Source organism: Nicotiana attenuata, chromosome 5 (genome assembly GCF_001879085.1).
Source record: "Nicotiana attenuata strain UT chromosome 5, NIATTr2, whole genome shotgun sequence".
Taxonomy (NCBI): domain Eukaryota; kingdom Viridiplantae; phylum Streptophyta; class Magnoliopsida; order Solanales; family Solanaceae; genus Nicotiana; species Nicotiana attenuata.
The window spans coordinates 40,081,331-40,153,419 of NC_031993.1; the positions used below are offsets into that span (position 1 = coordinate 40,081,331).

Consider the following 72,089-nt stretch of genomic DNA (forward strand, 5'->3'; position numbering starts at 1 on the left):
AAGTGAATTCAACTCTGATTGGATTGCTTCTTGCCATTTTGGCCAATCAAGTCTTTGTCGACATTCTCCAACAGATTGAGGTTCAAGATCCTCACTTTCTTGCATAATGCTAGATGCAACATTATATGCAAAGACATAATCCACCACTATATCCATTCGATTCAAATTTGTCTCAATATCGATTAGATTTATTGATAGTTCCTTATTTTCTTGAGCCTCGGGCTCAGTGGATTCCTCATGAATCTCAGAATTTATTAAATCGTGGATTTCTTCACGAGATTCTTTCGTAGTGTCATTTTGATCATTTGTTTTTCTTTTTCTAGGATTTCGATCTTTGGAACCTAATGGTCTGCCACGTTTTAGGCATGCTTTTGACTCATTAGCTATGACACTAGAAGATTGTCCAATAGGGACATCAATACGGATTGGAACATTCTCTGCAGGGATATGTGATTTTGTTATCCTTTTCAAATTCGTAAATGCGTCTGGCATTTGATTTGCTATTCTCTGCAAATGGATAATCTTTTGCACCTCTTTTTTCACAAATAGAGGCACGTGGATCAAGATGAGATAATGATGGATTTTTTCACAAAATTTCCCGTTTGGTTTCACCAACTTCTCCCCCTAATTTTTGGAAAAGTGTCTCATCAAATCGACAGTCTGCAAATCGTGCAATAAACAAATCCCCCGTCAATGTTTCGAGGTAGCGAATAATGGAGGGCGATTCAAACCCAACATATATTCCTAACCTTCATTGCGGACCCATTTTGGTGCGATGTGGTGGTGCTACAGGCACATATACCGCGCATCCAAAAATTCTTAAATGGGATATATTAGGTTCATGACCCAAAACTAATTGCAACGGGAAGTATTATGATAATTTGTCGGCCTGAGACGAACTAGCATTGTTGCATGCAAAATGGCGTGACCCCAAACAGAAGTGGGCAGCCTCGTTTTCATGAGTAACGGTCTTGCTATCAATTGCAGACGTTTAATTAAAGACTCTGCAAGACCATTTTGAGTGTGAACATGAGCTACAGGATGTTTCACTTTTATCCCAATTGATAAGCAATAATCATTAAATGCTTGGGATGAAAACTCAGCAGCATTATCAAGTCTAATAGACTTAATTGGATTATCGGGGAATTGCGCCCGTAATCGAATTATTTGTGCCATTAATTTTGCAAACGCGAGGTTGCGTGATGACAATAGGCACACATGAGACTATCTAGAAGATGCATCTATTAAGATCATAAAATATCTAAACGACCCACTAGGTGGGTGAATAGGTCCACAAATGTCCCCTTGTATACGTTTCAAAAACGCAGGGGACTCAATTCCAACCTTTGTTGGTGATGGTCTAATAATTAACTTGCCTTGATAACAAGAAGTGCAAGAAAATTCATCATTTAAAAGTATCTTTAAATTCTTTAATGGATGCCCACTTGAGTTTTCTATAATTCGTCTCATCATAATTGATCCAGGGTGTCCCAATCGATCATGCCAAAGTACAAAAGTATTGGAATCAGTAACATTTTGGTTTACAATAGAATGTGCCTCAATTGCACTAATTCTTGTCCAATACAGGCCACCAGATAAAGATGGGAACTTCTCAATAGCCCTTTTCTGGCCAGAGACATTTTTGGTAATAATGAGATATTCAAGATTATTCTCATCTATTGTCTCAATATGATATCCATTTCTGCGGATATCTTTAAAACTCAACAAGTTTCTCTTGGACTTGGAGGAGAACATTGCATTCTCTATGATAAGTATTGTTCCCTTAGGCAGAGTTATAGTAGCTCTTCCAGAGCCTTCAATTAATTTACTTCTACCAGAAATTGTAGTAACATCTGCCTTACACATACTTAAATGAGAGAAATATTTCTTCTCTTTGAATATTATATGTGTCGTACATGAATCAATTAAACAAATATTTTTACAATTGAAATTTGATTCAAGTTTGCTTTGAGAGATATCCATATTTGCTTCCCATGATTCGACATACAAAAGAAAATATACGACATACAAAAGAAAATATACGAATAAATATTAGTATTTTCAGAGAGTATACTTATAATACTAACGAATGATTAAAAATAAATAAATCATATTGCGATTAAATGTCTATATATACAGCAGCTTGTATCAATATAAAGAAATGGTTTCCGCTTTCTGTTCCGCGATTGATTTTCCTCCGTTATCAAAACAAGTAAATAGCTAGGGCTGTGCATAATTTGGTAAATACCGAATTACCGTACCGAAACCGAAAATTTTGGTATTTGATATACGGTATTTTGGTATTCGGTATGGTATTTGGTTTAAATTTTAAAAAAAAATGGTATTAGGTATGGTATTTGGTATTTTAAAATAAAATAGCGAAATACCGATACCGTACCGAAATATATATATTATATTACACAAACATATATTATCAATTATGACATAAATATAAAAGTCTAAAATTTTACTTTCCTTTATTCTCTAAGTTCATCCATTAACTCTAAACAAGTAACAAGACATTTCTAATGATCAAATATTCTTTTATGTACAAATTTCTCTATTTGGGTCGATATTTGCTAGTTTTGAACAAAGTTTTTGTCAACAAACATTTTTAGTTTTGTATTTTTGAGTACTTTAATTGAGAATATTACAGTCTATGGCTCTATGCACTAGTTAGTATTCAAACCGAATAAACCAAAGTTACCGAACTGAATAAACCAAAACCGAAAGGAGAAAAACCGAACCATACCGAATTTAATTAGGTACGGTATTGATATAGGATTTTAAGAAACCGAATACCGAAAATACCGAACCGAAATGTCTAAATACCGTAGCGTACCGACCGATGAACACCCCTATAAATAACTAACAACCTTTTGTTTATGAAACAGAAAAATAGAAACATAAAGAATACTACATCTCCTAGAACTACTACGTATCTGCTTTCTTCATTCGACAACCTTTTGATGGAAGGTACATAAAGGGGCATTGTAATAAATGAAATAGAGTATAAATGATCATATGATCACAATAATATTATTGTTTTAGTACAAGTATGCTATTAATCAATGCTTACAAAATAATTTACAGCAAAATAGTTTGCAACATTTCTTAGCAATATTGCATTCTATAAAGCATAATATAAACATTAATTCATTAAACAGTTATTATGTTATCAATTATTATTTTTACATGATTGTTTAACAATAGTTCTACAAGCTGCACCATTGCATTGCACAGGTAACGTGAAGCACATAAGTCAGTGAAATACTGTATATAGCACCAGCTATACCATGTACACGAACATAGTAGATACATCTCAATTGTATAATACAAGTATAAGTTTGATGATACAGTTTATGGCAATCAAATACAACTGAAATTTTTTTTTTATAAAAAAACACACAGCAACACATAGATGAATATGAAACAGCACAACATGAAATAAAATTATGTGGTCTGTGCATAAACATATTGTACACAGAATAACATCAGAATGGTACGCATTGTGATATGTGACTGCAAATTCACAAATACATATGCAATTATTGTATGTGGTACGACTATAAGCAAATTTTTACACAATAGAGTTAATTTATTACAAATAAACAGTTATAAGTGGACTCGAAAATTAGTCATGTACTACAATTATACAATTAGTTACATAAAGAAATCATGGTATGGAAAGGAATCCAATGATTGATATGCCACGATGTTATGATTACAACTAAAATTTAACTTAAAAAGCAAACAAAAAATACAGTAATAATTGCACTTTAATAAAAAAATTCATACTAATTCGTAGATGTTTACTATCATCAAATTAATAATTACTTAGAACAATTGGTTAGAGCATCGTGCTGATAACGTGTTATAAAATAATAAAAGAAGAAGAGCAATATTGCAGAGAAAGAGAGAGAGAGAATTCTTATTGAATTTTGGGATAATTTACAATGGGGTAAGACCCCTCTATTTATAAGAAAAAATGACTTAGCATCAAAGTAAAATGCTCTACAAGATAGACATTCACTCCAAATAAAATTCTATTCATAACAATTTTTAGTTTTTATGGCACATGTTGTTTGTCTTTTAATACTACAATTTTGTTTTATTTATGCATGAATATTAAATTAATTTGATGTCAACGTTTTTCATCGGATGACGTTAACGATGACATAGAGTACGATGGAGTTTCTTATTGTTAATTTGTCGACTAATTTATCTATACTTACGCATTGACTAGCTATTAGCTATCTCCTTAACGACATGCTAATCTGAAAGGACGTTTGTCTAATGCTTTCTTACTAAGGAAAAAAAGGAGAAAAAGGAAAAAAGAATGCTTAATTAATTGAGGTGAAATTGCATATTAATTGATATATAATTAAGTGTAGTTCATTAATTTAGCGCAAACATCAAATGCATTTTTGTCACGACCCTAAACCCAACCCGGTCGTGATGGCGCCTCTCGTGAATACAAGGCCAACCGACTCACTTCCAATTCACTTTAAGCAATTAAAATAATAACTACTAAGTCTTTAATCATAAATAAAATTCTAAAATAAGCATTTAACAGTATAATTTGCGAAAATAAAAGCCAACACAGCCCGACATCGGGGTGTCACTAGTCATGAGCATCTACTAAGGTCCGAATACAACAAGAGTCTAAAATGTACTACATACAGTCTAATGAAATCGAGAGGGAGAAAAGCAGTGTTGCGAACGTCGGGCAGCTACCTTGCTAAACTCCGATGACTCTGCCTCAACCAATACCCGCTATCGGGTTCAGAAATACCTGAATCTGCACACAAGGTGCAGGGAGTAAAGTGAGTACTTCCAACTCAGCGAGTAATAAAAATAAATGAAGGCTGAGCGATATAAAATCGCATTAAACACAACATTAAGCTATAAGAGGCATAGCAACAGTCAGTAAATATAATTAAGCAGGGAAATCTCATAAACGCCTTTTAAGCAGTCAACAGTATATAGGAAAAATAACTAGAAAGGTAAACACATAAGAACTGCCCCTCGGGCACAACAAAATATGAATCAGCCCCTCGGGCAATATCACAGAACAATACCAGCCCCTCAGGCTATGTCTCATATCACAATGGGCACCCGCGCTCACCAGGGGTGTGCAGACTCCTAGAGGGGCCCCTTACGGCCCAAGCGCAATATCAAGCCATCGCGTGGCATTATACATAGGCTCTCGGCCTCATATCAATATCAAGCCACCTCGTGGCGTAAAAATCTCATGCCCTCGGCCTCATTATCATAATCAGTATATCACTACTGCGGCGTGCAGCCCGACCCAAAAGTATCCGCACAAAAAAGGCCCTCAGCCTTACTCAGTCAGAATCTCATAAGCCCCTCGGGCAACAGTAAAATATTAAGCTCAGCTCAAAATAACTTTAAAAAATATCATTTAAGGTTTCTAAAACAGAATAACATAGCTGAGTTTTGAAAACATTGAAAGCTATGGCATGACTGAGCACAAGTATGAAATCAGACGGTGAGAAAAATATCATTAACGATCCCATAAGGGTTCAAACAGTCGGCACGAAGCCCAAATATGGCATTTTGCCCAAAGTATGATAATATCAAACGATTAGCTACCAATTATACAGAAAAATAGTCATTCAGGATGGACTAAGTCAAAATTCCCAACGGTGCATGATCCCACGCTCGTCATCTAGCGTGTGCGTCACCTCAACACAGCCGAACATGGTGTAATCCGGGGTTTCATACCCTCAAAACAGCATTTAAAATCATACACACCTCGAACTAGCCCGAAAAGCTACTCTGCAACATGTTTGCCTCTCGAACCAAATTCCGAGTGCTCCAAATCTACCAAGTTCAGATTTTTATCATCAAATTATGCTAAACGAATGAATTCCAATTGAAAAATATCGATTTTAAGCACAAAACCCGAAATCAGTCAAAATTCGACCCCCGGGCCCGCATCCCGGAACTGGACAAACTTTATACCAAAATGTTCTTCATCATCTCACGAGTCCGTACATATAAAGAACTCGAAAATGGGAGTTCGTTTGACCCCTCAAATCATCCCTAGAAGGTCTCATAATCTCAAGCCTTAACTCCACCTTTTTCTACTGATTTTCATGAATTAAACAATGATATTTTGTTCTTTAATCACAAATAATCGAGTTTTAGGGTCCAAAATCCTTACCTCAATGAAGAACAATGATTTCCTCTCTTCAAAATCGCCTCAAAGCTCTTTTCCCGTTCAAGAATGGTGTAAAAGGGTTTAATGGTCGCAGAGGGTTTATTTAAATACTGCTCACGCGAGTTACTGTTCACCCGAGTTACTGTTCATCCGAGTTACTGTTCATGCTGCTGTGAAAAAAATGCAGCAGCTTTTCTTCTAGTCTAAATTGATCCGTTAACCTTTCGAGACTCAACCGAGGCCCTCGAAAATCTCAACAAATATACCAACCCGTCCCATAACATAATTCGAACTTAGTCGAGCCTTCGAAACACCAAAAACAACATCAAAATACCAAAATCACATCAAATTCAAGCCTACGAACTTTGAAATTCCTAAATTCCACCAACGACGCCGAAACTATCCAAAACAACTCTGATTGACCTGAAATTTTGCAGACATATCCAAAATGACATTACGAACATGTTCTAACTGTCGGAATTCCTTTCCGACCCCGATAGCCTATTTTCCATTGCCGACCGGAAATTGCCAAAAACTAAATTTCGCCAATTCAAGCCTAATTCAACACTGGACATCACAAAAATATTCCGGACACACTCCTAAGTCCCAAATCACCTAACGAAGCTTTTCGAGCCATAAAATCTGCATTCCGAGGTCATTTACCAATAAGTCAACTCTCGGTTGACTTTTCTAACTCTAAAGCTACTTTTAGAGACTAAGTGTCTCAAACCTTACCAAAACCATTCCGGATTCGATCCGACCATCCCGATACCACATAACACGAATAAACGAAGCATAAAGAAGCAGAAATGGTGAAAAACGGAGCGGTAACACATGAGACGACTGGCCGAGTCATCACATCCTCCCCAACTTAAACAAACGTTCGTCCTCGAATGTGCCCAGAGTTGTTCCAAAAGCCAACCAATCGCTGAATAACCTTACCATGCACATACCCGGGGGTGATCCCACGTCTATATCACATAGGTCTGATAATACGATATAACTGAAATTTCACAATCCAACCTAGCCCTTAAACCTTAGAACCACATTTCCACTTCTGAAATCTTCAATACGATCAGAATCTCACATTTATACTGTGAATAAGTCTGAACAAGTTGTAACAAACAATATCAGTAACCTTAGGTGCAATCACATGATGCACCACATAACTCAAACACTGGTAGCGATAACTTCTAATCACAGCAGCTGCACACAACAACCGAATATCGATAGAAAACCTCTTATCAACTAAAGTCTCATTCCGACACTTTCATATACTGCCAATGATAAATGAAACACGCAATAAGCCATAACCATTTCTCAGATCAACCATAGATGAAGCCACTTCTCCTTTGGCAAGGACCATAGCAAATTTCTGAGCCGAACCTCGATATTTATCCTTCCAACATGCTGAAATCGAATCCGTTCGTATTCATTAAAGATCTCAACGATATCATCTAATCAAACACAACCACCCTGGTGACATGACACCTCAATACAGACTAAAGCTGCAACTTGCGCAATCCGCGCGCCCATAAGAAACAATCCGAGCATACTCAAATCATGAAAATCACTCAAACGAAAGAATTGTACTGCAAGCTCACCAGTACCACCACAACACAAGGCTGAGAACCCGTCCCACATCATAGAAACTGAACATACGAATCTAACCCGCAAGGTCATACCTCCACATAACTTCTCTGCAATGTGCGACCATATCCAAACACTGGTCCACATGAAACACCTCAGGTCACTATGCTCGAAATCGACAATCACGCGCAATTTGATTTCTGGAACAAAAGCAAATCATCATACCCACGGTGAAGCAAATAACATACACCACACAAACCCAAAAGGACATAACCGATACGCCCTTCACCGAGCGACACCCAATTACACTTCCCACTCGACTTCCACTATGAAACCCTAATAGAACCGCACCATATGTGCCTATAACCAAAAAATCATAACGCCTCGCAACATAGAAAGGTAACTCATAGATCTCCCCAGATTATTGATAAGCTCAATAACAATCGAATCACAAATCCCTCAGCAATACAACTCGGAGCCAACCAAGTCGACTCAAGTTAGAACACACATCCATATTGGCCTGCCAACGGACCCTTTATCAAGGAAACCCTGAAGCTTCCCCCTCAACTCCTTTAACTCTACCGGTGCCATACGATACGGTTCCCGGCACCAAATCAATACCAAAATCAACAACCTTGCCCGGCGACATGCCCAGCCACAAGAACACATCCGAAAAGTCCCTCACTACCGAAAACTGAATCAATGGTAGGAGTCTCTACACTGACATCCATCACCAAGCCCAAATAAGAAAGACAATCCTTCCCATCCATCCGCTGGGTCTTCGAAATATAAACCACCCTACTAAGAACATAATCCGTCGAACCTCGCCACTCAATCCGTGGCATTCCCGGCATAGCCAACATCGCCGCCTTAGCACAATAGCTCAGAATGACACAACACTAAGACAACCAGTCTATACCCAATATCACATACAAAATCTAACATACCAAGCAGCAAAAGATCCACTCGGGTCTCCAAACCCCGATAGTCACTAAGCAGTACTGATACACATGACCCACAACCACAACATAGCCTGAATATGAGAACTCTCAGTCTCCAACTCCATATAGCACATGAATCATCATATCTGATCCCAATTCCACTGTCCGAGTATAGAACACACCTCTAATACCCAATCATTCCCACGAGAGATACTCTTATGATTCTTTCGTGCCACCAAGCAAACCCGAATATCAGCAGTCGATCCAACGAGAAAGTACCGCAATACTACCGAAGTACTCTCGAATTAATCACATTGCCTTTTTATAAAACATATACCCTCGTCAAATCACCCCAATTAGCAATACCATTTCCTTAATCATCTGAAGATCATTTCCCTAATCATCTGAAGCTCTTTTCTTTATTTATCTAAAGCTGCCCGGTGCCTAAGAGTTTTATGACCTTCCTTTTAGAACTGAACCGTAACCTTGCACACACAAATCTCAATCCTCCACAACATACCGCATATACCATACCATCCTAGGATAACATGACAACTTCATCTCCCTTCCGAGCCACAAACATCTACGTACTCAACTAGTCAAGAACTTCCCATTGATCCCACCTAGAATAAAATCATTACACATCCCATGCTCTTCACGCCAGCAGAAAATATAGCTCTCTAACCGTGGTGGAAACCATCAAGAACTTTCCTGATTCCTTTTGTACAAAACTAAACCGTCGGGTCTGAATCCTTCTAACTCAACCAAACTACGCAGGCCACTATCACCCAAGAGCATTGCCGTGAAACACTTGTAGAAACTCACTACCTCGTAAGCACCCAAAGAACTAATCATATCCTTACCATACCGATTCGGCCTACTACCAAGCTACCCCATCTATCCGAGTTTCCTTCTGATTTACCTTCGACTTGATACTCCTCTTGATGTAGCACCACAATTCCTAAACCCAGACTTACCACACGAGACCCAAGCATAAAACCACACCGTCTAAGGATCACAAGCCGTTGAGTACTCTCTTAAATGTTTCCAAAAGCACCACGTTCAAAATACCTACCCCGAAGAGACTTCTTGCGAATCTGGAACCATTACCTTCCTAATAACGATATAAGAATCCCCTAATTGATATAGAAATGACACAAGTCTTGACACCCTCCAATGCAAACCTCAGTTTCTAGCCAAATTATACACCTGAAAATCTCCAATTATTACATGTAAAACCTTGAACGCATTAGAACCATTCTCTAGAGCCATACACTCTACTCAAGCTTCAATTAGCCTGATCAAATGAGCCGAAGAACCCGTGCCTAATTAGCACTCCGACATCGCAGAATGTAACCTCATTCCAATACAACCAAGCAACTTCCTGCTCTATGCACCGAGCATTCCTTACCAACAACAACTCAAGACATTCCGTGAATTCTCACACACCTATGAGCATACTTTAACCTTTGCCAAGATTTTTTTTTCCTTTACTCGATCCATCCCCGGTCTCAATCTCCGTAGGCCATAATTGATTCACCAGTACGCCTCAAACTGGAACCAACATAGCACATAACCGTGCAATCAACAACTCAATAGCAGACTCCCCCACTTGGCTCGAAGTCATAGGCCAAAACACACACAGTAACTCATAATGCATATACTCTATTGCTGCCATAATACCATAGTGAGATTAAACTCAATCCTTCATCAGCTCGTGAAACACAGACCATCTAGTACTTTAAATCTTCTGCAAATCTCGCATTCACTCTCGCAACAGTTAAACCCACTCTCTTAAGCGACCCAAACTTAAATTTCAACACATATATTTCACTTGTAAATGAGATCTTTTAACAGACAACATAAGGATCACACAACCTCAGAACACTCCGCAGGAGATAACCCACCTGCTTTGCCTCCAACTGACGTTTCTGTATACCTTCCACCGTCATAAACATTACGCAGTCACTTAATCTTCCTGAGTCTGAACTTATACAGCAGCATGAAATTTACTTCACTCCCAGCTAGGAAACATGAAAGGGTTCTTCACACACCCATAACTCGGGGCTATACCTCAAATCAGGATGGAAATCAAGCACCTAATAGTTCTCCTATCCTCCAACAGATCCTTCTCGTCGCTTCTAAATCCTATGAATACATCTCGCAGTCACATCACACTCATCACGTAACTATCCAACCATCACTTCTACTAATAGGGGCACTAATGAATATATAAGTTCAAAAACACGAGCTCATATAATCAACACCTTGATGCTCAAGCTATAGGTAAAAATCCGGCCTCAAGTCCTCCAGACTGGCTCGACGTCAAACACACAGAGATCACATCTCGCCCCTCGATTAGGGAATCACAAGCCATCGAGGCACATCTGATACTGAGCGCTCATGCGCGCATACGAACGCGTGGAAGGGATTTCAAGAGTTACTTTTCAAGCTGAATCAAGGATGCATGATAAAAATTCAAGAATGTGAAGTTTTTTCCTAAAGGTTCTGCAGCCGCTCGAGGATAAATACAGACGTCTCCGTACCAATCCGCGAGACTCTACTAAACCTGCTCATGACTCGAGAGACCTATGTAACCTAGGCTATGATACCACCTTGTCACGGCCCTAAACTCAACTCGGTCGTGATGGCGATTCTCATGAAGACAAGGCCAGCCGACTCACTTTCAATTCACTTTAAGTAATAAAAATAATAACTACTAAGTCTTTAATCAGAAATAAAATCCCAAAATAAGCATTTAACAGTATAATTTGCGGAAATAAAAGCCAACACAGTCCGACATCCGGCTGTCACTAGTTATGAGCATCTACTAAGGTTCGAATACAACAAGAGTCTAAAATGTACTAAATACAGTCTAATGAAATCAAGAGGGAGAAAAGCAGTGCTGCGAACGTCGGGCAGCTACCTTGCTAAACTCCGATGACTCTGCCTCTGAGCAACCAATACCCGCTATCGGGTTCAGAAATACCTGAATCTGCACACAAGGTGCAGGGAGTAAAGTGAGTACTTCCAACTTAGTGAGTAATAAAAATAAATGAAGGCTGAGCGATATAAAATCACGTTAAACACAATATTAAGCTATAAGAGGCATAACAACAGTCAGTTAATATAGTTAAGCAGGGAAATCTCATAAATACCTTTTAAGCAGTCAACAATATATAGGAAAAACAACTAGAAAGGTAAACACATAAGAACTGCCCCTCGGGCACAATAAAATATGAATCAGCCCCTCGGGAAATATCACAGAACAATACCAGCCCCTCATGCTATATCTCATATCACAATGGGTACCCGCGCTCACCGGGGGTGTGCAGACTCCTGGAGGGGCCCCTTACGGCCCAAGCGTAATATCAATCCATCTCATGGCATTATGCACAGGCTCTCGGCCTCATATCAATATCAAGCCACCTCGTGGTGTACAAATCTCAGGTCATCGACCTCATTATCGTAATCAGTATATCACTGCTGCGGCGTGCAGCCCGACTCAAAAGTATCCTCACAATACAGGCCCTCGGCCTTACTCAGTCAGAATCTCATAAGCCCCTCGGGCAACAGTAAAATATGAAGCTCGGCTCAAAATATCTTTAAAAATATCATTTAAGGTTTCTAAAAGAGAATAACATAGCTGAGTTTTGAAAACATTGAAAGCTATGGCATGACTGAGCACAAGTATGAAATCAGACGGTGAGGAAAATATCATTAACGATCCCCTAAGGGTTCAAACAGTTGGCACGAAGCCCAAATATGGCATTTAGCCCAAAGTGTAACAATATCAAACGATTAGCTGCCAATTATACAGAAAAATAGTCATTCGGGATGGACTAAGTCACAATCCCCAACGGTGCACGATCCCACGCTCGTCATCTAGTATGTGCGTCACCTCAACACAGCCGAACGTTGTGTAATCCGGGGTTTCATAGCTTCAGAACAGCATTTAAAATCATTACTCACCTCGAACTAGCCCGAAAAGCTACTTTGCAACACGCTTGCCTCTCAAACCATCTTCCGAGTGCTCCAAATCTAGCAAGTTCAGATTTTTATCATCAAATTATGCTAAACGAATGAATTCCAATTGAAAAATATCGATTTTAAGCACAAAACCCGAAATTAGTCAAAACCCGACCCCCGGTCCCGCGTCCCGGAACTGGACAAAATTTACATCAAAATTTTCTTCATCATCTCACGAGTTCGTACATATAAAGAACTCAAAAATCGGAGTTCGTATGACCCCTCAAATCATCCCTAGAAGGTCTCATAATCTCAAGCCCTAACTCCACCTTTTTCTACCGATTTTCATGAATTAAAATTGATATTTTGTTCCTTAATCATAAATAATCGAGTTTTAGGGTCCAAAATCCTTACCTCAATGAAGAACAATGATTTCCTCTCCTCAAAATTGCCTCAAAGCTCTTTTCCCGTTCAAAAATGGTGTAAAAGGGTTTAATGGTCGCGGAGGGTTTATTTAAATACCGCTCACACATTTTACTGTTCACCCGAGTATTGTTCACCCGAGTTACTGTTCACAAGAGTTACTGTTCATCCGAGTTACTATTCATGCTGCTGTGAAAAAATGCAGCAACTTTTTTTCTAGTCTAAATTGATCCGTTAACCTTTCGAGATCCACCCGAGGCCCTCGGAAATCGCAACAAATATACCAACCTGTCCCATAACATCATTCGAACTTAGTCGAGCCTTCGAAACACCATAAACAACATCAAAACACCAAAATCACATCAAATTCAATCCTATGAACTTTGAAATTCCTAAATTTCACGAACGACGCCGAAACTATCCAAAACAACTCCGATTGACCTGAAATTTTGCAGACATATCCAAAATGACATTACTAACATGTTCTAACCGTCGGAATTCCTTTCCGACCCCGATAGCCTATTTTCCATTGCCGATCGGAAATCGCCAAAAACTAAATTTCGCCAATTCAAGCCTAATTCAACATCGGACATTACAAAAATATTCCGGACACACTCCTAAGTCCCAAATCACCTAACGAAGCTATCTGAGCCATAAAATCTGTATTGCGAGGTCGTTTACCAATAAGTCAACTCTCGGTTGACTTTTCTAACTCTAAAACTACTTTTATAGACGTGTCTCAAACCTTACCAAAACCATTCCGGATTCGATTCGACCAACCTGATACCACATAATACGGATAAACAAAGTATAAATAAGCAGAAATGGGGGAAAACGGAGCGGTAACTCATGAGACGACTGGCCGGGTCGTTACAATTTTTCTCAAAGCATATGTATGAATATGAAAAATATCAACGACGATAATAGTAATATCACCACTACAACTATTAAAAAAACTACGGTAAATAAAAGGTCCAATGCACATTCATTTATGGCAAGTTCTTTAACGTTAGGTACCCAAAACAAAACCAAAAAAAATAGCAGTAGGTAATTCTTTTAATACTAATAAGAGAATAAATCATTTTATGGCTAATGCATAGTCAAATGTTCCTAGTTATTTGAATACTGTATGATATTTCATTGGAAAGCTGTTCTACTTTTGACTAATTTATGAATATTAAACTAGACTATTTTCCAAGTCCATATAATATAGTATATAATAACAAATCACAAGCTTAAGATACTGCTAATAATTGAGTAGTAGGTCCAAAATCTAACTAAACCTGCCTTCTATTAGGAACATAAAACAAGACAAACTAAAATTTAAAAATTAAATAAATGAGACAAATGAGGCTTTTAGTTTTGTTTTATTTATTTTCCCGAAGAGGATATAAAAAACACACACACACATACACACACACACACACACATATATATATANGGGAATACATTTCAAGTCAGCAGTCAGGAGCCCGCCTGGAGAATAACGGAATACATTTCAAGTATATATTTTTTTTTTTCTAGAGGGACTTTTTTTTGAATTTCCTCTCCAAGGCGATACAGACTCGATCCGCACCTACCTAAGTGGTTCTTTGTACTCGAAGTGACTGAGGACGTTTTTCGATCTTCTGCCACATATTAAGATCCTTAGTTAGTTCCAGATCCAGTGTCACATGTCACAAATTGGATTTAAAAAAGGTTGATTACAGGGAAAAAATTAAGCTATGTTTCAAACAGAATCAGGGACGGCGTGTTACAATATTATGTTCAGGTTTGAATAAACCCAGTAACTTATACTTTGATTATAAATTTATATTACAAAATTGGTTAAATGTGCGGATTTGTTCGGTTACCTGCATTTGGCACGAGTAAATGCAGATTTGTTCCGGGAAGTCTCACATTAGGAAAAATTAAAAGCGCTCTCTAATAGTGGCAACTCCATAAATACCAAGGCTCGAACTTAAAACCATTAGGTAAGGAGACAAAAGTACTTATCACTCTATCACAATCTTGTTAGTAAAGTTAATTAAATTAATATAAGTTATTTTTATACATATATTTTTTCATTCCTCCATTTCAATCAGAAAATATTATAATCTGAAATGGGTTAAGAATTAAAAGATATATCTATATTATTATAAAAGCACGAATGTTAAAAAGCTAAATGTTGAACGACTAAAATATCCTTGAATTATTGATCGACCTTTATACCCTTCGAAAAGTGAATTAAATTACATTCTATGTTGGATAAAATTGTAATCTCCTTTAAGTTCAATACTAGATGAACTAATATTTAAGATTTTCAAGTTGACTAAGCATTCGTCACTTTCAGACCAAAACTTTGTCTTTGAGTTTCAATAATAAATACTTAACTTACTTTAGAAAAACTATTAGCGTTAGATTTTTCGTCCTACTTCAACCAAATCTTCTTCTCTTTTTTTTTTTTTTGTTACTTATGTGTTTTATATATGTACTTCACGATTAATCATTCAAAATAAACTTCAAAAAAATATCTGGTCAAGAAGCAGTATCGTATGCCCCATCAAGATTTATATTATAAATGTTTCAGTTCTACCTTTTATTTGTGCAATTTTATTATTTATATATCACGCCAGTCTATTACTTCTTTTTTTCAACATGCAAGTCTATCATTCAATTCGGGAAATTTTTTCTTATTAGACGGTAAAAGTCACTTTCTTGATTTGTTGTTGCTATCCGTTATTTTTTCCTTTTTCTTGTCTCATTTGGTTCCTATTTTTTTATTGATGCGGCCGTAATATTTGGATATAAAAGTAGGTATAGTCATAGTTGTATTAAGTTACACAAGTTTCAGCAGAAGAATAAAGGAGCTAATAGAACTATTTCTATGCGTAATACTAGAAGGATGTGATAGTATGATAATTCATTTGTGTGTAATATAGATCCAATCACATAAATCATCTATAGGAAAAAGTTTAAAATTAACCCTTAAATGTCATTGTAAAGTCATATTACCCACATAATTGATTATTATATCCTATATATATTTGACGCTAATAATTTTTTTTTTTTAAAAACATATGCAGTTGAAAGTTTATTATTTTAGGTAAGCATTTCATAGTAAACGTCGCAAGACAGTCGTGCAAAGCACGAATATAGAGACTAGTACTATTAAACAAGAGTAATGGAGTGGATTAAAAGTGAAACTTCCTTAAAAGTGCCAAATTTTGAAGAACATTCCAAGAGGTGGAAGGCGGGCCGAAAGAACCCAGAAAAAGAGTTTCTCTCGACAAAACAAAGTAATTTGAAATAAAATTAGTTTGGCTACAGTATCCCAAAAAAAAAAGGTGGAAAAAGAAATAAAAGACGGCTAAAAGTCTAAGGGGCCGTTTGGCCATACAAAAAATTTCACTTTCTTCAAAGAAAATTATTCTTTTCAAAATCAATATTTGGCCATGAAATTTTTACTTGAAGATGAATTTTGAAATTTCTCGAAAATTTGAAAATCCTGAAAAGCTGTTTTTCAAAATTTTCACTTCAAATCACTCACGAAAATTCAAAAACAACCCAAAATTGTATTTATGTCCAAACACAACTCTAACTTTCAAACACAATTTTTACTTGAATTTTTTATTTTTTTAATTTTGTCTTGAATTTTACAATTCTTATGTCCAAACACCCACTAAGTCAAGTCAAGATAATTTTCAAACTAATGTCACTTACAAAACTCCAAATGTCGAAACTGAAAAACTAATTCCAATCATAATACCGCGTTTGGACGCCTCACTAACAAATAACAAGTCAAACTAAATTGTAAACTAGTAGTCCACCTATATACCTTACAAAATTGATTCTTCTAACTGATTTTTCTTCATTGTCAATGAAAAAGAAAAATTATTCCAACTTTTAAAAATACATTAGTTGATAAAGTTGACTAAAATTGAATAGTGACTAAAAACCTAAAACTGCAAGTGTCACTACCCCTACTTATGTTTTCCAAATGTTTTGACATTTTATAATTGGTAGTTGAGATCTCCCCACTTGATAAGGGGTCTTGAATCTACATTCCGAAGGTAAAAAAACATATCAATAGGGAATATTATATCCCTCAAATAAAAAACACGTCGAGAAGGGGAGTTCAAAGTTCAAGATAAATTCGAATTGGATTTTACACACGAAAAACTCTACCATCCATAACACCTTTATTTAGTTTACGATTGCAGTTGACAAAATTAAATATTTAACTTAGCTTAAAAAAATTCAATATAGTATATAAATTTTTTATCAATCTAAGGGTAGATCCGCCACTAAGTACATATGACTTAAAATCCTTTTAATATAAGTCTTAAACTTCTAAAGAATTTAAGTAATACTCCCTTTGTTTCAATTTACGTGACCCTATTTCATTTTTAGTCCGTGCCAAAAAAAGCAATTTTGTATACGACCAAAATCGGAGAGTTCGACTTTGGGGTTATGATGGCACTCCACGCTCAACCTCGAGGAGCTCGAAGCATAATTTGAGGCGTGACCCCGAGGTGCATCCCTTAAGGGAGCATATCGAAGGGAACCTCGGAGCAGTACAAATCGATGATCATCATGGGAAGGCGGAAAAGCTCCCGAGGAAACCTGGTTAGAGCTAACCAGGTCTGCAAGAATAGTATAAATCCGCACTGAGCCATTATACAGTTGTACCAATAGCATTTCCTCGTCATTATTAGACATGTACTATGTTGGGATCCCCCCTCTTATATAAAGGGGACCCTTGTTATTTTGTAAGAAATTATTGAATACAATAGAACATTCTCTGCTTCTCTTGCCTAAATGTGCTCAACAATTACTCTACATATTCATTCCTTGTTCATTCGTTGTTCATTTATTGTTCTTCATTTATTGCCCATTATTAACCGCAAAAGGCTATCTTTGAGACCCTCATTATCATTGATTCTTCATCAATTGTTCATTGCTACCAGCCCTATCTAGACCTCGAGGCCCCTGCTCCGGCCAACTCGAGGCTCAGTTTTGCAATAAATTTGGTTCGCAATCTTATTCTCTTTACTTACACTTAGCATCTATTACCTAACAACTAGTATAAAAATAAATAACACATTTTTAGAACCACAAAATCAAATATAATTGTTAATACCATTTTCAAGGTAAACAATTTGGCGCCCAGCGTGGAGCTAAAAATAATAGTGATTGTTTTGGTGCTAGTTTTCTGAAAATACAAGTTATCCTTCACACTTTTTCTTGTCCAAGAATCTCTGATTTCAGGTCAAAAAATGTCTAACTCAGCAAATGCACACGAAAACAACAATATTGGGATTCATGGAGAGAATGGTGCAGAAGCCGGTGTACCACCGCAAAACCTAGGGGTGGCACCAGCACAAATCCCTGTCGATGTAAGATCACGCAACGGTGTGCATGTTGATGTAAGCTCTCACACCGACGGAAGTGTGCGCGGGGAGGAAAGAGACGTTAGCCTTCAAGTCATTTTTTAGATGTTGCAAGCACAACAACTGGTTATTGTTTAGCTGCAAAGTCAACAAAAAACTCCAAACACAGTAGCACTAGAAACAGCACCTCGAATCGAGCAGGCGCCAGAGAGATCGAGTAACAACGGGTCAGCAACGGACCCCGCTATTGTGAAGATGCTCGAGGACCTAACCAAAAGGGTTGAATCAGGAGAAAAGAAGATAGAGGCTAACGATAAAAATGTGGAGACTTATAACTTGAGGGTCGATAAGATCCCGGGAGAACCTCCGATTCTGAAGGGCGTAGATTCAAAGAAGTTCATACAGAAACCATTCCCACCAAGTGCGGCTTCGAAGCCCATCCCGAAGAAATTCAGAATGCCCGATGTATAACGGGACCACGGACACCAATGAGCACGTTACCGCTTATACTTGTGATGTAAAAGGGTACGACTTGAAGGATGACAAAATTGAGTCCGTCTTGTTGAAGAAATTTGGAGAAACACTGTCAAAGGGGGCTATGATGTGGTATCATAACCTACCCCCAAATTTAATAGATTCATTTGTCATGTTGGCAATCTCCTTTATGAGGGCACACGCTAGTGCCATCAAGGTCGCCACCAAAAAGTCCGATGTCTTCAAAATCAAACAGAGAGAAAACGAGATGTTAAGGGAATTTGTATCTCGCTTTCAGATGGAGCAAATGGAATTACCACCAGTATCCGATGACTGGGCAGTACAGGCCTTCACTCAAGGTTAAAACGAACAAAGCTCGGTAGCTTCAAAGCAGCTAAAACAAAATTTGATCGAATATCCCGCTATGACCTGGGCGGATGTGCACAACAGGTATCAATCGAAGATTAGGGTTGAAGACGGCCAATTAGGAGCCCCCCCGGGCTCAGTATATCCTAGCAGGATCTTAACAAAGGAACAAAGGTTTACAGAAAGGGAGTCGAGACCAAACAAGGAAGATACCAGCCGTATGTAAAAGATCGAAGAAACACCCCGAGGCATAATATACCTCGAGGCGATCGAAGGACATATCGAGGTCAAAGTTCCCAGGGACTCATGAGCAAAGCCGGGTTCGATAGGCACATTGGGCCGGTAGAGGCACCCCGGCTATCTAAATACAACTTCAACGTCGATGTCTCGGGCATCGTATCGACAATAGGTAAAATCAAAGATACCAGATGGCCAAAACCCATACTGTTAGACCCTTCACAGAGGAACCCTAACTTGGTATGCAAATATCACGGCACCCACGGTCAAAGGACCGAGGATTGTAGACAGCTTCGAGAAGAGGTAGCCCGACTGATCAGCGAAGGGCACCTTCGAGAGTTCCTCAGCAACCGAGCTAAAAACCAATTTCGAGAAAGAGAGGCGAACAGGAAGAACGAACCAGAGGAACCACAGCACGTCATCCATATGATCATTAGAGGGTTCGACGCCCTACATGGACCCCTTGTCAAGCGGACGAAAATATCCATCACCAGGGAAAAGCAAACTCGGAGTTACATACCAGAGGATGCTCTCACATTCAGCGAAGAGGACATCGAGACCTTGTCTCATCCTCATAACGACGCACTGGTAATTTCTTTTCTTTTGAATAAAATTCAAATTAAATATGTGCTCGTGGATCCAGGTAGCTCGGCCAACATAATCAAGTCGAGGGTGATGGAGCAGCTCGGACTACTCGACCAGATTGTACCCGCCTCTCGAGTCCTCAATGGATTCAACATGGCGAGCGAGATAACAAAAAGGGAAATCATCCTACCGGTCAACGTGGCCGGTACAATCCAAGATACCAAGTTTCATGTCATCGAAGGTGACATGAGATACAATGCCTTACTTAGAAGGCCGTGGATACACAGTATGAGGGCAGTGCCATCAACCCTTCATCAAATGATGAAATTTCCAACCAAGGAGGGAATAAAAGCAGTATACGGGGAGCAACATGCATCAAGGGAGACATTCTCGGCTACATCCAAATGAGGGAATAAAGGACAATGCCGTGTCCTCGGAGCAAGCAATTGAAACGTATCGAGGCTCAAACTCTATCATTGCTAAGGTACAACCTCTCCCTTTTACTTTATGTTTTATACTAACTTATTGCAGGTGTCAGATTGAGAGGAATCGAAGCGCCCTCAAGCTCGAAGACCTTAAGTTTTAAATCATGTGTTACGCTCTTTTTCCCTTAGATCGGGTTTTATTCCGACGGGTTTTACCGGCGAGGTTTTTAACGAGGCAACATCCATATTCTACCTAAGGAGAACTCATCAAGTATTCAAGGTTTCTCTTCGATCAACCTCAAATACTAGGGGGCATCACCCCAGGAGATCACCCCTTGGAAGAAACCGAACTATGCCTAGGAGGACCTCGATAGGAGAATATTGTATTGGGCCAAACGGTCAAATAAATCGTCTCCATGTAGAATAATCGAGCCTCCAAAGGAAAAAAAAGCATGTATGCATATATCAAGTAATTGAGGAAGCCCTTTTGCTTATCAAAATACTTTGTGCCTCAAAGAAGTTCACTACTTTCTCATAAGACGGCTCAAGGGCCAGAAACTCTCGAACACTCGGGGACTGTCATCGACAGTCAGCTCATCGAGCCATCAAAAACTCGAATTGATAAGACCTCGTTCAGGCAACTTCGAGCTCGTAAGCCCTCAGTGAGGCAACATCAAATCTATAAGACCTCAACAAATCGTGCTCAAATTTATAAGACCTAAAAAAGGCATAACCCTGATATTAAGGCCAAGGTTATATATTCGAACTTGTAAGACTCCTAAAAAGGCATACCCTCGATATAAACGCCAAGGTCATCGCAAACGGGGACTAAAGGTTACGGCCAAACATAAAGACTACGGTCGAACTAAAAGGCTACGGCCGAATTAACGCGGCTCATAGACGTCCGATTGTCGCCATAAAACTAAAGGCCTCCAAATACTTCAAAAAGAATCGGTTAATCAGGCTACCATCGGCATAAGCAAAGGAGCTTCGATAATATCATATTCGAACAATAAAAAGGCTCCGAAAACAATCATCCTTCGATGAAAAGGTTTCAAAAACTCAGCCTTCTAGAGAACCTCCCGAGGTACTTAGCCATCGTCGCATATCGACTCATAATCGAGGTTCTCGTTTGGTCCGTCGAAGAGTCGGACGAACAAGAAACGTGCCAAGGCATAATCAAACTTCAAAAGTCTTTAGCCAAAATGAGGGAATACTATAGCCATATTAGAGGTCGCATCGACCCATTCTAAAAAGAGCCTAAGGGCCACTGCGTAAGAGCCGAAAGGCCAGCCTAAAGAGCCTAAGGGCCAGCCTAAAGAGCCTAAGGGCCAATGCGTAAGAGCCTAAGGGCCAGCCTAAAGAGCCTAAGGGCCAATGCGTAAGAGCATAAGTGCCAGCCTAACGAGCCTAAGGGTCAAGATATTGAGAACCTAAGGGTCAATGAGCCCGAGTCAAAACTTGATTCGAGGACCGAGCCCTAAACGGTCGACCATGATAAATTATTCATCAAGAACAACCTAAGGGTCCTTATCTTAAAGTCCAACATGACTAACTATCAGCAAGCATCAAAACTCAAAGCATAACCAAAGACACAAGCAAGTGGAAATTTATATAAAGGAAAAAACTAAGGTTTCCTTTTTTTATTATTATAAATAATGGCACAAAGATACATTTACAACACTCCCACGGGGAGCCCGATACAAAGAACAAAAAAGAAAAACCTAGCCCTTCCCCTCGGGAATATGTCTCAATCGGCTCCCTCGGGACCAACTCCCTTACCGATCTCCTCCTCGTTGTCTTCAGCATCGGAAACGAGGAACTTAGCATCGAACTCATCCGCCTTGGCCAGCTCTATCTCCTCCGAGAGATCGAAGCCCTTACCATGAATCTCCTCGAGAGTTTCTCTCTGGGATCTGCATCAGACATATTCATTGCTCCTCCTCTCCCGATCAAAAGCCCCCCTCAACTTCGTACGAGCTTCAACAGGATATTTCAGATAGATGGCCACCTTCTTATCGGCCTTTGCTCGGACATCTTCAGCTTCGGCTCGAGCGTCCATGACCTCGGCCTTCATCTCCAAAAGATCTGTTTCCAGGTTAGCAATCCTGCTTGTCTGGACCAAGTTGCTTTCTCGAGCATTTCGAAGTTGTAGCTCGAGGGCGGAGGCCTTAGACAAAGCGTTCCTTTTGGCCGCAACATGAGCATTTATCTGTGCCTTCAATTCGTTACATTCAGAATTAACCTGGTTGGCTTCACCCCGAAGGCGTTCCAGCGTCTCTGTCTTTCCCCGTAACTGAGATATTGAAACATTAGTTTCCGAAGATGGGAGAAGAAGCTTGTATTCCTTCAAAATAGAGGTAACCTATTTCTCGAGGTTGCCTTCGTATTCGTAACATCGGTTCAACTCCGATCGAAGATGTATCAACTCGCTTGTCTTTTTCACAAAAAAGACTGAGAGATTTCTCCCCATTCAAGGATTTACGCAACTTAGCCTCACAGCGAACCAGCTCAGACTTGAGCTTATCAAAGGCCTATGAGAAAGAAGGTTCGATTAAAAAGAAGAAAGTACGAAGTTGGAAAAAAACAATAATGACTTCAAAACTCACCATAGAGCAGAGTCGCTGAGCTTCCTCGAATGTCGATTTCGCATTTACCGGCTCGGTCTCATCGGCCCCGGTAGAGAAACCCGAAGCGCTCTAATTGGGCAGAGATACGTCGAAGCCCATTTCCCTCGGAGTACTTCCCATCGTCCAAGGACCAGCTGCTAAATTAGGTAATGAAGGACCTTCGCCCCTCCTCTCTTGTGGAATATCTCTCTCAAGACCAGGGGCCTCGAGCCCAACAGGCTCAACAGTCTCAGGAGGCCTCCTGGTTCGAGCCATCAATGAGGAGTCATCCTCTCCGGATGTATTGATGTCCACAGAACAACCGATAAATATGAGATCTTTGTCAAAGGTAACGTCCTCCTCGCGCCCCCGGGCGGGTCCTGCCTTGCTATAGGAATCCTCGTCCTTTGAGGATCTCTTTCTTTTATTATCCTTCCTTGTCTCAGAAGTCGAAGGTCCCTCCTCCTCCTCGAAAGGGGACGATCTCACCTCAGAAAACTCACTTATGCCTGCAACAAAGAAATTAGTGTACGTAAAGGAAAGTACTCCCCGAGACAAGGACTACATAGCACATACCATGGTGCTTAGCCTCCCATTTGCCCTTCGACAAATCTCGCCACTTGCGCTCGTCATAAGTCGAAGAGGCTGCCAGTTTGCGGTCCCACTTCGTAAGATCGGGGAACTCATTTGGCATCCACGGGATCGCTGCGGAAAAGGAAGGAAAACGTCCTTACGGAGTCTGGATCCACCGAGAACAAAAATATAGGGTTCAGTATGTCACTTACGCTTGAAATTCCATTTCTCAGGAAACGGCAGGAACTCCGCAGGAATAATTTCAACAATCCTCACTTGAATAAACTGACTCATCCACCCTCGATCCCTGTCATCGTCATCGCTAGCAATAAAAGGCTTGGTGGATCGGCGTTGTAGAGTAATTAGACCTCGATAATGCAAAGGCCGGTACAATCTGATGAGGTGGCTGAGAGTGAACTCGAGCCCGGCCTTTTCAGCAAAAAATCTCATCATCAACACGATCCGCCAGAAAGACGGATGGATCTGAGCCAACGTAACTGGATATCTTCTATAGAATTCGAGCACGAGTCGGTCGAGAGGACCCAACGTAAAAGGGTACTGGGTACGTATACACGTTTAGAAACCCTTCTATGTGGGCCATAATATCCTCTTCTCGGGAGGGGGGGGGTATCTGCAGCCTCACCTTTTTTCCCCATCCGTAGTCTCTCCTCACAGCCTCAAGTTGTCTCTATTCTATTACGAAAATAAACCTCGATGCATGTTCTCGATGGCCTAGAACGTCGAGAGGTTTCTCTATCATAAAATCTCTCATCGAGATGAAACAGTTCGAAGTTGGCTCGCCAAACGCCGGCAGTGTACCACCGGCCGGGCGGGGAGCAGAGGTAGGGCTTCCCTCTTTCTGGTAAACGGATTCGGGTATGTTAGCCATGATTCCTTCAAAACAAGAAAGGGAAGATGAAAACTCAAGCGAAAACTTTGATCTAATGGGGCACTAGAATTAGCAAAAAAAGGAACTCCACAGAGAAAGGTACTTGAACAAAGCGGCAAAGCCCTCAATGAAAAGAAATCAAGTATATATAAGAAGAGTGGCGACTATTCATTAACTTTGATAGCAACCAGCTCTGACAAAGCAATTATGACTTTTTGGGAAAAAGTACCGACGGGGCCACTTTAGTCACTTCACGGCCATGTCACAGGAATAACGACACCACACAGTATTTGAGGAATCAAATCGATTCCTTACCAACCCGACCTCAAGGGTCTCTGTTACTCCAAGACCGAGCTCAAAGGAGAAAAATTCAAGTTCGAGGCTTGAATTTGGCATGAACACTAAAAGGCAAAGCTTTGAAGACATTAAACAAAAAAAAATCCTTTGCATCCCAAAAATATATTTACAAAAGTGCATTTACAAAACTCCCACGAGGAGTCCACATACAAAATAAGAAGAAGTAAAAAGAGCAAAGGTGGCCTAGTCTTCATCTTCGCTACTCCCCGAGCTACTTGAAGAGCCTTCGTCCGAAGTAGTCGGAGCCGCCGACTCCTCTTCCTGGGCCTTCGCTTCTTTGATCTCGGCAGAGAGTTCGAAACCCTTGGCGTACACTTATTCAAAGGCCTGCCTCCGAGCTTCTAATCGAGTATGTGAAAGGGCACGAGCCAGTTTGAGCTCGGCCTTGTCAGATATCTCCCTGGCTCGAGCATTCGCTGCAGCATCTTCCCGATACGAGGATATAAGTTCATCGGCTTCAGAATTGGCCGCAGATAACGCGGCAGCCGACTCAGCATGAAGCCCCTTGAATTTGTGAGCCTCCTCTTTAGCACGTTGAAGAAGACTCTTAAGTCGAGGCTAGATCCTCCCGGAGAGTATCCCTTTCCAAGGTCGTGCTATCCTTGTACCGCTTCAGCTCAAGGATCTCGACATCTTTGGCTGCAATCTCTTCCCGAAGCTGCCCCGCTAGGTCATCCTTTTGCTCAATCTGCAAATGTCGAGTCAAGGTGATAAACACCGAGTTATGAAAACAAAATTCAAGCTCAAAAATACCGAACTACCTGCTAGATGAAATTGGCCTGCTCTTGGAGCACTTTCTCAGAACTTGCTCGAAGGTTGTTCTGCTCCTCCTCCCTTTGGGCATATAGAATTTTTAGCTCATTCGACTCCGAAGCGAGCTTCTCAAACTCCCCCTCACAATGAGTCAGATAAGCTCGTAACATGGAGAAGGCCTGATCGTACAACATCGTGACCTATAGCACGAAGGAAAGGAGTTAGAAAAACAAAGATAAAAACTCAAGACACAAAGGTTATGTCAAAAAATCACCTATTTTGGAGTTTCGCAGCCTCCTCGAGAATGACTGGAGCATCGAGATCAGCGTCCTCTTCCATATCGGCAAAAAAAATCTCCAAATGTCTCATCCACTCCTTGGGATACCCCCACATCGGGAGTCTCCCTGTTCTGGGCATCCCGTATTTTCCCTGGGGAAAACGACGGGCCTGATTGAAGACCGCCCATGACATCAACCTCTATCGAGGCTTTCCCTCGCCCTCGAAGGGCCTCAGCGCGGGATCCTCTAACTACTCCAACCAAGTGTTCATCGGCACAAGTTGTATCCTGTTCGATGGTCGGATCGGGGACTGCATCCAAACCCTCCTTGAGAGTCTCCTCAATACAAGGTGGGACCGCATCGGCCACCTCTAACTCAGCAGTCTTCTGCCCGGCAACCTTCAAAGCATCGGCGCTTCGTCTTGCCCTATGTACCAGTGGGCAACCGTCATCGTCTTCAGCACGAAGACTCTCAGCCGCTGCCGGAGTTAGGATCGTTGCATTGGCCCTGGGTTTTCGAGCCTTAGCTCTCTTTGATGTCGAAGACTCCGCCGGCGTCTCCATCTTTCTCTTTCTATCCTTGGCAGGTTTTTGGGTCTCCTCGTCGCCAAAAGGAGGCGATCTCATCGAAACGACTTCCCCAAGGCCTGTACAAGCGTAAAATATCGAGCTATCGCCAAGAAATCTATTTATAAGGAATTTAGGGGTGACAACGGTGAGGACGTACCATGGCTTTTGGCCTCCCATCGAGTATTGTCCAAATCACGCCAAATGCGCTTGTGATATGAGGAGGTGGAGTTCAAAGAGGAAAAGAGGACATTCAGATGATAAAGCATGCTCGGTGTAACGACACTTACGTCTCATATTCCATTTCTCAGGGAATGGCATCTTCTCAGTAGGGACGAGTCCGAAGTCCTGACTCGAACGAAACGGCTCATCCACCCCCGGTCTTTATCTTCGTCAGTGTTGGCAAAAAATGCTTTGGCAGATCGATGACGCAGTTTGACTAGGCCCCCTCGATAGAGGCGAGGGCTATAAAATCTGATCAGATGATCGAGGGTGAAAGACATCCCCTCGACCATGTTAGAGAAATATCTAATCAAATAGACGATTCTCCAAAAAGAGGGATAAATTTGACCAAGCGTCATTCGATATTGTCGACAAAAATCGAGTGTCACCGGGTTTATCGGTGGAGAAGAAGAATCTACAGGACCTAAGGTAAAAGGACACACATACACGCTGAGGAAACCAAGTCTATGTGTAGTTATATCCTCTTCCGAAGAAGGGATATCTACTTGTACCACCTCTCCCCAGCGGTAATCTATTTTCACCTTCTCTATATCGGTTATTAGACTAATGTACCGAGACATGGGCTCGCATCGGCCCGGTATCGAAGAAGGTTTATCAATTTTGAAATCGGAGGATGTATCGAAGGTCCTAGGAACACACTCCTCAACGCTGGGAGGCACTACCTTTTTGCTCTTAGACGAGCGTGATGAAGAAGGGGCTTCCCCTTTTGAGGTACTGTCTTAGAAGTTTTGGCCATGGTTATAACGAAGTTTCAACACAAGCTGACGAAGAAGTGAACGCAGAAGAAGGGTGAAAACAGGAAACTGTTAACGAAGATTTGAAGATCTGAAGATGTTGCAAAGGTTTAAAAGGTAGGGAATTGGAGTATATATAAGTCATCTAGGTGAATTTGAGAAGTTAAAAGGGCGACCAATAGCGGTTCGTGGGCTTTTCGAGAACCGTCTTGACAAGACCTCTGTATAGCTTTTCTGTCACATCATTTAATGATCTCACGTGGCTAACGTCACAATGGGGATATCGAGGAGGCAAGAACTCAAGATCGTTTCTTATCATTTTATTCTAAGAAACGCGGGGACTATCTGTATACGGCCAAAATTGGAGATTTCGACTTTGGGATTATTATGGCACTCCACGCTCAAACTCGAGGAGCTAGAAGCAAAATTTGAGGCGTGACCCCGAGGTGCATCCCTCGAGGGAGTATATCGAAGGGCAATCTCGGAGCAGTACAAATCGATAATCGTCATAGGAAGGTGGGAAATCTCCCAAGGACACGTGGTTAGAGCTAACCAGGTCAGCAAGAATAGTACAAATCCGCACTGAGCTATTATACAGATGTACCAATAGCATTTCCTCGTCATTATTAGACATGTACTATGTTGGGGACCCTACCCCCCCCCCCCCCCTATATAAAGGAGACCCTTATCATTTTGTAAGAAATTATTGAATAGAATAGAACATTCTCTACTTCTCTTGTCTAAACATGCTCAACAATTACTCTACATATTCATTGCTTGTTCATTCGTTGTTCATTTATTGTTCTTCATTTATTGCCCATTATTAACGCAAAAGACTATCTTTGAGGCCCTCATTATCATTGATTCTTCATCAATTGTTCATTGCTACCAGCCCTATCTAGACCTCGAGGCCCCTGCTCCAGCCAGCTCGAGGCTCAGTTTTGCAATAGCTTTGGTTCGCATATCTTATTCACTTTACTTATACTTAGCATCTATTGTCTAACAACTATTATAAAAATAAACCACACATTTTTAGAACCATAAAATCAAATATAATTGTCGATACCATTTTCAAGGTAAATAAATTTCTTTCTATGTTTGAAAATGATTTATCTTTATGCAATGTTTTATAGCCACACAAAATATATGTGCCTCATTTTATACCACAAGTTCAAAAATCTTCTCTTATATCTAATACTTCATGCTCAATCAAATAGGTTCACATAAATTAAAACGGAGGGAGCATGTATTTAACAGAGAAAAGAAAGAAAGCAAAAAAAAATTTACATTGCGAAAGTTGGTAGAAGACATTAATGTGAACAGTTAATGTATAAAAGTCAATAATACAATCCTTCTAGGAATCTAGGTTGAGTAGAGTATCATTTTCTTAACTTTGGGGACTAATCCAATAATTTACTTGAGAATAAAGGGTCCACTCATATCATTGACCTAATTTCAAACGTTATACGACTACACGCAAACAGAAGACGAAAATTCAAAGGTTTTAACATTAGAATAAGTTATCTTTGTCATCTAAGGGTGTGAATCTTAGATACCAAGGTTCAAATTTCAACGGAAACAAAAAATACTAAATAAATCCTTATTATTTGTCTAATCTTTAATGGATAGAATTAATTGATATTTATATTTGTGAAAGATAAAATATACCCGTAAAATATTTGAGGTGTGGACAAAAAAAGGGCAGCGCATATAAAAACATCTTATATTCATATAGGGTCGGAGGAAGGGTCGTACCCCAAGAGGGGTGACGCTAACAGTATAACCTAATGCAAGCGTTGCTTCTATGGCTCGAACCTGTGACCTATAGATCATACAAAGACAATTTTACCGTTCTTCCATGATTTGGAATGTGAACAAACTAGACCAAACACTATTGCCCTAAAAAGATGCCAAGGTAACCTGTGATTAGTGATAGGAAACGGGCAGGTCGGGTCGAATATGCACGGGTCGAAAACGAGTAATTTAAAAACAAATAAATTATCTGATCCGACTCATATTTAATATGAATAAAAAATAGATTAACCGGCGGATGATATGGGCAACCGTATTATCCATGACTTTTTGAATATGATCATTTTTTAAAAAATTCTTAGTGAGCGTTCGGATATACGAATTGTAATATTCCAAAAAAGGGTGAAATTTTTTTTCAAGTGAAATGGTATTTGAAATTTAGAGTTGTGTTTGGACATGAATAGAATTTTGAATTTTTTATGAAATTTTATGAGTGGTTTGAGTAAAAATTTTGAAAAACAACTTTTTAAATTTTCGTAAATTTCCAAAATGCAACTTCAAGTGAAAATTGAAAATTTTATGAACAAACGATGATTTCAGAAAAAAGTAAAAAATTCCTTATGTCCAAACGGGCTCTAGTCTCCCAAACTTAAGTAACAACCAATTTGAGTCTTTACAATTGCAAAATTAAACCCATTAGTTATTTATTGATTATCCATTTCTAAGAGGATAATATGAATCTTGTCCATATTTAACCCGTGTTAAAAATATTCATTATCCAAAATATTTTTTAATGAATATTATGAATAAATAACTATATTTTTTATCCATTTTGTCACCACTATGTGTGATTAAAATAATAAATGGTTAATCAAGAAGCATAGACTAACGTACAAAAGTTGACATATTCTTTGAATTTGTTTCCACTTGGAGACGTCTTACAAGACCAAGTTCCAATTCACTAGTAACTTTGACCACAATCACAAAACCTTCTCTTCTCACACACTATAAATTCCATAAGCCAAAAACTCAAAATAAAACTCAAGCAATCATTTCAAAATCATCAATGGAAGTTTACAATAACAGGCTGATGCAAAAGATGCAGAGAAACATGGGAATAAGTTGCTGGGAAGAATTCGAAGGCGACGATTTTTACGATGAACTTAGAAGACAAGTGTTAATATTGACTACAGAAGATGAAGAAGATCATCAATATTCAAATGAAATCAAGAACTCGAACAAAGTAGAAATGAAATCTTATTCAGTTCTACAACCTGCAGGAGTTCATTTTTCTTGGTCTGGAGATAAAGAGGATAACAACAAAGTTCCAAAATGGTTATCAGATTTGTGGAGAAAAGGCAATAGAGATGAAGTGTTCAATGGAACTGGAGTTTTCATACCACATATTGTCAAATCCAGAAGAAGAAATAAGTCAAGTATGTTTCTATTTTCATATACAAAAGTATATGAAGTGAAGCTTTTGCGAAACTAGTAAAATTGCTATCATATGACCATGAGGTCACGCATTCGAGCTGTGAAAACAGCCTCTTAATTACAGAAATGTTGAGTAAAACTGCATACAATGGACCCTTGTGGTCCGATTTTTCTCCCGGCCCCGCGCATAGCTTGGGTAAAACTATCTGAAGGGAGCCTTGGCGTAACTAATAAAGTTGTTGTCATGTGACCAGAAGATCGCGGGTTCGAGCCGTGAAAACAGTCTCTTGCAGAAATGTAGGGTAAGGCTGCATACAATAGACCCTTGTGGTCCGGTCTTTTCTCGAACCCTGTGCATAGCAGGAACTCAGTGCACCAGTCTCATTTCAAGAATTTTCATTTTATATCTCTTGTTGCTTATATTCTTGTTCTTATGTCTGTCTCCAGGAAGGAAGAATACTGAAAGAGGAAAAGCATACAAGCCAGTGGCAGCAGGAAACTGCTAAAGCTTAGTTGTTTCAATAATCAAAATAAACCCATTGTATCAAATATTCATGTAGACAATGTAGTCATACAAAACTCTGAGGCTTTAGAGTATTAGCCATGTAAAGATTCTTTTATGAATTTAAAAGTTGAATCGCCAGATGCTTTAAAGGGCAATCCGATGCACTAAGTTTCCGCTATGCGCGGGGTCCGTGAAAGGTCAAGACCACAAAATTCTATTGTATGCAGACTTACCCTGTATTTCTGCAAGAGGCTGTTTTCACGACTCAAACCCGTGATCACCTGATCACATGGAAACAACTTTACTAGTTGTTTTACTATAGGAAAAAGGATAAATAGAGAAATGTGAGAAGAAGCTTTCTCCATAACCAAAAAGCAACATCAATTGCAACAAGCAGCAAGAAGGATGACACTTTTACACGCTACGATTTACTAAGGACTATATTCGAATAGGTGACTAACATTCCTAGTACAAGAAAATAGTTAGTTGTACCTCTAAAGAACCTAGAAAATAGTTTACAGATCCATACCTAATCGTCTCAAGATATTTTTGAGACGGTGTGGCTGGAGAAAGTAGCCAAGAACTATATGCTAGCATTGTACCAATTCCGAATCACTCACTTTTGAAAGTTGTGAGCTACCACATAACCACTATTTTCACAATTTAGAACTTACAAATGCATCACTTTTGTAGAGATGAATATTCGTGTTACTAGAGTTGGTCCTTGGGGCGTGCTAACCACAACGAGCTGAGTGCCCGAAGCCTTGACATGTAATCACTTATAACAAGCAGGGCTCGAGCAGCTTGACGAGTAGTCAAGATTCGATGCAACTGTTGCAAAGTTTGTTGTCTCAGAAGATCAGCCTAGCAAATAAGGAATCATAAAGGTGAACTCCATTGTATATAAAGAAAAAAAATAGTACATGTTATCGAGAACTTAAACCGAGGACAGTTACCTGATAAAGGAAGTTCTCAAGGGTGGCAAGCTTGCCCATTGCGATTGCCATTTGCCCCATATAGTCGGCTACGTTTCCGGAGCCAGTAGGGCCAAGAGACATCGATGAAAGTGTATCGACAAGAGATTGTTGCAGGGCTTCCATGCCTTGCGATAGGGCATCCTCGGCCTGCTGAGAAGACTGCTGCAAATTACATATGCCCATGAGCTGCTGCTCTGTCAACGGTTCAAGGTGGTTTCCAAGAATCTGTATTTCCAAAATCGGACATCAGTTTAAGAAAATAAAAAGCTATAAGAAATTACACTTTAAACAAGAGCCTAAGTTAACCTTTAGAAGCTCAGAAGAACGAAATCCGCCCAACCACATGAAACACCTTTCCGCAGGAGTCTTCCACATGCCCGACAGCATATGAAAAACATCTGATTTTGCTCCTACACTCTTTAACTTGAATATCTCGTCGTAATGTAACATTACTCCATCAACAAGAAGGCGCAGCTCATTATCTCCCCTGTGAGAATTTACAGCTGATCGGAGATCACTGATAAGTCGTTGATGGTCTTCTAGCCAACGTGCATAGTCCATGTCAAATGCCAATGCCCCTGTGCAAAGTATCATAAATTACCCAGTTTTAATGCAACGTCGTTAACTATGACAAAAGAAATGAATGCTACTAAGGGTGGAAATTTTCTAACCATTTCCACCGCAAGAAAGACTCTGATCCCCCGCATATCCATTTGCAATAAATATGCCCTGTGTCCAAGAAATTAGCAAGAGAGAGATGACTTATCAAACTCTGTCGGCGAGTCCTCTACTTACCAGTTGCGGAGGGAGAGAGATACCTGTTGGCGGGCTCGTTTTAGCTCCTGCTCTAACTGTGATAGTTTGAGCCTACTAGTCTCCAGCTGTTGAACATATGCCTGTGCAAAACAAAAAACATTATAATCATTTAAACGTCGAGTATCTAGAAGTTATATTGCACATTGACCAACAATGATCAACAACTTGGTAAGCCTAAACATTCAGCCAAGACTATTGAGCTATAACCATGCTTAAGATAATGCAACACCTGAGGTGACTTGATCTTGTCAATATTGCAGCAGAGCAAAACTCTAAGTTTCGGATTACTTGAAAATGCACCCCTTTAGCAACATATAAAAAACATACAAGACAAGAATATCATGTAATGTATAATTGCATAAAGTGGGACTTCCGTACACAAATTGCATTTGCTTTTTCCTACTTTTTTAGTGTTCAATTCCATATGGATGTTATCTAGTGTGTGAAGTAATGCGTGAGGTTTTGTTCGTCGCCAATGTATACATTAATGGGAACATTTTCTGAAGAAAAGTTATGTGACATCCCACAGTCACCAAGTAAAGTGAACTAAACAGGTCAAGCACAACTCAACTCATAGATGGTAAATACTCTGCCGTAGAAATCTCGTGGATAAAAAGTACCAAAAATTACCGGATGAGCCAAGTAAATTTCATTTAAATTTGAAAAAGATGAACATATTACTTTTTTCCTCAATCGACTTTTCCTAGCAGCTTCACGATTTTGAGCCAGCCTGCGCAGTGTCTGCAAGTAATCTTGCTTAAGTACATACAGAAGTAAAATGTAACCAACAGATACAATGGAATGAACAGCTATTGGAAGAAAGAGACGAGTAAAAAACTACAACAACCTTCTGATCTCCATGCTTTACTTTGGACTGATCAATGGAGTCCACAGCCATTAATGCACCATGTTGAACACCTTGGCCCTGTGATATAATAAAACAAATAAATGCAAACAGTTAACAATAGGGGTTTGTTTAGATATAAAGACACCAAATCATATCCAGATGTCTCTACCCTCTCGAGTTATGTTCTCTCTCGGGGGCTAAAACACCACAAAAGCAGTTGAAAATAACAAAAACAACCGGCTCATTCATTGAATACTCCCTAGCCATTCCCTTATCTGACCAAATCATTCATTAAATTCCAAAGATATTGCTTACTCGGTAATTAATCAATCGATATATTCAATTTATAAACCAAGATTTTGGGGTGACATAAGATCTTAATGCTACCCTACTAGGTTAACTTCAAATAAGTGAAGTTAATACCTCTCCTTCTGCCTAAAAAGTGAAATTCAATAAAAAGAAAACTAAAACTCCAGTACAACATTTTAATCTCAAGATCATTGCCATTAATTTTTAATTAATTATACATGAAACTATTATTAACTCACCAGCCCAACATATCATGAAAATAATGTAATATTAACCACTAATGAATCATCCCCATTATAACAACAACAACAATGAGCGGTTGTTTGGTTGGATTAATTGTCTCGGGATTAGTTATCCCGGAATTATTATCTTACCCTCCCACAGGAATAAAAATAATACGTACTACCATACCGGGAGATTAGTTTTACCGTGATTTCAATCCAACGAAACGTGGTTCTCAAATTTAATCCCGGAATTAATTATCCATTATCCCTCGTACCAAACGAGCCCTAATTGTGCCTCAATCACAACCAAGTTGGAGATGGATATATGAATCCTTGCTGTTTGTGTAGAGCCATAAAAGAAATAATAACAACAAAGAAAAGACAAGGATGGACTATTGCTAAATGTCAAAAATAGCAAGTAGGAGGGGGAAAAAGCTAAAAACCTGGTGGTTTCTTTCATCAGTATCAACATCTGTGGAAGTGTCAGTCTGCTGGCTGTGGCTATGGTCTGCAATACCAGAATCAGCCCAATTCTCAAAATGGCCATTTCCCAAAGCCACAGTACCACCACCTACAAGTCTGCCGCCGCTGCTGCCACCACCACCCACCATTGCTGTTTGTGCCTTGTGCAACATAAACCTCCCCCCTGCTTCCACCCCTCCTGTTTCTGATGACCCCATTTCTGTTGACCCTATACTCTGCACATTCATTCCCATTTTCACACTTCACATCATTAATTCAATACACAACATACATATACAGTATTACATATACTCCCTCCTTTCCAATTTATGTGACATAATTAAGCAAGACCTTTGAAGTAAGAAGTTAAAAACTATATTGCTCAGACTCTCCAAAAATGTTGCCGGGTGTGTGTCGGATCCTTCAAAAGTATCCATGTGAAGCAGCATTTTTGAGAGTCCCCGCGAGATAGGCTTTAAGTTAAATGCTTTTAAATAAGAGAGAATACATATCATTTACACACCTAAACTTTACGGGCGACCTTTTACTCCACTATTCTAAACTTAAGTGAATTTAATACCCCTTCAGTGATGACCTGGCGCAAGACGTGTAGTTCACTTTGTAGTTCACTTTCTTGAACGAACTAATAAGGAAATAGTGTCACGTAAACTGGAAAGGAGAGAGTAAGTACCAAGATTGTTAATATTTTGTGGGTTGAGGATCTTACCGTATTAAGTTCACCAAAATGCAAGTTATTATTTGAAGAAACAACAGCAACATTGTTTGGCCTCATCTCACCATATACTGAACCTTTCAAGAAACCAAAAAACAAACAACAACAAAAATCAAACTTTTTAAGGTCAACATCATACAAAAACTTAAAGACCAAGAAAAACATAAATTTTTAAATTGAGAAAGAGAATTGAATACTTCTGCTTAAATCAACAGCATCTTCTTGAGGAAATCCTGTAGACTGTTCAAGTTCTCCAATATCAGCAAAACGTACAGCTGCATGTCTACTTGCTTCATCACCTCTGTACAACAAATAGAAATTGAAACTTTAATCCCTGAATTAACTCATATATAAACTTAAACCCAAGAAAAAAAACAGAACTCAATAAACATGCACAAATCAAGTCGAAAATATGAAGAAAAAAAAATTGAACCTTTAAGCCATTTAATAAAAGAAGAACTAAAAAAATACAAGAAAATTTTTAAACTACATAAACATGAAAAAAAAAAACTGACCCTTTAAGCCATTTATTCAAACAAGAACTAAAAAACAAAACACCATTAACAAGCACAAATCAAGTTGAAAACATGAAAGAAAAATAAAATGAAAGAAAAAAGAGGAGAATGGCACCTGAGGTAAAAAGATGAGTGGCAATACATATTAGAATTGTTATTATTATTACTATTATTAAGAGTAACAGCTGGTAATACTGCTGCTTTGAAAGCTTGCATATTCTTTTGTTCTCTATATTCTCACCACCACCAAACTTCAACACAAATAAACTCTACTTTTCCCAACAATTTTGTCTGTATTTTTCTTTGTGCAGCTGCTTCACAAAGTTGGTGAAAGAAAACAACAACAAAAAATAAGTGTTGCTATATATAAGAGAGTAGAAAGCTATCTATTTTTTTCAACAAAAGATAGTGTATCAGTGAGGATTTTATTTGCAACAGTTAAATACTAGTACCTCCATTCCAATTTATGTGAACCTGTTTAATTAGGCACGGAATTTAAGAAAGAAGGAATACTTTTAGAATTTGTGATCCTAAACAAGTTAAATAGGCGCCCAGAGTATTTGTGTGGTTATAAAAGCTTCTCGTAAAGGATAGAATTGTAAGTTTAAGCTAAATTAATTCTAAATTTAGTAATGTGTCATTCTTTTGGAACGAATAAAAAAGAAAATAGGTTCGCATAAACCGGAACAGAGACACTAACAGCTTGTTTGAATGCTTGTTACTCGTTATATTATATTGTATTGTTACTTTAAATATAATTATATATTTTGATTGTTACTTAAATTTTATAATATTGTATTGTTGATTGTTACTTTAAATATAATTGCAAATTATTTTCTTCCAAAATTTCCCTACCAACAATAAAACAATACTAAATTTTTATTCCAAATTATTTTAACTTATCCATCCTACCAAACGAATTTAAGTAGCATTAGAAAGTCTGGGGATAGGCTCTCATCTTTTTTTGTCATTATTGTGAAATTGACCCCTTTGCCATTTGGGCAGTTTAGGCTCCCAATAACACCTTTATACATAACACTTTGCTTTTTCCAATATGTTACGTGGAGTATTATTTTGGTACAAAAATGGAGTTATCGTTAGAATCCACATGCTAAAATTGCTGTGATATTAGTGAAAAAATCAAGGCACCAAAAAAAGATATTCCTTTGAGCAAAAATAAGCATAAAATGGAGTTAAAAGTCCTTTTTTCGGTTCATAATAAGTGATATATTTATATTTTCATTTTGGTTCAAAATAAATATTCTTCCACATTATCAAGAAGAAATTAATTTAATTTTTTAATTTTACCCTTATTTATATATCAAGTTTCTAGCCCGTTTAGCCAAATTGCAAAAATAAACTTATTTTGAGAAGTACTTTTTTTCAAAAATGCTTTTTCAAAAGTAATTTTGGTGAAAGCAGTTTGTGTTTGACTAATTTATTTGAAAACTACTTATGAGTAGCAATTAGTATTTGGCCACGCTTTTAAAAATTACTTCTAAATATATTTTTCTCAAAAGTGCTTTTCAAAAATGTGCCTTTGGAGAGAAATAAAAAATTTATGCTTCTCCAAAACTGCTTCTGCTTCTACTCAAAAGTATTCTTTTCCTCTAAAAGTTTGGCGAAACACTTCAACTTTGAAAAAAAATACTTTTTTTTGTAAAAGAAGTGCCTTTGACTTGGAAAAGCTTGGCCAAACAGGTAATAAAAATATACAAATTTTAATTAATGATAATTTAATCAAAACACCTATTTTGTTAGGAGATAGTATTTTTCTTAAGGAATATATCAAAAACCTAAAAATCGTTTATTAAGAATCGCACTTAATTGAGGTTTGTGACAAATAATTGGATGAATTTCATACATGAAAGTTAAAAATACATAAAAAAAATATCAAAGAATTTTTCTTGCTTATTTATATCTCTCTTTTAATCGTTACGATGTTGTATTATCAAATTCTTTCATTTTAAAATTTACAGTCTTTTTTAAACGTTCAATTTCTATGCAGCGTGCACAATGTAATAATAAGAGGGTAAAAGAAACTTCCCGGTAGGTCAAAGACCGAAGCATTAGCAGCTCACGGGATACTCAGACTTCTCCCAGGTATGATCCTTTGTGCGGGCATCCCACACTTAGATCCAACCACATGGCTCACTTTTGCACACTTCCTGTGGCTTTGCTCCCCATGCTCAAAATCCTACAAAATAAAACAACACTACAAAAATAATACAATAAGAAAAAAAAATCAAAAATAAAAGAAAGCAGTAAAGCTGGGTTGCCTCCCAACAAGCGCCTAATTTAACGTCGCGACACGACGTGAACCACTTATTCCTCCACCTCGAACTTATGAATTGTACCCCTAACATGGCATCCAGTCTACGGTTGTGCTCCAGTAGTGGGGCTACAATGATAACCAGGCCAAGTAATAATTTTTTCACTCTGCACTTCTTGGCCTTTAGATAAGGAATGTAATTTTTGCTTTTTTGCACAACAAATTCAAGAATATAGGCACTCTCATCCTCACTCTTTGACCCCCTCGTTGGCTCAGATGCCTCGATTACTATCTTACTATCTAAACACAATGTGGAAAAATGATTGGAATGAGGTCTAATGCGCCCTAACTCATGAATTTTACTACTATTTGCATCCCCATATTTACACACACTCAAGTCTCCCAAAGTAATGTTATCTACGCCCTCATGAATTTTACTACTATTTGCGGCCAAACGCACACGCAAGTATACGTGGTCGTCAAGTAATAAAGTGACTAAACGTCGGATGTCGAACCCATGAGGACTTGTGATTAGCTATTCACTAAATTAGACTATCCTAATTATCTAAATAAGAATTAAACCTAGTAGTATAGGACTCTAATCTAATTAAGATAAAAAGAAGACAAATAATGAACTTTGAACATCGGAAGAGCAGATTTTTAAGTTATCAATGTTATGAAAACGATATAGGGTTATGGGCTATCTAACAATCATATTGTATTCTTCAATTGAATAGACTAATTAACTTATCTGGTTTATTGGTTGACAGGGTTAATATTGCTCATTAGAATCTGTCGAGTTCTTACTCGCCTATTCAAGCTAACCTAACGCCTATATGTCTATGGAGTTAGAATCAACAAGAACGCATTTATATTTCCTGTACATCAACCAAGCAAGGCAATTAGGTATATGTCTATCCTAACCGCGAATCCATTCCCCGATACCCAAGTTCAAGAGCTTGCTCTACTCAATCCTATAAGCAATCTAGAATTCCCACTTTCGAGTTCAACTCTAGATTCGTAGATAGTATTCAATTGGTGATCAAGCAATCAAATAATTAAGCATAGGATTGAATAAATAAACCAATATGATAAATCAAGAATGCAAAATCAATATCCGAATAACAATAGTCATGAAAGAACCACAACCCTAGAACGTGAAATTTAGCTCCACATAGACATGGTAGCCAAACAACAAATCATACAAAGAAACATAAAAATTACTAAGTTTGGTGGAAGAAAGATGGAACTTGATGAATTTCGGCCTCCACGGCAGTTGTATGCTTGTGTTTTCCTTTCAAAAACGTCCTCCTCCCTCCAAAATAGGTTTAGGTAGGCTTTTATATGAGTTGGGGACGTCTTGGGGTCGAAATAACCGAGTCCCGGTCGAAATAGGACATGTTCATGTTTTGAGCGTTCAGGGCAGTGTGGGGCGCTGGCCCTGGCGCTCAATTTTTTAGCATTCTGTTTTGAGCGCCATAGGGAATGCCCCACGCTGCCTGTGGCCCTAAAATGTGCACTTTTGCCTTTTTTTTCCATTTTCGCTCCAATTCGCGTGCTTTCGTCTCAAATCGCATCCGAATGATTCCTACACATAAAAGTATCATAAATTAACACAAATCATTATATTATACATTCGTAATTTACTAGACGTGAGCACAATGTGAGGCAATATGCATCAAAATATGCATACATTAAGCCAAACATCATAACGCTATGGAGAAAAATGTACTCACTTTGTTTTATAAAACATCAACCCATAACTTTAAAAAAAAAATGATACTATAACATGTTATACTACAATAATAATGTGAGAATTCATTACATGTTAGTTAATTTAAATACTTTGTTTATTTGATGAATGATGAGATGACTTATTCTAGAAGAAGAAATAAAACGCCATGCGACCACCATCAATATAAACATTTTCTTATAAAATTACCCCTTTATTTTAGGTAAAAATCTCTCTACGAGGGACACCAGAAAAAAATGAGAAAAGAACTTTTCCCTGAAATCGTGTAGAAATGGTTTAGAGAAGCAATTTAAGATCATATGATGAATAAATTACTACCTCACTTGTCGGATTATGCTCGGTTTATTGTTGTTGTTGTTTTCATTTTGAATTGTATCAAAATTTAGCATAATTCTACTAATTGCTAAGATCGAAATGATCAGATTTGAGAGTTTTATTTCAGAGAAATTATTTTGGGACAAGTGTTATTTTATCACTTGTGTGTGCCTCTTTTATATTGTTGTTCTCTCGGTAATTTTTATATAGTGAATTGTTATCTCATATAACTATTCATAATTTATATTATAATAATTTTTCTTGTTATATTCTAATCAACATTTTCAACTTGATAAATAACGCATAAATTATGACTGCAAGATTCTCTAATCTTAGGACCCGTTTGGTCATAAGTTTTGCCAAAATAAATTTGGGATTTATTTGGCAAACTCATGTTTGACCATAAATTTTGCCCACATTTTGACAAAATCCCAAATCCCAAAATTACTCCAATTGCTGATTTTGCCAAAATTTGGGAATTATATATATGTTTTTCCAAAATAAAGTTGGGAAATATGTTTTGAAAATGTATATCCAAACACATTTTCATCTTCAAACCAAACTTCACCCAAATTAAATTTTTCAAAATAAATTTGGGAATCTATGATCAAATGCTAGCTTGATTTGGATATGAGAACAGTGTTATAGATTTTATCTTAAAGAAAAAAATAAATAAAAAATCATAATGGTGCACTTTCCAAGACAAATAAATATAAATAAATAAATATTAAAGCTATAACAAAAGTACTTGCCCTAGTTTTAAATAGCATTAGTTATAGTGTTGAGTAGAGATGCTTTTGTTCTGTCTGTGAGTGTTTCATTGTTATGATTTATGTGCGGAAAGGTCTCTTATGTTTGCAGTGTTTGCAGAAACTCTGCAATATATGCAGTCTCTTCTTGAAAATTGTTTCTTACGTGTTATTATGGTTTTTACTGTAAGTAAAACTGGAGTGTAGTCCGTAATTTTACCCACATTAGATACTGTAAGATATTGTACTTTGAAAAGTAAACTGAAATTTCACTTTGACTTTCTATTAACAAAACGAAATAGGTTTCTTCTACCATCAGTGGCTGTGATTGAATGGTCCTTCACCCTTAGGGCTCGTTTGGTACGAGAGATAACGAATAATTAATCTTGAAATGAAATTTAAGAAGAGTTTATCTCATGTTTGATTGGAAGAAAAAATACGATATAATTGATCTCGGAATTATCTATTCGGGGATTGTAGTATTTTTATCATTATGGAAAGGTGAAATAACTAATTTCGGGATAACATCTTTCTAACCAAACGACTCCTTTGTAGGCGTTTAGTTATAAGTTTTGGGAAAAAAAAACCTGTTTTACTTAATATAGCTTAAAACCTCTTTTTGGGACTTTTTAACTGCAAAAAAAAAAAAATGACTTTTTAACATGTCAAAACTTGCTCCAAAATTTATGCCTAAACACATTTTCAATTTCAATCAAACTTCACCTAAATCAGCTTTTTTCAAAAACTATTTGGAAATTTATGACTAAACAGATCCTTAATTAGAGGTTTCGAGGTTTGAGAATAAAAAAAATTATTTGAAAGTTTTTACTCATCTAATGGACCTTACACAATACAACAACATACTATAGCCTCATAAGTGAGATATGAGAAAGGTAGTGAATACTACCTTACTCTCATTTTGAGAAGAAAGAGAGGTTGTTTTCGATAATGTCTCGTTTCAAAAAATACATAATCACAGCAAAAAGGATAAGGAAATACGACCAAGGAGGATACATATAAAGAGAAACAATAATCACAGTCAGAAAAAAAAAATCGAAGAAAAAAAGATGTAATATTACAAATTTAAGAAATGGCCTTACACTATATAAATCTGAATTTGTCGGGTGCCCATACAGATATCAAACACATGGTGAAAAAGCATAAAACATTAAAATTCTTATGTACTATTAGGGGTGTTCATAAAAACCTGAAAAATTGAACCAAACCGGAAATCAAACCAAACCGACCAAAAAATCGATACTTTTTGGTTTGGTTTGGTTTTGGTTTTGAATTTAGAAACCGCTCAAATTTGGTTTGGTTTTGGTTTTAATCAGAAAAAAACCGAACCAAACCGACTATAGGAGTAGCTATTTCAAATTCATTATTACACCTATATATATGTATATTTTTATATAAAGTTTCAAAAATTTAATGGTAAATGTTAATAGTTTGCACTTTTAGTATAGTCCTTTACCTTTACATTTTAGTTGATTGGTAGTTTTCTTTTGTTAAGTGTAAGAATCCATTTCCTGTTAAAAATAATATATTTTTATTCACTATTTGATTCAATTATCATCAATATATCTTGGTAAATAATAGATTTCTCAAAGGGCAATTGATTTGATAGTGTTACGTTGAAAATGTGGTATCCGAAATATGTGTTTGGTAGTGTATGTCTTATATTTAAGAAAAAACCGACAAATAACTGAAAAACCTGACATAAATCGAATCGAGAAAAGGCCGACTTAATTGGTTTGGTTTGGTTCTAATATTTAAAAAACCGACTTACTTGATTTGATTTCTTTTTAAGGAAAAATCAGTCCAAACCGAACCATGAAGACCCTTGTGTACTATAGAGTAAAAAAATATACGGTAGGTTAATATATTAGATGATCGATGCGAGTAATGCTTGTCATTTTCTGTGCCTATAAAACAAATGTGTATCACCTTATTCTTCCTTTTCTTTTTTCCTCAGTCTTTTCAAGTATATTACCTTATGGGAAGATCTATTAGTTTACTCTATGTAAATTTTATTCCCAAATTTTTACGTAGTTTTGATTCTTAGATTCATGCCGCATAGAGGCAATTAAAGAGTGAGGTTTCTTACTTCAAAGAAATTATCTGGTTTGAGAGTTCAAACTTGAAAATTCTAATTAAAAGAAGAAGATCTTATTCTCCCATCACATTTCTAAGTGAAACTGACTTTTTAGAGTTTGTAAAGCTTAAACGAGTTCATTCAAGGCTTAGATTAAAACTGGTCAGGTTAACCTAATAAAACAATAAGGTGGGTGGATTCGACCCTAGCCACGATCGATCCCTAAATGATTATGGTTCTTTGCTGTGGGTTTATGTTAAAAAGTCGAAACCCCAGCTTAATTTGGTCATCAATGGAGATACGAGGATTGAACAAGAGCGAAGAGAAAGGGAGGAGGAAGACCGACCAGACTAGGTTCATTTCGATATAACCTAGGATCTGTGTCGGCTATTCTTTATTTGAAGATGGTTGGCACAGTTAATCACAGCCACACTCAACTCCCTGATGGATCGAATCTGCACCCTTGATCTATTTTATGGTAGAAGTTTCTTACCTCACGTGAATAGCACGTGAGGGAATATTGTTAGTTAGGATAAAATTTTGCTGTTATAATTAGACAAGTAGGAATAGGACAAGTGTAATTAGGATTTTCTTTTTCTATTTTTTTATTCAATACTCAATTGTATATATATACATGTACAAGCGATTGAATGAATACACAAAATTTTTCTCCAATTCTTCAATTTATCATTTTCAATTCTACACAGCTTCGTCTTCAACTTCTTACATGGTATCAGAGCTTTAAGCTCGATCCAACAGTGATTATCCACCATCAAACTCTATCCTTCAGCACCCAGTGAAGGACAATGGTTGTCTCTGATGAAACCACAGTTGCAGAAGCCAGCAACACTGCTAAAGCAGTAGAATATGACATTAATCACCCATATCATCTTAACAACTCTGATTCACCTGGTATGACTCTATTTAACACCGTGTTTGATGGAAGAGGTTATCCAGGATGGAAGAGATCCATTCTTCTATCATTGTCAGCCAAGAAGAAGCTTGCATTAATCAATGGAGCTTGCAAAGCTCTTGATCTGAACTCTACTGAATATGAGCAGTGAAGTTGTGTCAACGACATGGTTACATCTTGAATTCTAAATGCACTGGCAAAAGACATTGCTGACGGTGTCATATACTCAAAGACAACTAAGGAACTCTGGGACATCTTGGAGCATAGATTGGCAAATCAAATGGTGCTAAACTTTACCACCTGCAAAAGGAACTATCAAGTTTAGTACAAGGTAATAATGACATTGCTGAATATTTCACAAAACTTAAGAGATTGTGGGATGAATTAGATGCACTAAATGTAATCATAACTTGTTCTGTGTGTGTGAGGGAAAAGCAAAGCTGACTAAGTCTTTGGAAGATCAAGGGTTTATTCAATTTTTGATGGGATCGAATAATGTATATGCACAAGCTATAGAAAACATTCTTATGATGAGTCATTTACCTAGTATGGACATTGTATATTCACTCCTTTTGCAGGATGAAAATCAAAGAAAAATATATGCAAATGCACATTTCAGCTCAGATTCTGCTTCTTCCATGGTTGCTGGACAAGGAAAACAACGAAATGCACAGATTTTTGCTGACTTTGCAGCTTTCATGGCAGCAGGACAAGGAAGGAATAATCAGAGGTTCAGAAATCAGACCCCAAGAGGGACAGTAAATGCTCAAAGGTTCAACAATCCAGTTTAAAAGGCTGCAAGGCCACAGCAAAAATTCAAAAGGAAGAAGAAATATAATCCTAATCTATCTTGTACCTATTGTGGAAAGATAGGACATACACAAGAGGATTGTTACAAACTAATTGGGTTTCCAGATGATTTTGAGTTCACTAATCCAAAAACTTATCAGAATCATGTCAAGGCAAATGTGGCAGCAACGCATGAGGAAGAAATTGCAACAAGACAGAACATTGAGAACAACAACAACAGTTTTGGCCAACAATTTAGCAAAGAACAAATTGCAGAGAAGATGGAGATATACAAGCAGGCAAAATCAGCACAAACAGGAAGCTCAAGAATTAATGCCAATGCTGTAGCTGGTACTATTCTAAAATACTCAGGATCAATGTTTACTAGTTTGAAATCAGATACTTAGATAATTGATTCTGGAGCATCAAAACATATGTACTTTGACCCTAATTCTTTCTTGTTTCTTATTCCACTCCCTGTACCTTTGAACATCAGTTTACCTAATTCTTTCAAGGTAAGTATTACTCATATAGGGAATATCTCCATTCTGCCAGGTCATGTCTTAACTAATGTCTTTCATGTGCCAGATTTTAAATATAATTTATTATTTGTTCATAAATTCTGTGTCCAATTCAAGTATGATGTTCTACTTACATCTAGTGGATGTCTCCTGCAGGGTCTTTCAATGAGGAGTCCTAAAGTGTGGTGAAGTTAGAAAAGTCTCTACTTGTTAGAACCCACTAGTTTTAAGTCTAGAAGTATGCTTAGCAATGATGTAATTCCATTTCCAAATGGAAGAAATTCCATTTTTAAGTTTGTTTTAGGTTCCAAACCAGTTCATGTTAACGTGATACCTGATGTAAAGCTTTGGCATGAAAGGTTGGGTCATGTTCCAATTTCAGCAATGAAACATCTACATTTCTTTCATTGTGCTTCCAATTTTGATTTTATTTGTGATATTTGTCCTAAGGCTAAACAGACTAGGAATCCTTTCCCCATCAATAGCATAAAATCCAAGCATGCTTTTGATCTTATACATATTGACATCTGGGGACCTTACAAATCTAGCACTTATAATGGTTTCAAATATTTTCTCACTATTGTTGATGATTACAGTAGAGGAACCTGGACATTCTTGTTGAGTGCTAAAAGCAATGCTTTTCCTATTCTTCAAAGTTTCCTATCTATGGTAGAAAGACAGTTCAATGTAAAGTAGGGATGGCAAACGGGACGGGGCGGGGCGGGGCGGGTCAGGGCAAAACCTCAATGGGGCAGGTCAGGGCAAAGTCTTAATGGGGTAGGGCAGGGCAGGGCGGGTCAAAACACATTTTCAAAAAATAGTAATTGGGGCAGGGCAGGGGCAGGGCAGGATTTTAGTTGTCGGATGTTAATATATTGTTGTCGTGAGAGGAAGAATTTGATGCTTACATAATATCCAGTTTATACAATCACAACATCAAAAACGTTCAAGCAGCTTTGGACAGTTTCTTTACCCCCTTCAACTCTATTATTTTTTTTCTTCTAGATTTATGCTAATTATTATCTACATACGCATGTAAATCTTACTTTATGAATGACACTTTTGTAGTCTTAGTTTCTGACTAGATTTGTATATACTAATATAGTAATCTTTATTCCTTTGAAAGTGTCACTTTTGAGAATCTAAGTGTTTGTGGATTGCCAATTAGATTGTTTAATTTTCGCATCAAATGGTATTTTTGACATCCTAAAGTGTATTGTGAATTGCAAATTAAATTTGCCTCAAGAATTACTGGATGGTTTGTGGAAAATTCCATTTGGTTCAGACAGGGGCAAATAGTAAGAAAGCAGTTCACATCAAAACTGTTGTCGGATGTTAATATAAGGAAAAAATTAGTTTTTTTTATAAATTATATAATATTAATAAAAATTATATTTATTCAACCAATATGCACAAACAACTCTTATTGACATCGCAATTTTAAATATTTTAATAGAAAGTTGAAAAGGTAAAAGAAATTAAAAGCATACTACAAAATAAAAAATAAAGAGAAAAAAATAAAAAAGAGTCTAAACGGGGCAGGGCGGGGCAGGGCTTAATAGGGCGGGGCGGGGCAGGGCAAAATTCTGACATAAGGCTAAACGGGACAGGGCAGGGCGGGTCAAGGCTTGCTCTGCCCCGTCCCACCCCATTTGCCATCCCTAATGTAAAGGTTAAGATAATAAGATCTGACAATGCTTTGGAATTGGGAAAGGGGACACAAGAAGCAACTTTTCTTGCTTCAGAAGGGATCATACATCAGTTATCTTGTGTTGGTACTCCTCAACAAAATAGAATTGCTGAGAGGAAGCACAGACATCTTTTAGAGGTAGCAAGGGGATTAATGTTCCAGTCGAGGCTACTATATCATATTGGGGAGAGTCTATTTTTACTGCAACACATATCATAAATAGACTGCCCTCCAGAGTACTACATGGTAAGACTCCATTTGAAGTCCTTTTTCAATAAAAGCCTCAATATGAACATTTGAGGAACTTTGGGTGCCTATGCTATGCTTCTACTTTAGCACAAGGAAGAGGCAAGTTTGATGAGAGAGCAACAAGCTGTGTGTTGATTGGTTTATCCTTTGAATAAAAAAGGATACAAACTATTGGACTGGAAACTAAGAGGATCTTTATTTCCAGAGATGTCAAATTCTTTGAATCACATTTTCCCTTTGCCAAAATTAAACCTACCACTACCCTATATTTTCAAATTCCCCCCTTTCTTTGGAACCCATCTACCCTCAACCTATACAAACAGACACAACATGTTCAGCAGGTATGGATTATCACAATCCAACCTCACAACCATCACCTTCCTTTCAATCTAATTCTTCTGATCCCTACAACACATCTACTTCTCATGAACCTGTTTCTCCTGTTCCTTACACTACTCCTTCAAACAACCTAACCAGCTCCCCTGTTTCTGCACCTAGGGAGGAAGCTCCACTAAGGAAGTCTAGTAGAATCACACAACAGCCAATCTATCTTAAGGTCTATGTGTGCAATAACATCATGTTTATTGATTTAGATAAGGCATGTTTTTCTCACCCAAGTAGGCCTAGTGCTTACTCTTTTTCATCTCTAACCATGAACAATCAACATCTCATCCAATCCTTATCTACATTAAGTGAACCTAGTAGGTATGCACAGGCTTCTCAACATCCAGGTTAGAGAAAAGCCATGGAATTAGAAATTCAAGCTCCACAAAACAACCACACTTGGAAAGTGGTTGAGTTACCTAATGGGAAGAAGGCATTACCTTGCAAGTGGGTTTATAAAGTGAAACATTTATCTGATGGAACCATTGAAAGACTAAAGGCAAGGCTTTAGTGAAAATTTTTCACCAGTAGTCAAAATGACAACTATAAGATGTCTTCTTACCATTTCATCTAAAAGAGGTTGAAATGTGTCTCATTTAGATGAATAATGCTTTTCTACATGGAGACTTACAAGAGGAAGTGTACATGAAGTTCCCAGCAGGACTCACACCTCCTAGTCCTACACATGTTTGTCTATTGAAAAAGTCTCTATATGGTTTAAAGCAAACTTCACGACAGTGGTATGCTCGATTTGCAGGGGCATTAAGTTTCAACAGTTACTCATCATCATTAAATGATTATTCTTTATATTTCAAGAAGACAAGAGGTCTCATCTAATTTCTAGCTGTCTATGTCAATGATATACTATTGATAGGGCAAAGAATTCCTCAACTCTGAATTCAAAGTAAAGAACCTAGGAGACATACACTATTTTCTTGGACTAGAAATTCTACGAGAAAATAGTGGTTTCATTTTCAGTCAACGAAAGTTTACCTTGGATATGCTCAATGAGTTTGATGTCTCTCACTTGCCTCGTGAAACTTCCCCTCTAGACCCATGTTCTAAACTTCAAGCGGATGATGGCCCTCTCATGGACAATCCTACTCTATATCGACACTTAGTTGGGAAGCTGAATTATCTCACAAACACACGCCCAGAACTCTCCTTTGTTGTTCTCACTTTAAGTCAATACATGCAACGCCCTTGCTTGTCACATTTCTTTGCAACATTAAGGGTACTGAAATACTTGAGTGCTGATCCTGGCCAAGGAATTTTGTTATCCTCTACACCAGATTTTTCTATGCTTGATTTTTGTGACGCCGACTGGGCTTCTTGCAATGATACTCGGAGGTCGGTGAGTGGTTTCTTCATTACTTTGGGAGGTTCTCCGATTTCTTGGAAATCAAAGAAACAAGTCTCCATATCTCTTTCTTCTGAGGCAAGTGACTACCGAGCTAACCTGGCTTGTACGCCTTTTTGACGACCTTTCTACTCCTATTACTCTTCCAATTCCACTTTACTCAGACAGCAAAGCAGCCATCCACATTGGCCGTAACCCTATTTTCCATGTCGAGCTTGACTGTCACTTTGTGGTCAACAATTTCTTTCTGGCCTAATTACCCTTTCATTTGTACCATACAAAGATCAGTTGGCCGATCTGTTCACCAAGCCTCTTTCTGGGATTTCTCAAAGAGGGATTCCCAGCAAGTTGGGGGTCACAACACTCCCCTCCAACTTGAGGGGGGATGCTAGAAAGTCGAAACCCCAACTCAATTTGGTCATCAATGGAGATATGAGGATTAAACAAGAGCGAAGAGAAAGGGAGAAGGAAGACCGACCAGACTAGGTTGATTTCGATATAACCTAGGATCTGTTTGATTCAAGGTTTGACATATTAATTTTGATGATAACAAACCAACATAATTATTAATGAAAGAACACTTACTTGTGGTAATCTTATTTTTGCACAGGTTTAAGAAAGAAGATGCTGGTAAAGATCCAGACAAATATGAAAAAAAGAATATCATGTGAAGAATTTATCAAGGAAGATTATTTTCAGAGATTTAATCTCCAAGCGTCATAGAAGGAATAATATTTGAAAGTCAAGTTTCAAATATTGGATGGCTTACTACAATATTGGAAGAAGAATCTACAGGAATTATGGAAGGAAAGTTTTTCAATATCTTGAAAGGAAAGTTGCTAAAATTATGGAGAAGATCTATTATTTTGTAGAAGAAAGATATTACAAGGCCAAGGAAGAATATATTTTCTATGAAAAGAAAATATATTATGGTGTAGTAAAATTTATGTTATGGAAAGAGATTATTTTTCAAGATCAAGAAAGGAATACTTCCCATATAAAAAGGAAGAACATTTACAATGACTTATTGGAATAAAATGAGGAATATTTCGTGGAAGATGTTTTAAGCAAAGGAACGTGACTATGCACTTGAGACTTGGAAGGCATATTGAAAGAATGTCCAAAGTTATAAAAAGAAAAAGGATCAAGGAAGATACAGTTGCACCTATTCTCAAATTCTCAGAAGGAAGAAAAATTATGTAATACAAGTTTACGCTGCATGAATCGTGAAAAGATGGATTGCTATGGAAAGTGATAAAATCACGTCTTTAATTATATGTGGATTCGTCGAGTTCAAACAAATAGGTCGAAGATCAAACGTTGTGTATTGAAGAAGGAAGACTTCCAAAGAATGAAAATTCTCTATGAATATTAGAAAACACGGATAGCTGAAGACTCAAAATATGAGATACACATCTATTCTGTTCTGGGAAAAGATATGAGATACAGTGGAATAATGAAAAGGGAGGAGACAAGCTGAAATACAAGGAAAGAGTTGTAATCAAGATTCTTACACTATTCAATCAAGGTTTCAGACAAGGAAAAAAATCATTCAATGCATAATTGGAAGGATACTCATCAATTTACCTTATCCAAAGGAATGCAACAATATCTACTACCCAGGTCTGATATATGGTATAAGAAGATTGACCAAACAAGAAATCATTGGAGTAGAAAATTATGGAAACAAATAAAGGAGAAATAATCAAATTCCCTTGGATTAAGCAATCGCCAGAACAAGTTGAAAGGGGTATAAATATACGAGCTCTATGAAGGAAGAAAGTACGCAGCCTTCTATACAATTGTCTATCCGACTACAAGTTCTTTATTCTACTCTTAACAAGCATTGTAATTCACTTTAGTAGATTTACTGTGTACACAAAAGAGAGAGGAGAGATAGAAAAAATATTGGAGAGGCAGTGTGTCCGAAAGGTTGTGTCATTATTCGTTTCTTTGGTGAGCGAGTGAAAACCAAAGGGTCGTTGTTGGTGAGCGAGTGAAAATCAACTCATGTTCATTTCATTATTGGTGAGCGAGTCAACGTTGGTGATCGCCGAAAACCACAAAGGTTGTACTCAATTCAATTTACAAATAGCTCTAAAAGACAACACTCTTGCAACCCAAGAGGACTGGATTAGGATACCGTATTGGTTCCGAACCAGTATAAAATTCCTGGTGTCATTTACTTTATCGCTCTCATATTATATTATGTTTCTTTACTGTGTATTATGATTAACACTTGTTTAAATTCAAAGGACTAACAGTTCTGTGCAGGCTGTCTCCGCATAAGTCGACTAGGTCTGAAGAGTAGTCGACTAGAAATTTAAAAAGGTTACAATTCACCCCCCTCTTGTACTTTTAGGATCTGTGTCGGCTATTCTTTATTTGAAGATGGTTGACACAGTTAATCACAGCCACACATCAACTCCCTGATGGATCAAATCTGCACCCTTGATCTATTTTATGGTAGAAGCTTCTTACCTCACCTGAATAGCACGTGAGGGAATATTGTTAGTTAGGATAAAATTTTGCTGTTATAATTAGACAAGTAGGAATAGGACAAGTGTAATTAGGATTTTCTTTTTCTATTCTTTTATTCAATACTCAATTGTATATATATACATGTACAAACGATTGAATGAATACACAGAAATTTTCTCCAATTCTTCAATTTATCATTTTCAATTCTACACAGCTTCGTCTTCAACTTCTTACAGTTTATGTAGAATCTCAACCAACCAGCTATATTGTTCACTTTTGACCAAAATTTGCATGATACTAAAACGTGTCACTAGAGTCTAATGTTTGCATCTTTATAAATAAATAATTTGCCAACGTAAATGTCGCCTAAGATGGTTCAGACACGTTCAGAGGGAAAGCCCAGATGCTCCGATAAGGAGGTGTGAGCGGCTAGTTTGGAGGGCTCGAGAAGAGGTAAAGGGCAGCCTAAGAAGAATTTGGGAGAGGTGATCAGGCAGGACATGTCGAGGCTTCAGATTTTTGAGGACATTGCCCTTGATAGGAAGCTGCGGAGGTCGAGTATTAGGGTTGTAGGTTAGAAGGTAGTTGAGTCTTTCCGTAGTTCATACCTTTGTGAGGCTAGTTTGGTAGGGTTTTTGTTTGAGACAGCTAGTGGCAATGTTGTGTCTTACTACTCTTTCGTTTTTCATAGAGCCGAGTCTATTTACTGGCTAGCGCTTTTGCTTTGGACCTATTTTCTGGTTTTCATGATATTGTTATTTTACCTTACGGTATCTGTTGGTGGTACTAATATTTTCTCTTTTCTTTTTGTCTTCTTGAGTCGAGAGTCTTTCAAAAATAGCCTCTCTACGGGTAGGGGTAAGGTCTGCATACACACTACCCTTCCCAAACCCCACTAATGGGATTTTACTGGGTCGTTGTTGTTGTTGTTGTTGTTGTATGTAACGACCCGACCGGTCGTATTGAGCGCTAGCATATCGTTCAGCAGTTTGAGGCCATGAGCAGCTTCACTTCAGGTATTATGACTTGTACGCATGGTCGAAATTGAATTTCGGGAAGTTTGGAGCTGATTTGGAAAGAGAATTCACATTTCAGAAGCTTTAAGTTGAAAGAATTGACTAAGATTGGATTTTCGAGTAAACGACCTCAGAATCGGAATTTGAAGGTTCTAGCAGGTTCGTATGATGATTTAGGACTTGGGCGTATACCCGAATCGGGTTTTGGGTGACCCGAGAGCGTTTTGGCGCATATTGTGGAAGTTAGCATTTTTGGAAGAATTTCAAAATTTTGGGTTGAAGTGCATTTCAACGTTATCGATGTCCGTTTGAGATTCCGAGTCTGGGAGTAGCTCCGTATGGTGATTCTGGTATTGGGAGCACGATCGGAAGTGAATTCGGAGGTCCGTGGGTCATTTTTGGAGTCATTTGGCGAAAGTTAGAGATTTGAAGGTTTTTGAGAAGTTTGACCGGAAGTGGACTTTTTGATATCGGGGTCGGATTCCAATTTCGGAAGTTGGAGTAGGTCTGTAATGTCGAATGTGACTTGTGTGCAAAATTTAAGATCAATCGGACGTAATTTGATAGGTTTCGACATCGAATGTAGAAGTTTGAAATTTTAAAATTCATTAAGATCGTATTGGAGTGCGATTCGTGATTTCGTCATTGTTTTATGTGATTTGAGGCCTCAAAGAGGTCCGTATTATGTTTTCGGACTGGTTGGTATGATTGGTTGGGGTTCTGGAGGCCTCGGGTGGATTCCGGATGGTTAACGGACCGAATTTGGAATTTGAAAAAGAATTGAGGCAGCTGATATCTGGTGTAACCGCACCCGCGAGGTTTTGGCCGCAGGTGCGGAGCCGCAGAAGCGGCCATGGGGTCGCACATGCGGTTTGGGCGAAGACGTGCAGTGAGCGCAGGTGCGGAACTTTACCCGCAGATATGGGTGCGCATCTGCACTGAGGAGACCGCAGAAGCAGATTTTTGGCCCTGAGCCTGGGACCGCAGAAGCGGTACGTGCGCCGCAGAAGTGGGGGCCGCAGGAGCGGTTTATGCACCGCAGGTGCGAAAATGCTGGAGGCTGTGAGGTTCTTTTAAATCAGGGGTTGGGTTCATTACAACCCCATTTCTTCCACTGGAGCCGATTTTGGAGCAACTTTGAGGTGTCATTTTCACCACCAATCAGGAGGTAAGTGGTTTATGTTAGTTTTGAGTCAAATACATGATTGTATATGGATTTGAGCATGAAAATTGGTGGAAAACTTGGAGTTTGAGGGAAAACCTAGAAAATTAGTATTCTTGGATTTTGACAACGATTTTGGACATGGAATTGAGAATAAATTATATATTTGAGTTCGTGAGGTTATAGGTAAACCGTATCTTCGAAAAATTTCGAAATCCGGGCACGTGGCCCGAGGGAGTTTTTGTCAACTTTTTGATCGGGGTTACAAATTATTATGAATTGGATTATTATGAGTAATTGAACATGTATTAATAGGTTTACATAATTATTGGCTAGTTTTAGGACATTGTGCATCAATTTGAGTCTTGGGAAGGGCGTGGAATACCGGTGATGGAACTTCGGAGCGAGGTGAGTCTCCTTTCTAACCTTGTAAGAGGGAATTGTCCCCATAGGTGAGTTAATTGGTTACGTGCTCCTATTTGTGGGGGCTACGTACGCACGAGGTGACGAGAGTACGTGCGTAGCTACTATTATGCTTAAGTCCGGGTAGTCTAGGACCCAAAAGCATGCTTTACTTGTAATATTTGCAAATTCTTGTTGTCAATTTGAAATGCTTAAAACATATTGAACGTGTAAATGAATTCCTAATAAAAACTAGGCATCATTTCTTGACTTTTAAAAGAGGAACTTGTTTTTCCTGAATAACTGCTCCTTGATGAATTGTTGATTTGACTTTCTGAATGTGTTTATTTATTGTGGAACGGGCGGAACGCCTCGGTAGATTTAATAGATGCATCTTTGGTTCGTGCCATTCGACCCTCTGACAATGCACAGTCTAAATATTGTTGGATCGCGCCGTACGACCTCGGCATGATTTGCGCATGCTTGTATTGCTTGCCTTGAAATTTATTGAAGTTGATATTGTTTCTTCCCGGCTTGAGAATAAATGTATAAATGATGAAAAGGAATTTGGGAACTTCCTATAAAAGAAAGAATTGTTTACTTTCTTCGTTCTACTGAATTACAATCAAGTTTATAAAAATCCTTGATTTATTATATTATTGGTGTATCATTATTGGAGCACTAGTAAGTGTCGAAGTCGACCTCTCGTCTCTACTTCTTCGAGATTAGACGGGATACTTACTGAGTGCACGTTATTTTCGTACTCATGCTACACTTGCTGTGCATTTTTATTGCATAGGCGCATGTATTTCTAGCGGCCTACTGGGCGTAGCAACATGGACGATACGGAGACTAGGTGAGCTACATTTCCCGAGGCGACCCGCAGCCAGTATAGTCTCTTTCGGCGTATTGTATTTACTTTCTGACCAATTTATATTCTGGACAGTTATTGTACTCTATTCGATTTTCTTTATAATTGATCATGCACTTGTTTCACCGGGTTTTGGGATGATTATGAGATTATTTAATATTGAGTTTGTTAAAGACATCAATATCTATTCAGTGAAATTCATTACTTATTGTTTAATGTTTAAAAGAAACGATTTCGAAAATATTAAAACATGAAATTACGAGTGAATCAGTGTTGGCTTGCCTGACAATGGTATCCGGCTCCATCATGACCCTTAGTGGATTTTGGGTCGTGACAACATGGTATCAGAGCACTAGGTTCCCTTAGGTCTCACGAGTCATGAGCAAGTCTAGTAGAGTCTCGCGAATCGGTACGGAGACGTCTGTTCTTATCTTCGAGAGTCTACAAGGTTGTTAGGAGCACTTCCCTTATTGATTCCTCATTGTGCGATTTGACTACTTTTGAGGCTTATGCCTTTATTTTCTTTCCATTTAATTTTATGCGACGCGAAGCGCTGGTCATGATTCGACGAGTGAGCAATTTTAATGGTACTACAGATGTTGTGCGGGATGTTTCTCCCTGCGTTGTTGATTGGATTATTGTCGTCACCTTGCGGAAGGGTATTCTATCATTTTAGCTCCGTAGCTGTACTTCTGAGAGCCTTGAGGCTACGCACAGGTTGCTATGATGGTCATGAATGGTTATCGCACGCTATTGAGGTGATGGTGGGATGCTTGTCCATCCGTGGAAGCAGTGTATGACTTGGAAGGAGGTTTTCTCAGAGCATGATTCAGAGATTCGGTATTGTATTCCCGGCGAAGGAAAGTCAATCGGACTAGGAATGATCAGGTTCAGGTTGATGGAGTAATGAGACTTGGCATTTTCAAGTATGTTGGAACTTTTATCTACGGCGTGGCGTCGTCATCCTAGATTGAATATATTAAGTTCGTCGGTGTTTTGATCTTCTACAATTCGCCTTTGGAGCAGGATATTGTGAGATAATATTGAAGCAAACGGCTATCAGAGCTCGCGGTGTGCGATGGTTCAGGATTGAATCAGTGTTTCTAATGTCGACGACTCGGGAAAGATGATCTTCGGAAAGGTTTAAAGTAGTAGCGATCAGTTGGTGCAAGTACACAGAGATAGATGTTGATTTAAGGCAACAACTGGGCGGCGAAAGTCGAGGAAGGACATGTGGGAAGTGTCATGCAGTGGTTAACTTCTAGAAGGCCAGGTGTAAGAAGCGGAGGTCGAGTAGTTTCCTGAAGTGGTGAGTTTGCCCAAAGTGGGAGAGTGGCAGAGTAGTATATGGGTGTAGTGGCAGAATAACGAATGGGTCTGTGGTAGGATGACTACATACTCGGAGAAAGAGTCTAGAGTGAATTGGGATTCAGGGTGGACGGTGACTGGGTTTACGGAATTGATTTGAAATATCGGCTATTATATGGCGGGAGATTTGATACGACAGGAAGGAGCTGCTTGATATGAAGAAGGATATAACATAACTTTGAAATGGGGAGATATTATTGTGTATTCTAGTGGATGTCCACGAGGAATGAACGGATTCGTTCAGCTAGTGAATGAGCATGGGCTCAGGATGGGTTACTGATTTCTTAGTAATGGTGCATTGCAGCGTTGTTGGGAGATGACGACATGTGATTTCTACAAGGGGTTATCTCCTGTGAGCAGATCAGCGGTCGCGTGGTTGGCGAAGCTTCTGCGAAGAATCCTACTGGCTATCTGGTAAATAGGTCGGACATGTGAATGTGGTTAAAGATTCAGAGTATTCATAAATGGTTTTACAGAAAGATTTCGAGGAACTTGGCGGGTTGGTTGTGCTAGATCATGTCAACAATGAAGAAGGAATCTTGTTGGGTTCTAGAGTTGTGTAATGGTGGCTTCAAGCTAAGTGGGAGAGTCCCACCGCCTACGATTAGGTTGTATGATTATCTTCTTGTGAGGTTTCGGGTTATCGGCGTATTGGTAAGTTGTTTTGGCTAAGGGAAAAGAACATAAGTGGTAATTTGAGCAAAGGAATTGGTAAAAGTGTGCTATAGTTGGCCTGATCGGCTCATGTTCAAGCTTTGGGAAGACTCAGGATTTGTGTTTCGTACGTAGGTGATTTACAAGGAAGTGATTCAGTCGGGTGCTTCATCGAGATGGGTGTTCGTGTGTCAACGGAGCCTCAGAGCTGTTTGAATTCGGGACCAAGCCGGAGTGGATGACTCTTAAAAAGGATCCTAGTGAATTCAAAGGTCAAAAAATGCGGTGCCTAAGGGTTCAAGCCCGTAGTATGGTTAAGAATCAAGCTTTTGTAGCAGCTTATGATAAGAGGCTCAGAACGTTCTATGATGTCTTTTTTGACTTACAGTATAGTATTGGGAGGAAAAAAAGGAGAAAAAGACTTTGGATTTTTAAAGGAATTATCAAAACGGGTGTATCAGTTGAAGATGCGAATGTGCGTGCAGGGAGTGTATGAAACGATACATAGGTTTGGAGACAGGGTGGTCTCGTGGAATGGGGTCACTCAAGGTTAGTGAGAATTCAGGTTGGTCATGTAAGGAATGGAGCTATTATTATCTCTAAGGCAAATTAAGGATGAATTAGAAGAAGATAGATTGGTTAGCCATGGTTAAATTGGCATAGTGATGGCGGTGCGTGTGAGGCTCGACGGCCGCCGTAATTGATATTGTTTGGAAGTATTCAAGTATTATGGCCTGTTATGTGCAGACGGATCCCAGAAGCGTTGTGGTGGTTTAGGCCACTACTTGAGGATGTGAATGTTCTACGGTTATGAGAATTCACTCGTGTGTTTCTATGGTTCTCTCGGAATGAGTTAAGTAAAAAGTTTCCATGTGAGGAAGTGTTTACCATGTTAGTGGTTCAGGAGTTGTGATGAAATTCTTGTACTATCGCATGTTGGCTTGTTAGGTGTGTGAGCACGTGACTTTTGACCTATGTGAATTACTCCCATAATTTCAAAACAAAAAAATTTCTTTTCATTATTTGCAATTTTGTGGATTTTCGTGGCATTTTCTGTTAATTGTTTGTATTTGTTGGTGCATGTTTATATTAATTAGTGGAAAATACAAAAAATGTGTTGCATGTGCGTTTAGGAGTTAATTTTGCATTTTAAGAATTAATCAGTAATTAAGTTATTTTATAAAAAGGAAAAATCACAAAGAAATATTTTAATTTGCATTTTTAGTTCTAGATTCGATTTTGAGCAACGTTCCTTTAATTGGGTGGTTTACTAATTGTGACAATTTTTATTTAGGTTTAATTAGTGTTTTTCAGGTTGATTAGGTTCTAGGATTTAATTTAGATTTTATTTCAATTTTGAAAAAAAGAAGAAAAGAATTATTTGTAAAAAAAAAATAAAAAAAAAGAAAAGGGAATTGAAAAGTTAGAAAGATGGGCTGTCTTGCCCAAGCGCATTGTGAATTCCTTCACCCCAGCCCAAATATGCCCAGACCCACGCCCCAAACCAAACATGACCCGACCCATTCTCAAATATAAACGCTAATACAATCATACGGAGACTTCCAGAGCCCAAGATCCCAAACGAACACTGTTCAATCGTCGTTCTCACTCGAACCAAGCCCCAATTCAGTCCAAATTCAGGCGAGTGAATCCCAAATCCTTAACCCACGCGTCCCTCCTTCTCTCATCTTGTCGTTGCTAACGATTTCTGATGCCAAGATTCACCTCTCCTCTCACTCGCTTGAATTTGAGTTATATCTCACGATTGGAAGGTTCTGGGGACGATATGCTGGATGAGTGTGAGGAGTTGGATTGATTTCACTCAATCCGAGCCCCACATTCATCAAGGAGTCGTCTTCAAAATGAGCCTTATCCGATTTTGAGAGAGAGGACTCTGGTAAAAAAATTTGGAGAGAAAAGTTGAAAGGTTTCTTTAACTTCTGGTTTTCTGATTTTATGTTCTTCTTTGAAGAGTTCTTTCAAAGTTTAAGAGAAACATATATACAATTTTTTATTTTCTGAATCCGGATTTGAGTTCCAAGGAGATAAAAATTGAAGTTCAAGTTTGGTTCTACTGTCGTCTTGCTGATTTGCTGCTGAACCTCGCTAGGATTTGGAGTCGAAAGGTGTATTGTCGAGTCTATAATTGTTATAAAGGAGATTTGCAATTTCAGGTTCGATTTTCCTCTCTTTATTCTATGCGACTCTGTTTTTGTTTCAGTGCTTTTGAGCTATGAGATTCAGTCTAGAGTGGTCTGTTTTGTGTTGTGATCGAATTTCTTGTTGAATGAATCTATTCTCAGTGGTGTATGTGCTTGACTATTTATAGTCAATAAGAGCCGATTTGAGTAGTCGTCTTCCATTTCCTGTATGTCATGATTGTTATTCGGGCTCGAAGTATATTCTGGATTAAGATTTCATCGCGTTCAGTTGAACGATGTGTGCAGTTTTTTCTAGTGAATTTCCTTTGCAATATGTTCTGATGTTCATGATGATCTGCTTGGACCTTCTGTCCTGATTTCAACATGTTCGACATGATTCACTGAAGAGTTTCCCTTTTCTCTGATCTTATGATCATTTTCGCATGTATTGTTGGTCTGAATTTGTTGAAGTTCCCTATTGATAATATTTTCCCTTTGAGGCTCATTATGTTGGGAAGATCAGTAGTTGTTCCTGTTTGTTTTCAGCATGAAAAATCTGTCACTAAACTCTTTAAACAAAATATCCTTTGAAGCTTGTGTAATAGTGTGGATTTGTCTCCTTTGAGATCATTTTACATTTGCTAGTCAAGCTATGTACCTTAGTCCATTCATCCTGCACAAGCTGCCTTTCCTGCAGTAACTAGGCTGCTTCCTTTTGGTTCTGGCCCTCAGTTGTTTTAGAATGCTGTTTTTCTGCGTCTGAGTATATTTTGGAGCCACGAGTGTTGAATATGATGTATTTAGTGAAAACTGGAATTTTATCTTCTCCACTTTCAAAGGCTGCTGCTATGCAAGCTAGTTTAGCTGTGATCATAGGACTTTACTGCTGAAAACCTGCTCAGTTTTTGCACTGTTTAGGAAGCAAATCTGCACAGTTTTAAGTACAAAATTCTGCACTGTTGGTTTGCAAAATTTGTCAAGCTGCTGGATAATCTATTGTCTAACTGAGTTTTGCTTGGTTTTGTGATTGTTAATCCGTCAAGGAAATCAGCAGGGGTGAGTTTGTTTTGATGAGTTCTTCTACAGACACTTTGAACTGGTTTGTTTGTTAATCAGTCAAAGACAATTTTCGTTTTCCATTGCCCTTTCCATGTGTTTGTGTGGGTCTGTTACTGCATATTTGACAAGAAGGTTTTGAATACTTTGTTGTGAATTTGATTCCTTTTTTAGAACTGAGATAACAGTAGGTTTTGGGTGTAGCTAGGACCAAAGTTTTGGTTGTCGGATTATTTTAAATAGCTAATGCACTGTATAGCTAATGAGTAATTTTATATTCAAAATTGGATCAAGGTTGGGCCATTGATTGATTTTTGAATTATAGTATTTGGACTATTTCTGGGTGTTTCAATGCTGATTGCTGCCTAATCTTTATTCAGAAAGGTGTTTGTCCTTCTTTTCTAGCATATAGATTTCCATCTACTTTGATTCTTGGTGATTGCCTAGTTTGTTGGTAAGATACCCTTGTTATTGATATATTCTCTCTACTGGAGTTTGGAGTATTGGTATGTGCTGGTATGGTTGTCAAAAGGCGTGTGGAATCGGGTAATATGGGCCATGGCAAGTTCAACTTTGTTGGCATTTTACATAGTGGGAAAGAGTCTTGAAGCGATTCAGTGCGCTAGTTGCATCGCAACACATGTACTTGCTTGTGGTGCTTTTGTTTACTACACGGTTGCCTATCGTTGGGACTTTCAGCATGTTAAATTTTGTTAAATCACCAGAAGCATTGGACAAGTTAAAGGAGGTGTCATTTTCGGGGTGCGACGTGCCAAGCTAAAAGGACAACTGCATGGCCCTCAGTTTAATTAATCTTATATTGGTCCTTAGAATTCGAGGCGTGTCGTTTAGTTAAATTTCATGGCCCTTGCAAATTGCAAACGCGCAGTTGCTTTAGGCGCGTATATTTAATAATACTACCTTCCTAAACTCGGGTGTGCATTTCATGTGACCCAAATCCAATTCCTAAAACGTTGAATAAAATGTGTTTCGGATTGCGGGTGCATTTCATGTGACGCGATCCAAAGACATGTTTTAGACGACGTTCAATCTTCTTTAAAAATGAATAAAAACGGTTATAAGTTAAAATTTGCACATAGGTTCACAATGTTCTAAAATCAGATAATTAAGCCGAATATAACAGTTGAGAGACCGTGCTAGAACACAGAACTCGGGAATGCCTAACACCTTCTCCCGGGTTAACAGAATTCCTTACTCGGATTTCTGGTTCACGGACTGTTAAACAAAGTCATTCTTTTTCTCGATTCGGGATTTTAAATCGGTGACTTGGGACACCATAAATCTCCCAAGTGGCGACTCTGAATCTTTTAATAATAATCCCGTTTCGATTGTCCTTTAATTGAAAAAACTCCCTTTATTATACTCCTCCCGGGGGTGTAGTGAAAAAGGAGGTGTGACAGCTCTGGCGACTCTGCTGGGGTCAAGAACCCAAAACTTTTGGTTCAGGGTTCAGAATTCGAGATTAGATGAATGTTATAGTTGGCTTTATTTATTATCTGATTTTGTTACATGTTTGGGCCTAATGTGCTAAGTGTTGCTTTTACCGCTTTGATATTCTGTGAACTGTATATAAATTGTTACGAATCCCTCCTCTCTCTGAGTCTTCTAAATCATGAAGGAGTGTGCACTTCGTGTGACTTCTTTTCTGTTAGAGTCAATTTCCAAATTTAGAACGAAGTTCGGACAAGTTGCAAAGCTGGCGAAGCTTCTGTATTCCGAGTACGTTGCCCCCCCCCCCCCGGCTCGAGTTGTCCGCTCAGGTAAGCCAGGTCTAGAACAATAAACCCAGGTTTTTTAAACCTAGAATAACTCAGCCTCATACCGGATCCCTAGTAGGAGCGATTTGTTGCATCACGTGCATTTGACTTAGGGGACTCAACATAGGGGTTGGGTCCGTCTAGGACAGGTGTACCCAAAATAATAGACCATCCTGATGTTTTTTTACGTGCTATTTGTTGCATTTATTTGGTTCGGGTTTGCACGCTGACCGGCTTTTGAGTGATGGGAGAAAATTGGAAAAAAGAAAATAGAAGTGTAAGAGTTAAGTGAGTTAGTCACCTGTTTTGAAAGAGAAAAACCAATGTCCAAATGGTACTGAAACTCTGTCGAATTTTTTGAGGAAAATGAAAAGAAAAAGGAAAAAAAGGTTTTGATTTCAAAAAATAGTTGGTTTTGTTTTATTTGCCCGAACTACGCCAGTTTGATTCCCATAGGGCGTGGGATACGTAGGTAACTCTCATCGGGTCCAACTTTCCTTTTTGCAAAAATAGCCCAAACGAACAAAAAAGATTTATTATGTAAGGTGATGCCATTCTTGTCAAAAATAGCCGAATGCCCCTAAAAGGGCGCCGGAAGGCTGTTTTTGCAAGAACAGCCACCTTTGTCCATTTTTAAAATTTTGGCCAGTTAGCAAGCAAAGCCTTAAAATCTTCTTCTCTGAAGTGCTGAAAGACCGTATTTGCAAAAAACTGGGTTTCAGTTTGAAATAAACTTTTTAAAAATTGGTGTTGTTTTTCTTGAGTCAAAATGAGTCATAGTTTTCTTTTAGTTAAAATCACCTTAATAAATGTGCAGGATGAGCACAATTCAAAATGAACCTTTCTCAATCCGTGAAGAGATCCCTTTGGAGCTACATATGTGGTGGCATGATTTGGGGGACGACAGCAGGAAAGTTGTGACAAAAGCGTTGGGTAGTCTTATTGGGCTCTTGAAGGTTAAGCCGAGAAAGGACATAATTGAGGCCTTGATACCATTTTGGGACCCGGCACATAATTTATTCCATTTTGCTGATTTTGAGCTAACTCCTACACTGGAAGAGATAGCAGGCTACGCCGGTTTTGAGGGGAATCTTAGAAAGCAATACCCGGTGGCACCCAGAACAATAACCCTTCACAAATTTTTGGACTTGTTAAGCATCACTCGGGACGTCAAAGACGGGAATTTGGCCAATGTGTTCTGTACCTTCTACTTTTTGTACCGACGTTTTGGGAATCCCCGTGGCTTCGAGACACCAGATACCGGTCTTACTCATGCGGGAAACCAAGTCAAGGGGGAAGCAAGGAGAGGATTAGCTTTTATAATGGCATTCCTGGGTATTTTGATTTGCCCCAGAAAAGACGGGAATATAGAGTTGGGACTCACAGGGATAGCTGACTTTATGATGAAAAAGGCAAATGGGACCATAGTGCTGATGATCTTGGCAGAAATTTATCGAGCTCCGACCCTTTGCCGAGAAGGTGGAAAGTTCTTTGAAGGGTGCAATATGCTGTTACAACTATGGATGGTGGAACATCTTTGCCACCATCCCAGATACTTGATTTGTGGTATGACTGGCCTCGAGTGCATTGAAAAACATGAAAAGTGGGTAGAGGGTTATGAGTTCCCGGAGGGTACAAAAGCATGGCATGCTCACTTGGGATCCTTGACTGCAGACAAAATCGAATGGACGTTGGGGTGGCTGTCGGTCGGAGCAGTAATCTATATGTCGGCTGAGGAGTGTTTTCTGATGTTGATGGGTCTTCGGAGTATCCAGCCTTATGCTCCGCACAGAGTCCTACGTCAGTTAGGTCGATACCAGACCATCCCACACGATAAAGATTTGAGTCAACAGGTCACTGAGTTAGAACCCAAAGCTGCCTTCCCAGAAGAAAAAGTGCATCGGATCTGGCATCAGTGTAGATTCTTAGAGTCTAAAACTCAAGTACGAGATCTATCTAGAGGAGAGTTGGAGCCTGACTACCTTGCTTGGTATGGTAAAATATCCCGAGTTCATCAGAAGTCTGAAAGGCCCTCAAAGAGACCCCATGTCCAACAGTTCACCGACGGAGCGCAGGTGCAATAGGACTGGCTGACCAAAGAAAACGAGTACAGAGCCACCATAAGCAGGCTAGAAAAGCAAGTCATGGACCTTCAGTTTGAAAATGGTTTGCAAGTCGCGGCGGATGAGGGTGAAAAGAAGAAATTAGCCACAGAAAATGCAGCCTTACGAGCCCAAATTCGAGAAATAAAAATAGCAGTCGAAAACCCCGCCAGAAGCGTAAAGGATGAAAAACGCATAAAGAACCTTTGGCAGAAAGTGGATGATTATGGTTTTGATTTGAACAAAGCGAAGAATGAACTAGCCAGGGCTCGAACACAATTGGCTAAGAATTGGGAAGAAAGAGCACGCCTGGTTAGACAGTTAAAAGAGCAATATGACAATGAGGTTGCGGGGTTAAAGAAAAGGGTCATCACTATCGAGAACAAATTGATCAAACAAGCCAAGGATTTTAAAGCTGAAAGGGAACAATGTTATGATCTTATGGCTCAGATGGAGGAAGAAATACAGCAGTTGCAAAATCAACACCTTCACGACTCTCAAGTGTGAGATGCCCGTAATCAGCAGGTCGGGCGTCTGCTTCAGGAAAAGGGTAGGATCTGAGAGAGGGTCAGGGCTATTGCCAATTATATTATTGTGAAGTTCCAAGCATGTGAAGATATGACCCGCACCACTTTCTTTGCGGCGGTGATGACATTTGTCCGACAAATCATGAGTGATTTAGAGAGGCTCCAAGGGGATCTTGCATATAGGCCCGCGGCGAGGCCGAATGATGCCCCGCGGGCCCCGGGAGCTTTCGAGGCATTAATGTATTCGTGATCTTTGATTGAGTCTGTACTTCCCTGCTTTTGAAGTCTGTCAGTTTGTTTAGAGTCTGTTAGTCCTTTTGAGTCTGTATTTTCATCTTTTCAGGGTCTGTTAGTTTTGAGTCTGTTAGTTTTGTAATCAAGGCATTTGTTTTTTATGAAAAAATCCTAAAATATTTTTATTATTTATTTTTCATTTATATCCCCAAGAACTACACTTGGTCTGATTCATGCGGAGTGATGATACGTAGGCAATCTCCATAGGATTCGACCGTAACCAAATACAAAAAGGGAAAGAAAAAGAGAGGAACAACAAGAGAGGAAAAGAAAAGAAAAGGAGAGAAAATAAGAAACCGAGAGAAAGAAACAATAGCAAAAAAAGAGAGGGAAACGAGAGAATAAACACAAAAAGAAAGCAAAGGCAAGAGAGAAAAAAAAAGAGAGAAGAAAGAAAAAGGGGAAAAGAGAAGAAGTTGCAAATGGAAATAAGGAAAGCCGGGATGACGCATGCAGCCGATCAAATGCATAAAAGAAACAATTAACTGCTTAGGTGCATTCATGCCCCAAAATGTACGGTTACCAATCTGTTAAAGCCTTAATCGCTAACAAGGTTGTTGTTGATGTGTTGAGTCTTTAGGCAGGTGGTTAGTTTGTGGCATTCGGGCGAGCCATCCATACATGCTAGGTCAAACAGCAATACAGCCATGGCTAGTAAGGGATCGGACATAGGTGTTGTCGAATCGGAATTTGAGTTGAAAGAAGAGGCCCAAAGGTTGAAACGCCAGATAACGGAGATGTACCAAGCTTGGATTAATGGGCACCCTCTACCCTCGTTCCCCACCAACTACATCGAAAATCTTGCTTCCGTCCCACTACCACCACAATCCCAGATTCCCAATGCTGTTAATTTCTCCCCACAACATACACCAGGCTTTACCCCTTGCCACAACTACCCTGGCATCTTGTCCCAGCCTTTTCACGCTCCACCCGCCAATACAAGTGTGTCATTAACTACTCCCGTTTTTGCAGCGCCTCCCCATGCCAACACCCCTCTATCTTCTAGTGAAACCTTGTTCAAGGTTCCTGATGCGCAGTACTATGGTACAAAATCAACTTTCAAGACCTCGGATCCATACTGTTGCACCCCTTATTTCGGGCCTCCCGTTGAAATTGAAAAACCCGCTAAGATTGTGGAGCAAGATGAAGTATCTAGAAAACGTGTGATGTTTGCAAAAGGGTCTTCGAATAATGTCCGGGTAAGTCGGAAAAAGCCAAAGTTGGTGGTACTAGGGGTGCCAAGCAAGCCTGTTGTAGTTGCGAAAGGGTCTTCCATTACCCCTGTTGCTATTAAGTCGATGACTCAGTGGCTAGCGATTGAGACAAAGGATGTCCCGGGGAACTGCAAACGAGCAATAATGGCACACAAAGTAAAGGAAGTGGAGGAAGAATTTGTTGAGATCGGAGGATCGACTCATTTCGGAGGATGTCTTACCTCCAAAGAACTAAGGAAGGCCAAGCTCTTCAAGGTTAGCCAAATGCCAGTAAGGAAATCAGTGACCGAGGAGGAGGCCGATGAGTTCTTGAGAAAGATGAAAGTGCAAGACTATTCCATCATCGAACAATTAAGGAAAACTCCAGCTAATATTTCTCTGTTATCTTTGTTGACACATTCGGATGAACACCGCGGGGCCATAATGAAGATTCTGAACGAGGCACATGTTCCTGATGATGTCACAGTGACTCAATTAGAAAAGATTTCTAGCAGGATCTTCGAAGCAAATAGGACCACGTTTACGGACGATGAGCTTCCTATAGAGGGTACGGAACACAATCGAGCTCTTTGTATCACGGTGAAGTGCGAAAATTATTTTGTCACCAGAGTGTTGGTGGATAATGGATCCATTGCAAATATTTGCCCTCTGTCCACTTCGCAAAAGTTGAAGATCGGCACCGAAAGAATCCACATGAACAGTGTAGGTGTTCGAGGTCTTGATGGGAAAGGAAAAGGTTTTGTTGGAGATATAACGCTTGAATTGGTGATAGGGCCGGTTGGTTTCAATGTGGAATTTCAAGTGCTAGACGTGGTTGCCCCGTATAATTTGTTATTGGGTAGGCCTTGGATACATGCGGCTAAGGCAGTGCCATCGTCGTTACATGAAATGGTGAAATTTGAGTAGGACAAATAAGAGATAGTTGTGCGTGGGGAAGAGGATTTATCCTTTCATGAAGATTCATTTGTTCCATTTATTAAGGCTGGAGATGATCAAGGACCTTTAGCTTATCAAACTTCCGAAACGATGTCTGTCGAAAAGATTCCTAAAGGAAAATGCATTCCAAGGCCGAGGCTATCATCTTCGATCTGCATGGTAGCTAATGAGATGTTGAAGTATGGTTTTGTGCCGGGTAAAGGTCAGTGCACATCTTTGCAAGGTATTGTGAAGCCAGTATCTCTACGTAAAAATTTGGGTACATTTTGTCTGGGGTTCAAGCCTACAGGGGATGATGTGAAGAAGGCTACAAAGTTGGAAAAGAAAGCATGGCCGCTCTCTAGGCCTATACCACACCTCTTCAGGACTTTTATCAAGTCAAGGGCAGCGAAGCATCCGGTGTCAGCAGTTCCAAAGCCTGTGGTTGTCTTGGATGCGGAGTTGATTTGAGAGGGTCCAAAGTCTGTTTGATGAAGTGAACACGGTAGAAATTAGGGAAGGTTCTGGTGATGAAGAGGTGCATTTTTGTCGGGCCAACTGCAAAGATTAACAATTGGGAAGCTACTCCTCTCCCTACCCGGAAGGAGTTTTGGTAGTTTGCTTTGATTTTCTTTCAGTTTATCAGGATTATTCCAGGACTGTAAGTCAGATTATATGTTCCGTCCGTTTAGGATGTATAAACCTTGTTATCTTTTGATTTCAATGAAATGCAATTTCTTTTTTTCATCATTCCTGATAGTTTTATTTTTGTTTTTCTTTTCTTCCTTACACAGTTCTTTTATGCTGGTTTCAATGACATGACATGACACGCATGAGGAATCTTCGGCCCAGTTTTAAAAGCCAGGCTAATTCTGAAAAGTTGAAATCTCATCCATTCAGATTGTCACTGAAGCCGAAATTGATGATGATGAGTGGGTCAAAACCCGCTTGGAGCAATTGAGTTTTGCAGTAGTGTGTCATGCTCAATTGTATGAACAGAGAATGGCAAGAGCATATAATAAGAAGGTGCGTCCACGAAAGTTTGAAGTGGGTCGGCAAGTGTTGAGATGTATTCTTCCACATCAGGCTGAAGCCAAAGGCAAGTTCACCCAAAATTGGCAAGGGTCGTTCATCGCGACGAGAGTGTTGTCCAATGGTGCTTTGTATTTGACATACATAGAAGGCAAGTGTGTTGAAATGGCAATCAATTCCGATGCGGTCAAGAGATATTATGTATGATTTTCTTTGTTTTAGTTGTATTTGTTTGTACTTGGCATGTTTTGAAGATTGGAATGACGAAGGCATTTTGTTCTGCTATCTAAACACTTTATCCTTTGTAACCCCCTTTGAGCCTTATTTATTTTCTTTTATACCCCTCTCTTGGAATCAGTAGCAAAGTTCAGAAACGCAAGCGTAAGGATAAGTAAAGGAAAAGAGAGAAAGGAAAAAAGAAAATGAAAAAGAAGAAGAAAAGAAAGAGAGTAGAAAAAGAAAAAGAAAAAAAAGAAGAAAAAGAAAAGTAAAAAAGAGATAAAAAGAAATAAAAGAAAAGGCAAAAGGAAGAAAGAAAAGAAAAGAAGAGAAAATGGAAGAAAAAGAAAGGAAAAATCACAACAACAAGGTAATTTCTATGACATGAACTACGTTCGACCTGATTCCTTTTAAGGATACGTAGGCAGCCTCACAGTTCGGTCCCATCAAAATAAAAATCCAAAAGTCCCCAAGCAAGAAACTGGGGTAGAAGTTATGGTTGTTGTGTGAAATCTGATTCCAAAAGTTGTAGTTTCAAACCCATTTGAATTGTTTGAGCCTTTAATACCCTTTCTTTCTAACCCTATCCAAAAGCCCACATTACGGTCCAAAGAAAGACCTTCTGATCAATCTTCGAGAGATGCCAAGTCAAGCAAGTAGAGGTGATTCATGAAAATGAGAGAGTCTTATTGGTGAAAACCCTCACAGGCACCGTAAGGCGACGGAAGCTGAGAGAAATAAAAAATGAGAGAGTCTTATTGGTGAAAACCCTCACGGGCACCTTAAGGTGAAAGTGAGTTGAGAAGTGAACAAATGAGAGAGGTCTGTGGGTGAAAACCGTTCAGGACACCGCAGGATGAACAAGGTTAGGGTTTAGGTGAAGAAATCAGGTTATGGAATTCTGGGGCAACAAGTATGGCAACTGAAAGTTGGTTGGCGGGACAGCTTGGGCTGGTTAGTCCGAAATGCATGTCATGATCATTGGTGCCAGCTGTTCCACTCAGATAAGTCTCTTTTCCCTTTTTCCTTTTAGTAAGTCGTCCAGTTTTGGATTTTATTTATCCTTAACTCTCAAGGTCATTGCATTTCATTTCTTTGGGGGTTTGTTTCTCTAAGATGTTTCGATGTCAGTTTTGTTCAAAGCAAATAAGAAAGGATTTCAAAGCTCACTACCAACTTCCAAAATGGCAAAGCATAGTGGGGCCAAAACATACCAAAGATAGCATGATGTAAAGTGCGATATAGAGAATCACCAGAAGTTTCATCGGTGGAATGACTTGGTAACGTCATGGGAGATACAAAGGTTCAGATAAAGGGGTCAGAGGTGTAAAACAACAGTATGGGTATAGAACACTCGGGTCGTCAAAGGTCATGGGGTTTGAAAGTCAGTCAGAAAGTCAAGCGGTTCAAGGCCAGTTCGGGGAAGCAGTTCAAAACAAAACATGGCAGCAGAAAGAGCCTCAGCAAGAATGCCATCAACTAACCACCATTTTAAACTGACAAGATTTTCCTTTGATTGAAACAGGGGCAGAAAATTTCATTTTTTCCGGAGAAATTCTCCGTAGGGGAAAGAGCAAGCACCAAAACAGGTTTGACCGTAAACTCTCAGGACCTTCCTGGAAAATGTGGCTTAGTTAAATTTCAAAACAATCATGAATAGCATAGAGGAATGTAAGTTGGTGTCAAAGTTTGCATGTTTAAGATAGGATTCAATTAGGAGTTTTCAGGACCTTCCTGGATAATAGGATGTAGTTTAAGACCCTCTCAGATAACAGGACTCAGCGGAAGTAATACCTTTAGAAGATACAGCTTAGATCGATAAGTTGACGTTTAATTAAGAGTTGTCAGGACCTTCCTGGATAATAGGATTTAGCTTTCAAATTCTTAATAATAGTTGGTAGAATGATTCAGTTTAACACTCACCTATGTTCCCAGCTACGAAGCTGGGGCAGAAATTCTCTTTGTATTGTCTGTTTTTGTTGAAATCAAGAGTCCGCCTGGAGAACAAAGGAATACATTTCAAGTTCTGCAGTCAGGAGCCCACCTGGAGAACAAGGGAATACATCCATGTTTCAGCAATCAGGCGCCCACCTGGAGAACAAGGGAGTACAATTCAAGTTTTAGCTTTCAGGTTCTTATTGATATTTGGCAATATGATTCGGGTTAACACTCACATATGAACCAAGCTACCAAACTGGGGCAGAAAATTTTCTTTATTTTTTGTCTATTTTGTTGAAATCAGGAGCCCACCTGGAGAACAATGGAATACATTCAAGTTTCAGCAGTCAGGAGCCCACCTGGAGAACAGGGAATACATTTCAAGTCAGCAGTCAGGAGCCCGCCTGGAGAACAGGGAATACATTTCAAGTCAGTAGTCAGGAGCCCGCCTGGAGAACAAGGGAATACATTTCAAGTCAGCAGTAAGGAGCCCGCCTGGAGAGCAGGGAATACATTCAAGTTAAGCAGTCAGGCGCCCGCCTGGAGAGCATTGGAATACATTTCAAGTTAAGCAGTCAGGAGCCCGCCTGGAGAGCACGAGAATACATTTCAAATTCAGTAGTCAGGAGCTCGCCTGGAAAGCATGGGAATATAATTCAAGTCAGCAGTCAGGAGCCCGCCTGGAGAGCAGGGAATACATTCAAGTTAAGCAGTCAGGAGCCCGCCTGGAGAGCATGGGAATACATTTCGAATTCAGCAGTCAGGAGCCCGCCTGGAGAACAAGGGAATACATTTCAAGTCAGCAGTCAGGAGCCCGCCTAGAAAGTAGGGAATACATTCAAGTCAGGAGCCCGCCTGGAAAGCATGGGAATACATTGAAGTCTAGCAGTCAGGAGCCCGCCTGGAGAGCATGGGAATACATTTCGAGTTTAGCAATCAAGAGCCCGCCTGGAAAGCATGGAAATACATTCAAGTTTAGCAATCAGGAGCCCGCCTGGAAAGCATGGGAATACATTCAAGTTTAGCAATCAGGAGCCCGCCTGGAAAGCATGGGAATACATTCAAGTATAGCAGTTAGGATCCCGCCTGGAGAGTAAGGGAATACAATTTAAGTTTAGTAGTCAGGAGCCCGCCAGGAAAGCATGGGAATACATTCAAGTTTAGCAGTCAGGAGCCCGCCTGGAGAGCAAGGAAACACAATTCAAGTTCAGCGGTCAGGCGTCCACCTGGAGAAAAGGAAAGCATCTCAAAATATAGTTCAAGTTCAGCAGTCAGGCGTCCACCTGGAGAAAAGGGAAAAGATCTCAGATTACAATTCAAGTCGGCAACAAAGGGACTTCACCGGGAGAATACAAGTCAGCATGGCAACAAGAGCTGCAGGATGAAGTTCGAAGATATAGATAGGTTTTTGCAATTCATAGATCATAGTTTAGTCTAGCTTTTTTTTTATTTTTTCATTGTGTAATAAGGGGTTCAGAAGCAGTAGTAGTAGCAGCAGCAGCAGCAACAGTGAAATCACAGCTTCATGGTAGTCCCAGCTACCAAACATTCCTGAACTACACTGACCTGATTCCTTTTAGCCAAGGATATGTAGGCAACCTCGAAAGCAGGGTGCGGTCAAATCTTTCAAAAAATGCTTCCCACGGAGTATTCAAACAGGCAAAAATCGCTCGTATCCGCTCAC

General features: G+C 38.9%; 2 protein-coding genes across 3 annotated transcripts; one reads left to right on the forward strand and one right to left on the reverse strand.

Annotated features, from left to right (window-relative positions):
• On the forward strand, positions 30,292-31,417 carry LOC109225691. Its single transcript, XM_019390444.1, has 2 exons — positions 30,292-30,759; positions 31,205-31,417. Exons 1-2 carry the CDS (start codon positions 30,390-30,392, stop codon positions 31,261-31,263), a joined length of 429 nt encoding a protein of 142 aa, XP_019245989.1. The 5' UTR covers positions 30,292-30,389; the 3' UTR covers positions 31,264-31,417.
• Positions 31,627-36,534, reverse strand: LOC109225690 (transcription factor TGA2.3-like). Of its 2 annotated transcripts, none has more exons than XM_019390443.1 (11): positions 36,261-36,534; positions 35,828-35,931; positions 35,625-35,701; positions 34,879-35,133; positions 33,903-33,980; positions 33,737-33,796; positions 33,058-33,135; positions 32,911-32,968; positions 32,546-32,817; positions 32,219-32,464; positions 31,627-32,126 (listed from the first exon to the last, which is right to left on the reverse strand). In XM_019390443.1, exons 1-11 carry the CDS (start codon positions 36,359-36,361, stop codon positions 31,974-31,976), a joined length of 1,482 nt encoding a protein of 493 aa, XP_019245988.1. In that variant the 5' UTR covers positions 36,362-36,534; the 3' UTR covers positions 31,627-31,973. The 2 variants fall into 2 exon arrangements, with proteins under 2 accessions (XP_019245988.1, XP_019245987.1); XM_019390442.1 differs by having other exon boundaries at positions 35,625-35,707.

Coding starts and splice junctions, on each gene's coding strand:
- LOC109225691 (XM_019390444.1), top strand. CDS start 30,390: ATGGAAGTTTACAATAACAGGCTGATGCAAAAGATGCAGAGAAACATG. Junction 30,760..31,204: donor CAGAAGAAGAAATAAGTCAA/GTATGTTTCTAT, acceptor GTCTGTCTCCAG/GAAGGAAGAATACTGAAAGA.
- LOC109225690 (XM_019390442.1), bottom strand. CDS start 36,361: ATGCAAGCTTTCAAAGCAGCAGTATTACCAGCTGTTACTCTTAATAAT. Junction 35,134..35,624: donor ATTTTGGTGAACTTAATACG/GTAAGATCCTCA, acceptor ATGAATGTGCAG/AGTATAGGGTCAACAGAAAT. Junction 32,969..33,057: donor TAAAACGAGCCCGCCAACAG/GTATCTCTCTCC, acceptor TCTTGGACACAG/GGCATATTTATTGCAAATGG.